This window comes from Bos indicus x Bos taurus, chromosome X (genome assembly GCF_003369695.1).
Source record: "Bos indicus x Bos taurus breed Angus x Brahman F1 hybrid chromosome X, Bos_hybrid_MaternalHap_v2.0, whole genome shotgun sequence".
Taxonomy (NCBI): domain Eukaryota; kingdom Metazoa; phylum Chordata; class Mammalia; order Artiodactyla; family Bovidae; genus Bos; species Bos indicus x Bos taurus.
This window is the reverse complement of record NC_040105.1, coordinates 136,022,058-136,094,146: the sequence shown is the minus strand read 5'-3', so window position 1 is coordinate 136,094,146 and position 72,089 is coordinate 136,022,058.

The following is a 72,089-nucleotide window of genomic DNA, read 5'->3' as shown; positions in this document are numbered from 1 at the left end:
GAGGAATTAAAGAGCCTCTTGATGAAGATGAAAGAAGAGGGTAAAAAAAAATACTGGCTTAAAACTCAACATTCAAGAAACTAAGATCATGGCATCATGTCCATTCAGTTAAATTCAGTTCAGTAGCTCAGTCATGTCTGACTCTATTCTGTATAGTCATTTGTCCCATCATTTCATGGCAGATAGATGGGGAAACAATGGAAACGGTGATGTACTTTATCTTCTTGAGCTCTAAAATCACTATGGGTGGTGACTGTAGCCATGAAATTTAAAGATATTTTCTCTTAGAAGTAAAGCTATGACAAACCTAGACAGCATATTAAAAAGCAGAGATATCACTTTCCTACAAAGATGTATATAGTCAAAGCAATGGTTTTTCCAGTACTCCTGAATGGATCTGAGAATTGGACAATGAAAAAGGCTGAGTACCGAAGAACTGTTGCCTTTGAAATGCGGTGCTGTAGAAGACTCTTGAGAGTCTCTTGAACATCAAGGAAATCAAACCAGTCAATGCTAAATGAAATCAACTCTGAATTTTCATTGGAAGGACTGATGCTGAAGCTCCAATACTTTGGCCACATGAGGCAAAGAGCAGACTCATTGGAAAATACCCTGATGCTGAGAAAGATGGAAGGCTTGAGGAGAAGAGGACAACAGAGGATGAGATGGTTGGACGGCATCACCAACTCAAAGGACATCAGTTTGAGCACACTCCAGAAGATGGTGAAGGACAGGGAAGCCTGGTGTGCTACAGTCCATGGGGTCACAAACATTCGGACATGACTGAGTGACTGAAGAGCAACACAAATCTAGTAAAAAGCAGTTTAAATGAAAACAACATGTGAAGTTTGGTTATAATGTAATGAGAATTCAAAACTGTGATAAACACCTTGAATTTACATCACATTTTTCTATAAAAGAGCCCTCCCACACGTCTTCCCCTACTTACCTATATCTGATAAGAAAGCCCAGGTATTCTCTTCTGTGGGCCAAAAGGAAGTTCAGACCATCCATGCCCTGACCTATGTGGAACTCTCCAGCTTTATCCCCTTTTACCACCATAAAAGTAAAGCCAGTCTCTCTCTGCTCTCTTAAGCCATTCTTGAACCTGCTTGAGAGCTTGCTTTGCTCTCCCCAGAAGAATTCATGTGAGTGATGAATTTTTTCATGCTCTCTTGGGGTATGTGTCATTAGTCTCGACATCCAAACCAAATTTTGGTTGAAGAATCCATCCTGTCTCTGTGGAGTGATGACAGCAATTGGCCTCAAGATTAGAATACTGAAATGCAGTCCCTTACCACCAGGTGTCTTTTCTCTCTTCTTTGGCTTTCAAACTGGCTCTGCTGTATGCTGGTGAACATGCACTGTGAGCGACTGCCCTCTGGCTAGCTTGTGCTTTGACCTTGCTTCTTTGTGCTGTATATTGGTGAGTGCTGAAGCTTTGACTAACATAAATCAGTTTAGCCAGTTGTCATAAGTGAAAGGATTATTGGATTGGGACCCTCCTTAAAGCTATTCAGAATTATGTATCTCAACCTGCACTTAATTGTGAGTCGCAGGTTGAATCATATCTATCAATTCCAACTAACTCGTGACTAACTTCAAAGAAATGATGCTTACCTTGTAAAGACTGGTTCTGTCTCAACCATATGTTGGTCCCCTTTCTATAGAACTCAGGTGAAAAACTAATAGTCTGTTCAATAGACAGGATGGTCATATGGAAGAAGAGCAATTACTGTGTGGAATACTGAAGTCATACTTCCAAAAGTAATGACTCAGTGCGTGTGTGTGTGTGTGTGTGTGTGTGTGTGTATGAGATCAGTGATGTGTGACTCTTTGTGATCCCATGAACTGTAGCCAGCCAGGCTCCTCTGTCCATAGAATTTGCCAGGCAAGAATACTGGAGTGGGTTGCCATTTCCTCCTCCAGGGGATCCAACCCATGTCTCTGGCATCTCCTGCACTGGCAGATGTGTTCACTAGTACCTTACAAAATGCTCCTGCTGCTGCCATGTATGCCTTATAAATACAAATGATCTTGATTCTCTGGGCTCCAGAGAGGAACATGTGTGTCACCTCTATGACAAAGCCAAGAGGCTAATTCAACTATTGCCATGGGAAAGTCCACAACACTGATAGTACTAACTTGATCTGAGGTTCCTTGGAAGAAGAATGTTATAAAAACTTTTCAGGACAATACCAATAACAACTCAGGATCCAATGTAAGAGCCAACATGCAAAACTCCCAATTGTCAAGGTCCTCAGAAACAAGAAATCTAAAAAATTGTCACAGTAAAGAGGAGCCTAAGAAGGCATAACATGGGATGACTAAATTTAGTGTACTACCCTGGATGGGATACCAGGACAGCAAAAGGACATTAGGTAAAAACCAAGGAAATCTGATAAAGTCCAGACTTTAGTTAATAATACTGTTTCAGTATTGGTTCAAGAATTTGAACAAATGTTCCATACTAATGTACAATGTTAATATGGGGAATTGGTTGTGGAGTATACGAATATACACTTCACAATTATTCTGTAAATCTAAAACTTCTAAAATAAAAAAGTTAAAAAAAAAACACAAAATACTAAGAAATGAGATCTGGAAGACAAAAGAATTAAACACTGAATGGGAGTGGCCATGAGGAATGGTTTGGAGGGAACACTCACTCCCTAACATGTACACCACAAGAACTGAACCAGACAAGATGAAGAAGCATGGAAAGTGTACTTGTGAAGGCTCTTTAATGGGGGTTGATGAAGCACTCCCCTTATCAAAGCAGAGGACTTAGATGCCTCTGTACCCTTCCCCTTCCCCATGGACTTTCAAGAGTGGTGCTATGTGATGTCAAGCCATGCCAGGGCTACCATTGGCTGGAGGGATTTATTGCTGACCAATCAAAGCTAATGGTTGTGGCTCTTCATTGTCCTAGGAAGGTATATATTGAGAGTCCAGGAGTCTTGGTGTAGGCTACTGTTGCTACAACATTGCAGTCCTAATTGAGGAAGTGAAGGAAGACGAGTCAGAGATTCAGATAGCGTAAGTTTGGAGCAACAAGTGTCAATCGCTAAACAAAGGAAGAGAAAGAGATGTCTGATCAGTCCAAGGGCTTGGACAGTGAGAAGGTCAGATTACCCTACTCATGCTCCTCCTCTTCATCCCCCACCCTGCCCTTGTCTGGCACAAAACCCCTCCGCAATGCACACCGGTTCTCTCAAAGTCCTCCCTCCCATCTTCCCTCAATAATGTCTTTCTGGATGACTTTGTTTTCTTACCAGATACAAAAGCTCATGAGGAAAGTAAAATCAACCCTTCAGCAGAATGAGGGGAGGGATAAGAAAGGGAAGAAATCAACGATACTACTTTTCTACCACCATCCTCAGAATGAAAAGAAGAATGAAAATCAGCCGATGGCGGATGAAGAAACCCCAGAGGGCTTTTCCAACAGTTCTCCTGACGATTCTCCAAGTACCCTCCTGTGCCCACCTGGAGCCCGAGACCTTGAGCAATCTGCTGTCACTCCAGGAAAGCCCTGACGGAATAGTCATTTACACAGGGATCAAACATACAGTGATAGTCCCCTCTGTAGAGACTAAAGTACTCAAATGTTGATGATTAAAATATCAACAAGTTGTTAAAAGATGAGTGTGTATCTTTTTTTTTGTTTTGTTTTGATGATGGGGAGGGACAAAAGAGAAGGGTGAAGTGTGTGAGAAGGGAGGGAGGTGGAATCCTTTCATAACTAAATTTTTAGGTAATCCTCTAAAATGTGATATTTTACTTAATAATTTTTAAAATAAATATTTATTTGGATAGGTTTGAAGTGTATAACATGAGGGGGCTTCCCTGGTGGCCCAGTGGTAAAGAATCCATCTGCCAAGCAGGAAACATGGGCTAGATCCCTGGGTGGGGAAGTTTCCCAGGAAGAGGAAATGGCAACCCCCTCCAGTATTCTTGCCTGGAATATCCATGGACACTGGTACCTAGTGAGCTACAGTTCATGGGGTCACAAAAGCATGGAACTCTACTTAGTGACTAAACTACAACAACGACAATATAACCTGAAGTGTGGTAATGGTTAAGTACAGATTCATAATCTTTAGGCGTCAATGGGGCATAGCAATGTCTTCTTATCAGGTCACGAAGCCTAGTGAGAGTTCATGTTTGGAAAAAAGACCCTTTCATCTTTGTAGAGGTGGGTTGAGAGTTACAGTGCTTATATGTTCTGTTTTGGTTTGTGCTTTGCTACACAGATAAATACCCAACGTCCCAATATTTGGTGCCACCTGCATTGTCATGTGGAAGAAGAAAAGCCGAGTATATCATCCATTTACATCTTAAGCAACGTAACTCTCCAGTTAGCCTTCTAGTATAAGTTGTTTGCAAAATATACAGCAATGGATCAAAATAAGTTACATGATGAGATAGTTTTATTAGTTATAAGTCAGTGAAATGTTAGGGGATATTAACTAAAAATTATAACTAATTTTGTTATACAGCAGACAACAGTGGATGTTGTCTAATTAAGCTCATATTTCATAGGTTTCCAGTCTTCTCAGCTTACCTGTTTTCCTGTATGGGCATTGGCTCTCTATTAATATTTTATTTTTTTATTCAATTTTTTGTCCTTAAATTGTACCATCCTCTTAAATGCAGCTTCGGTTCAAGCCACATCTATGTTTTTGTAGTCTTCAGAGGAATGCTGAATGCTATTATCAAAAAAGATACAACCGTGCAAGCTGTTGTCAATTTTAGAATATGGTCTTGGGAAGGAGTGGGATCAGGATGGGGTACTGAGCATTGTGGTGGTCTGTTTCTTGATCTGTAAACATCAATGTTTTTAATTTTAACATTTTCTTCATACATTTATGTTTAATTCGCTTTTCTGTATTGGTAATGTGTTTCTCAGTGCTCTCCTGAGAAACAGAACCAAGTGTATGTGTAAATATACAGAAAAAACTTTATTTTAAGGAAGTGGATCATGCAATTGGGGAGACTTAGTGAGTCCAAAATTTGATGAGAGAGGCTGACAGGCTGGAGACTCAGGGACAAGTTGCAGTTTAAGTTCAAAGGCAGTGAGGCCAAAGACTCAAGGAAGAATTGATGTTGCAGATGAAGTCTGAAGAGAAATCCCTCTTGCTCAGAGGAAAGTCAGCCTTTTGTTCTATTTAGGCTTTCAATTGATTGGAAGAGACCCATTCATATTATTGAGGACAATCTGCTTTCCTTAAAGTCCACTGACTTAAATATAAATCTTATTGAAAAACTTTCTCCCAGAAATATCCAGAATGATGTTAGACCAAATATCTGGGCACAGTGTCCCAGCCAAGTTGACACATAAAATTAACCACCATAGATGATGTATATTTCACAAACAAATATTTGCTTGAATTAATCCTACTACAGTGGGATCTTTAATGCTGCCTGACAATATTACTACATTTCCCCATTCAGCTCTCTTTTGTTTTCTGCAAGAAAAGGTTCAAAACTTTTTTGTTCTCTTTAAACTTCTAACCTTCCACAGTTAGTTACCTCTTGCCTATTTCACAGAGGAAGTGGACACCATTAAATTACCTTCTCCCTTTGTCTCACTGCTACCAAAGCAAAAATTATATCTTCATCTATACCTATATTTTCCTTTTTCACTTCAAGGCTCATGATCTCATCTGTGAGCTGAGTCCCATCCTTTATTTTGTTGTAGAAATCTTGCACTGTGGATTATTCCTTCTCTGTTGTATCACCAACACCTTTGCTTTTGTTGATTCATTCTAAGCGTCTACCCTCACTAATACACCTCATGAACAAATTAAACTTCTCCCATAAAGAGTTATTATCCTTGAAGGTTTCTTTTGTTGTGGCTGTTTTTGTTGCAGTAATGTTTACTTGAAGTGAAAGCCATTCAGTTGTGTCCGACTCTTTGCCACCCCATGGACTATACAGTCCATGGAATTCTCCAGGCCACAATACTGGAGTGGGTAGCCTTTCCCTTCTCCAGGGGATATTCCCAACCCACAGATTGAATTCCGGTCTCCCAGGTGGATTCTTCACCAGCTAAGCCACAAGGGAAGCCTTAGAGCCCGAGCAATTTTCTGTCCTTTTATTTGTTGCTTTATTTGCATGTTACTTAATTTTCATGTTGCTTTACTAAACAGTCAAGGGTGTTAACGTTAAATCTTTTTCATTTTGTAACCCTACAGACCTTGACAAATTACGTATTAGGAATAAGTTCCACCTTTTTGACACAGTGGTGGTGGTGGTTTAGTCGCTAAGTCATGTCTGACTCTTGTGACCCCATGGACTGTAGCCTGCCAGGCTCCTTTGTACATGGGATTCTCCAGGCAAGAATATTGGGGTGGGTTTCAATCTCTTCTCCAGGGGATCTTCCCAACCCAGGAATAGAACCCAGATCTCCTGCATTGCAGGCAGATTCTTTACCAACTGAGCTACAAGGGAAGACCTTTGACACAGTAAAAATGTCCAAAACTAAACTACTTAGAGTCAGAATATTGGTCTATTTTCTTGCTTAATTCTTTATTATCAAGATGTTGAAAATAGTGCTTACCAGGAATGGATAAACATGCTTCTGAAAGATAAAACAAGAGAAAAGAGAGAGAATTTAAATGATGACAATTTAGTTGGGAGAAGGGGTCATGTGTATATGAGAAATAACTTGAAGCAAATACAATGTTGACTGATACCTTGAGTCATGACTATAAATTAAGTACAAACTCAGAAAAGATACATAATGGATTAAACACTTGGAAGGGTGCTAGAAAAACTGTTCTAGTACTGTTCTACCATAAAACTGCTCTGTGACTTTGTGAAAAGTACTTCTCTGGGCCTTAGTTATTTTTTTTTTAATTTTATTGAAATATATTTATTTAAAACATTGTGTTAATTTCTGCCATACAGCAAAGTGACTCAGCAAGGAATATATATATATTTTTTCCATTCTGGTTTGTCATAGGATATTGAATATAGTTCCCTGTGGTATACATTAGGACTTTGCTATTTATCCATCCTATATTTAATAATTTCTATTTGCTAATTCCAAACTCCCAATACTTCCTTCCCTCACCCCTCTTGGCCACCACAAGTCTGTTCTCTGTGTCTCGTAGATATGGTCATTTGTGTCATATTTTAGATTCCAGTGATATCATATGATATTTGTGACATTTTCATCATTTTAATAATTTTATCATATTTTTGATACCATATGATATATGATATCATATGATATTTGTTTTTCTCTTTCTGAATTACTTCACTTAGTATGATAATCTCTAGGTCCATCCATATTGCTGCAAATTGCATTATTTCTTTCCTTTAAATGGCTGAGTAGTATTCCATTGTATATATTTGCCACATCTTATTTATCCATTTATCTGTTGATGGACATTTAGGTTGTTTCTGTGCCTTGGCTGTTGAAAATAGTGCAGCTATGAATTTAGGGGAGCATGTATCTTTTAGAATTATTAATATGTTTTATCTCATTATCTGCCCAGAAGTGGGATTTCTGAGTCATATGGCAACTCTGCTTTTAGTTTTTTAAGGGACCTTCATGATGTTTTTCATAGTGGTTGTATCAGTTTACACTCCTACCAACAGTGTTAAGAGGGTTCCCTTTTCTTCATACGCTTTCCAGCATTTAGTATTTGTAGACTTTTTAATTATGGCTATTCTGAACAGTGTGAAGTGGTACCTCACTGTTGATTTCTAATAACTAGTTCTGATGAGCATAGTTTCATGTGCTTTTTGGCTATGTGTATATCTTCTTTGGAGAAATGTCTATTTAGATCTTCTCTCCATTTTTCTTTATTTCTTTTTTTTTGGTTATTGAGTTGTATGAACTGTTTGTATATTTTGGAAATTCAGCCCTTATCATTTGTATCATTTGCAAATATTTTCTCCCAGAGAATAGGTTATCTTTACATTTTGTTTATGATTTCCTTTGATATGCAAAAGCTTATAACTTGATTAGTCTCCATTTGTTTATTTTAACTTTTATTTTTATTGCCTTGGGAGACTGTTGATCCTTCTATTTTTATTTGTGAAAATTTGGGCAATTTACTCCCCTGTTAAGCCTCTAGTTTTTTCATCTGAAAATGAGGACACTAAATGTGCTTTCCTTATAGGGTTGCTGTAAGAGCTAAATGAGAAAAAAGAAAAAGATACATATAGTATCTAACACAGTAAGCAATGAATATATGCTAACTATTATTTTCTAATATGGACTCTTTCTGACTGCATGAACTGTGGCCCACCAGACTTCTCTGTCCATGGAATTCTCCACGCAAGAATATTGGAGTAGGTTGCCATTTCCTTCTCCAGGGAATCTTCCAAACCCAGAGATCGAACCTGTGTCTCCTTCATTACCTGGCATGTTCTTTACCCCTGAGCCACCTTGAAAGCCTTCCAATATGGTTAAAGCCAGTCTAAAATGAACACCAGTCTTTTACTAAGTGGGCAAAAAGTCACCATTGGATAATATTTTTTCTTACTTTAGAGAATTAGTGTGGAGGATGTTGGGCTCTAAGTCTAATAAATAAGTGGTCTGCAGCATTTAAGTGATATTTTCTTTATTCCATAGTAAAAATTGTTACTGTTGTGCCACTGATTTCCTTTGTGACTTTACTTGAATTTTATCAGTCTTGACCTCATTTTCTTCATTTTCAAAATGATCGAGGTTGACTAGATGCTTTCTGTGCTTCATTCTAAAGCCAATATGTTGTTGCTGTAATTCTTTTAAAAAACATATTTCAGTGATAAGTAATTTTAGCATTTTATTAAATTTTTCTTTTTTTTTTCATTTTTCTTACTAGTTTTTTCTCTATTGGCAATTCATCATTTTTTGACCCTTCCTACATACTATTTTATCATGTTATATCTTTTACTCCTACAGTGAAATTTTTTCTCTTCCTTTGGTGTAATCATTCTTTTCAGTCTATCATTTCAATTAATGTTCTCAACTGTAACATCTAGACTTATACCTTCCCAGCTTTTACAGTTTGCCGTTGTAACATGCACCTTAACCTCCCTCTCAAACTGTAGGAGTTCAACCATTATTTGTCTATGTTTTCTTGAATTTTGGATGATAATTGAGAAGAATACCACACTCACTTGTAGGTGTCACAGAAAATAAACTTCAAGCTAAATGATATACAGTCCTAGCCTAATAGAATCCCTGTCTTTCTGTATACCCTTGTTATATTCTATTCATTTGTAAAGTGTAATAGTTGACTTTTGCTAGAATTATTATTAAAATAAGCTGGTAGATGTGTGTGTACTGTTTATCTTATGATGAACACTTATACAGTTGTCGACTCAGTATTCTTTTGTTTGCTTTAAATAAAAATAACCTGAAAATAACAACTGCAAGAAATACATTATTTTTAGAATAGTATTTTATATTAATATTTATCAAAAATGAACAAACTTCAAATTCTACAGTCGATATTCTAAAAGTATATTATTACTAGACAGGGTTGTTTTCTTTTCTACAATCACTGAATATGCCTGTGTATATTTTATTATGATCAGGATCACTTTCTATCAGAGACACCCATCTCTCAATTACTTCATATTTTATTTTCTTAGTTCTTTGAATTCATCATTTCAATTATCATTTGGTTATGTTGTATCTTTCACATATTAATAAATCTATTAAGCCAGAAATGCAATCAATATGGTAATTAACTAGTGTTGCTTTGGAATCACTGCTTTTATGTAAGACATTGTATTTCTAAAAGGCTCATATTAAAATGCAGATGTAGTATCTTGGAGAAATACTTTGTCAATGACTAGTATGGATTGGTTATTTTGATTACCTGTCCGTGGTCAAATGGAACATTTGCTGAGAGAAGCAGGGCCATATAGATTCTGGCTATGGAATTTTACTCTAGAAAGGGAGGGAAGAATGGAAACATTGTGGTAAAGGATGCTGGGAATTGAGGAGCATTATGGATGCACCAAGATTCCAGAGACAGATAGGATTTACTATATGAACTATACTCAAATGTTTTACTAAAATCTGTTTTCCATTCTGAATTTACCTGTCTAGTACAAAAGCTCAGGACATTGTTTAATACTTTTTGCTAAAGGGCATTTGAAAACCATATCTCAAATGCTCAGATGACCGAATAGGAAATAAAATCCTGAAATTTTTAAGCCATTCCTGAGATTGTTGTGTTTCTTTTAGAACACAAATCAAAGAGCCTATAAAACCTTAGCCAAAGACACTGAGAACTGAGACCATCATATTTGAGATATTTTCATTCATAAACCAGGTACTTTTCACTGACAAAAGTGAGAGGTAAATGTTTTCCTTATAAAGGGAATTTCATTATACCAAGATTCAAACTATTTCTACTCATAATGATTCTCACTATATATTAAAAAAGAAAACTTTGATGAGAGAAATGAGGAAATAAACTAAGGTCTTATATTAGTATCCTGCCCTCTCTAAGAGGCAAAAGCACTAGAGCAAACAGTGTCATTTAAAATAAAAATCATCAATGCTAATTATATACCTTATGGTCATTATGGATAGTTCTATTTTTTTTACCTTTCAAGATAAGACATTTTAAAATAGCGGTCATTAACTCTTTCCTGATTTCATTGTTCCCCTTTTTTGAAAATTTTAAAGCACCATGGAAAATCAAGTAGTCTTATCTCATATCCTAACAAATGATAATATTGTTTACATTCACCACTAACAGCATTTTGATGCATAAGGGTCAAGTGTCATTACATTAAAGTAGGGAGATAGACTTAGATCACATAATTTTTAGAGCAATTTGTGCATTCAAATATTGATTGCTTTAGTGCAAAGTTAGTAACCTAATACTGTGGGGAGATGATGAAAATTGAACAAGAATACCATGAATTTGTCTTACCAGAACTTAGTTTAGGGTTTCTCAATCTCAGCACTACTGATATTTTTTTGCCATCTTCTTTCTTGTGGGGGACTATCTTGTGCATTGTAGGATGCTTAGCATTATTCATGATGTTTGCCCAGTAAATTCTAGTAGCATACCCCCAATTGTGACAATCAAAATTGTTCACAGATATTATTGAATGTCTCCTGGGGGCAATATCTCCCCCAGTTGAGAAGCACTAACTTAACTGATCCATTCTGAACCACCATCCTAATCCTTCCTTCACTATGTCCTCTGCATATTATTTCTTCTGAGTATTTAAATTTATATGTTTTTATCACAGTGTTTTTAAGTGGTCTTAGACTAAGTCACACATGACTGTTTTCTCTTTCTATGTGAATAATATGGGTTTTAGATACTTGTTCAGGCGCTAAGTCATGTCCGACTCTTTGCAACCCCCTCAAAAAAAAAAATTGCCTTCTGCTCTTCCCCAGTAGCATATTGGACATCTCCCAACCTGGGACTCATCTTTTGGTGTCAAATCTTTGTGTCTTTTCATACTGTTCATGGGGTTCTCCTGACAAGAATACTGGAGTGGTTTGCCATTCCCTCCTCCAGTGGACAACGTTTCATCAGAACTCTCCTCTATGATCCGTCCTCTTGAGTGGCCCTGCACAGCATGGCTCGTAGCTTCATTGAGTTACACAAGCCCCTTTGCCACAACAAGGCTGTAATCCATGAAGGGGTACTTATAAGACTTATTTTCTAACTCCTTCATGAAACATAATGCAATGCTTTGTGTAAAATGGGATCATCAAAAATGTTGATTGACATTGCTAACAGCTAGTCTTGGAAAATGTAGTTTATTTCTCTCTACTTAGTTCAGCATATTTTACTATTCTGTTTGTTTAATAAAAAAAAAAAAAATACTTCCTAAAGATGTGACTCCAGAGAAGGCAATGGCACCCCACTCCAGTACTCTTGCCTGGAAAATCCCATGGACAGAGGAGCCTGGTGGGCTGCAGTCCATGGGGTCGCTAAGAGTCAGACACGACTGAGCGACTTCACTTTGACTTTTCACTTTCAAGCATTGGAGAAGGAAATGGCAACCCACTCCAGTGTTCTTGCCTGGAGAATCCCAGGGACAGGGGAGCCTGGTGGGCTGCCGTCTATGGGGTTGCACAGAGTTGGACACGACTGAAGCGACTTAGCAGCAGCAAAGATGTGACTCGGGCTGTAGTTCCATATAGAAGTTTTAGTTTATGGGGTCTTAAAATATAAATATACCCTAAATTGATTTCAAAGTCTTTACTGAGAAAACCCTGTGTCCAACTTGCATTTTAAAAAAAATGAATAAGTGAAGTGTCATGAGATAGCCACTAATCAATTTTTGTCATTTTCATCTTATAAAATAAAATAAAATAAAAAATCTTGCTCTGCTTTCTCTATTGATGTAGTCTGACCTTATCGTGGATCCTTTAGCCATTTTAAAAGCTTTCAGTGCAAAGGGCTTGACTCACTGTCTGGAGAGGAGAAAGCTGACAAGTTAATCAAGCAGAGTAATGATGTGGTGGCTACAATAAAAAAGGTCAAAATCATGTATTATTTCTTGAGACGTATCTACTGATTTGATGATAATGTCAAGTTCAAATCTTAAAAGGCCATTTAATAAAGTACAAAAAGAATTTTTCTAGGGGCAAAGAAATTTTGACCTCATAAAGTGAAGTCTCTGATCTATTGTAGCTGTTGATCAAAAGTCATTCTATTCATTTGTTAATTCATTCCCTCTTTCATCCATCCATCTATCCATCCTTTGTCCTATCATTCATTCAACATTTTCAACATGTATTAGACACTTAGCACTGAAATACATAGTGGTGAAATTGAATAGAAAAATAAATCATGGTCACTATCCTTGAGCAGCATACTGTCTAGATCCATATTTCCCAACACATATTTAGAAGAACAGTGCTTCTATAAAATACTAATTATTTACCCAATGTTATTATTTTTGTTCCTGTTCTGAGTTTTCTGTAATATTAAAAAAAAATCTCCATTTTCCAATATGCAAACTAGTTTTTTCACATGAAGAGATCTTAAAGGAAAGCATTTTCAAATTGACCTTGGAAACTGGAAAGGTCAAAAATATCTGGTATACAACTATAAACTATACAACTATACAACTATAACCTATACAACTACAATTCAAATCTGGTGAGACTTTACTAATTTTGTTGGATGTTGTCTCCCTCGTATAGGGTACAAAATTCACTTAGTATAAATTAGTAAGGAAACAGGACCTTACTGAGACAATCTGGGAAATTAATTTCTCAGAACTGACACATGTGTGGGTGAATATAGGAAAATGGACTTTAAAATAAATCTACTTTCTTTCTGCAAAGACGGGAAAAGTTTTTCATTTATAATTTAAAGTCCGATTTCAAAGATTACTACACTTCTGAAAGTGGGAAAATGGATCAAATTTTAATCAGTGATAGTTATGATAAACATACTACTAAACATACTACTTTACAAAAAATAGTAGAGTGAGGTAAATATTAGAAAATATATAGTTCTTTGTGTGAAGAATATTATTCAGTAAGTCTTATCAACTAGCATAGAGCTTGAGGTGAAGTCATAATTTTGTCTTTGCATTAGGTCAGTAGTCCACTTCCATTTGTGTATGTTTGTTGAGGTACAAAAAAGAGGTTAGCAGATTATCTCAGTGTTATTTTAAGGATAAATTCATGCTTCACACAGGCACACACACAAAATATTAAATTGGTAGTATCGTGAATGGCTAAACTTCAAAAGTTCAGAAATTCCTTTCTGATTAGCAATTAGATGAGCCTGATACTGATTAGGAGTTTATCTAAATGGCTTCGTATCTAGAAATGTTGTAAACTTAGAATTTTATTTATATAAAGTGAATGAAAATAGAAAGTTTCCAATTTTATAGCATTCTATTGGTGTTGGGGGAAAAGCTAATGTTTGCTTTTTGTCAATATTCATTGGCAATATTACATGTTTCTGTCACATTAGGCACTTCAAAAATAATACTAAATAAATAATTTCTATTATGCTAGTGCTTATTGTGATTAAAATAAATTTAAAATAAATTTGTCTATTTTCAGTGATACCATAAAGTATACCTGGTTGATAAGTGCATCATGGTTTAATTGTGTTCCTGCTTTCTAATTTGTAAGACCATTCCAACTTAAGAGTTCATGGCTTTAAACACTGAACAGTTAATTGCCATATATCTATAAGACTTCAGGATAATATAATAAATGACATGAAATTATGAATAATCTTCATATTGGAATATTTAAGTTTTTACCTCTGATTGACAAATGGCCTTATTAAATAGAATGGAATTAAAGCAGATGTTATTATATTCCTATGATTATTCCCAAAATATTAGTTTAGTGTTTTAATATTCATATGTGATCATCTTTAGGTACAATCTGTTTTTCTTTAAGATTTCAAATTTATCATATTGTGAATTATACTTATAGTGATGTTTTTGCACCAAAGTCAATACATATAGGGGAAGAGAAATAAGACAATGCTGGAATTGTCCTCGAAAAATCTAGGACCTGTGTATTTCAGTTCAGTTCAGTTCAGTCGCTCAGTCGTGTCTAACTCTTTGCTACCCCATGAATTGCAGCACCCCAGGCCTCCCTGTCCATTATCAACTCCCAGAGTTCACCCAAACCCATGTCCATTGTGTCGGTGATGCCATCGAAACATCTAATCCTCTGTCGTCCCCTTCTCCTCCTGCCCCCAGTCCCTCCCAGCATCAGAGTCTTTTCCAATGAGTCAACTCTTTGCATGAGGTGGCCAAAGTACTGGAGTTTCAGCTTTAGCATCAGTCTTTCCAAAGAACACCCAGGACTGATCTCCTTTAGAATGGACCAGTTGGATCTGCTTGCAGTCCAAGAGACTCTCAAGAGTCTTCTCCAACACCACAGTTCAAAAGCATCAATTCTTCGACGTTCAGCTTTCTTCACAGTCCAACTCTCACATCCATACATGACCACTGGAAAAACCATAGCCTTGACTAGAAGGACCTTTGTTGGCAAAGTAATGTCTCTACTTTTGAATATGCTATCTAGGTTGGTCATAAGCTGCAATCACCATCTGCAGTGATTTGGAGCCTCCCCAAATAAAGTCTGACACTGTTTCCACTCTTTCACCATCTATTTCCCAATGAAGTGATGGGACCAGATGCCATGATCTCAGTTTTCTGAATGTTGAGCTTTAAGCCAACTTTTTCACTCTCCTCTTTCACTTTCATCAAGAGGCTTTTTAGTTCCTCTTCACTTTCTGCCATAAGCGTGGTGTCATCTGCATATCTGTGGTTATTAATATTTCTCCTGGCAATCTTGATTCCAGCTTGTGCTTCTTTCAGCCCAGCATTTCTCATGATGTCCTCTACATATAAGTTAAATAAGCAGGGTGACAATATACAGCCTTGATGTACTCTTTTTCCCATTTGGAACCAGTCTGTTGTTCCATGTCCGGTTCTAACTGTTGCTTCCTGACCTGCATATATCTTTCTCAAGAGGCAGGTCAGGTGGTCTGGTATTCCCATCTCTTGAAGAATTTACCACAGTTTATTGTGAGCCACACAGTCAAAGGCTTTGGCATAGTCAATAAATCAGAAATAGATGTTTTTCTGGAACTCTCTTGCTTTTTCGATGATCCAGCACATGTTGGCAATTTTGTCTCTGGTTCTTCTGCCTTTTTTAAAACCAGCTTGAACATCTGGAAGTTCATGGTTCATGTACTGCTAAAACCTGGCTTGGAGAATTTTGAGCATTACTTTACTAGCGTGTGAGATGAGTGCAATTGTGCGGTACTTTGAGCATTCTTTGGCATTGCCTTTCTTTGGGATTGGAATGAAAACTGACCTTTTCCAGTCCTGTGGCCACTGCTGAGTTTTCCAGATTTGCTGGCATATTGAGTGCAGCACTTTCACAGCATCATCTTCAAGGATTTGAAGTAGTTCAACTGGAATTCCATCACCTCCACTAGCTGTGTTCATAGTGATGCTTTCTAAGGCCTGTTTATTTATAATATATATATTATCATTATAGTGGGCTACAATATAATGAAAGTTGTATACATTGATTGAGGGTTTACCCTATGTCAAACACTGTGCTTTTATGCATTATCTTTCTCAATGCTCAGAAGAAATCTATAAGGTTGATACCATTTTTATTTCCTTTTCACTTGGAAATGTAAAACACCTAGCCCCAAGTCTCAAAGATAATAAGTAGTAAATATGGTTTTGAATTGTTGTTCTGACTTCAAACCTTAAGGTCTTCACTACTAGGTAACAGGGCGTCTTTGAGAATCTTTTACCTAATGTGAATTGAAAAAGTGTACTGGAGTCTTAAAATTGTTTAGACTCTAAATCCAGAAGGATACTTCATTAGCTGGTTGGTCATTACTAACACTACTCATGAACATTCTAAATTGAGGAAGTATGATCTTGTGGAAGGGAACAAAACAAGTATTTTGTAGCAGACATACAAATGTTCACCAAAGTCTCTGATTTTCTTATCCTTTTGGGCACATGCCTCCTTTAAGTTGGACACAGTCATATAACTTGCTTTATCCAATGGGATGAGAGAAGTGCCATTTCTGGTCAGAAGTATCTAAGGACTGGTGTGATTTTCTCCATGTTCTCTTTCTTTGCCATAGCAATTCTGGAAGCATGTACTTATTGTATTGAAGGTGAGGAAGATAAACCAAAGCAGCCTGAAATATTAAATGACCAAATAGATGAATCTCTGGGAGATTCTCCCAGACTCAGAGTGGATTTTTGTGTGTGTGAGAAATAAACTTTTGATGTGTTAAGCTACTGAGATGTTGGTTCACAGCCTAAACTCGTCTAATCAGATGGAAAGATATACATACCATATGATGCTAATTTTCAAGAGCAGTAAGGGCAAGCCATTGACTTCTATGTGTCTTAAGTTTTTCCATTTTAAAATTATGATTTCTAGTCTATGCCTTCCTCCTGAGATTTTGGGGGCAAATCATATGATCACATGAGAAAACATATATGAAAGCCCTCTATAAACTACAAGGTGATATTATTATTAAAGTAGGAATCATAGTTTCTCTTCAACTTCATTATTTAGTGAGCAATGTTCAGTGATGTTGCTGATTTTTCAAAAAAAAAAAGGGTTAGAAGACAAAAGGTAATTTTTGTATTGGAATCAAATTGTTATTCCAGTGTACACATTGATGCATTTTGGGAGAAAGAATTAGTTGCTTAATACAACATAGAGAATAATAGGATATGCTCAACTGTGATGGTTATTGTTTAGTTGCCAAGTTGTGTCCAACTGTTTTGTGACCACCATGGATTGTGGCCCTCTAGGCACCTTCTGTCCATGGGATTTCCCAGGCAAGAATACTGGAGTGGGTTGCTGCTTCCTTCTCCAGGGTATCTTCCTGACCAAAGGATCAAACCCATGTTTCCTGCATTGGCAAGCAGGTTCTTCACCACTGAGCCACCAGGGAAGCTCCTCAACTGTGATAAGAATTGGAAAAGGAGTTAAAAGTGGAACCTATAAAAAACAAAACCCAAGGATGACCACAATGAGAAATATTTGTTTCAAAAACAGTGTCATATTTTTTAAGTAGCTAGAACTAAATAAACGCATGAGATTTTTAGTAACTTTCACAATGTGTTCAGCATTTATGAGATTTCATATTGCCCATTGTCAAGGATGTCAGATCCACATTTTAAGTTACTGTTGATAGCAAAAGGACCAATACTGGCAGAAACTGAAATGAAGAAACAGGAGTTAAATTTCAGTCTATGTTTCTCTGAGCTATCTTCCACCAGTATGAGGGACATAAAAACATCTCCTAATGAAGACAGAAATGCTTTTTAATGATTTATTACCCATAAACCTCAGAAGTGTCACTATGAACATGATATGATGTATAATCAAGATGAATCACAAGCTCTATACTTTGAATTTCTATAGGTGAACATCATATATTTAGTTTCTTGATGCAATCTTTTCTATTGAGGAATAAACTATCTTAATATGTAATTCTCAAAGTTCCAAATAATATATATAGATACTTCTACCTCCCAGAAGTAGCGATTACTCCCTTCACCCCTCCTCATATGAACTGGGAATAGTCATTTGTTTCACAGGAATAGAATACAGAAAGTAAGAAATGTGGACATTATAGTAGAACAACCTGGCAAATATTCCCTGAAAAATGATTTGTGTTACTATCACAAGTGATATCATTTAGATATCATGCACCACCTGTTATGATGTCATGAGAAGAGCACTTTACTTCTGTGGTATTCTCCTAAATTCATAATCCTAGTCTAATCTTGAAAAAAGAAAACATTTGAAATAACCAAATAGGGATTCATGCTACAAAATATATCACTAGTTCTCCTCAAAACTGTCAGAGTCATGAACAAGGAAAGAATCTGAGAAACTCTCCAACTATTTAAAATAGTTGGAGAGGATAGGTGTTAATTCTTATCTAAAGGTTTGATAGAAATTGCCTATGAAGCCATCTTGTCCTGGACTTTTTTTAGCTGGAAGTTGTTAAATCACAGTTTCAATTTCAGTACTTGTGATTTGTCTGTTCATATTTTCTTTTTCTTCCTGGTTCAGTCTTGGAAGGTTGTACCATTGTAAGAATTTGTCTCTCCTAGGTTATCCATTTTATTGGTGTATAACTGCTTGTAGTAGTCTCTTATGATCTGTATTTCAGTTGCACCTTCTACTTTTTCATTTCTAATTTTATTGATTTGTTCTTTTATCCTTTTTGTTTTCTTCATAAGTCTGGTTAAAGCTTTATTAATTTTGCTTATCTTTTCAAAGAACCAGATTTCAGATCTGCTCATTTTTGCAATTGTTTACTTTGTCTCTATTTCATTTATTTCTGCTCTGATTTTTATGATTTCTTTCATTCTATTAACATTGGATTTTGTTTGTTCCTTTTCTAATTGCTTTTGGTATAAGGTTAGGTTGTTTATTTGAGATTTTTCTTGTTTCTTGAGACATGATTGTATAGTTATAAACTTCCCTCTCAGAACTGCTTTTGCTGAGTCCCAAAGGTTTTGGATCATCATCCTATTGTTTTCATTTGTCTCTAAGTGTTCTTTGATTTCTTATGTAATTCATTTGTTGTTTAGTAACATTGTTTTAGCTCCCCTGCCACATGTTGGTATTTCTTCAGTTTTTTTTTTTTTTGTATTTGATTTTAAATCTCATAGCATTATGGTTGGAAAATATGCTTGATAAGATTTCAATTTTCTTAAATTTACTAAGGTTTGCTTTGTGGCCCAACATGTGATCTATCCTAGAGAATGTTCCATGTGCACTTAGAGAAATATGTACTCTTCTGCTTTCATATGGAATGTTATATAGGTATCAATTAAGCCCATCTGTTCTAATGTGTCATTTAAGATCTGTGTTTCCTTATTAATTTTCTGTCTGAGGTGTTAGTCTTTCACTATTATTTGTTGCTGCTGATTTCTCCTTTTAAGGCTATCCAGTTCAGTTCAGTTCAGTCGCTCAGTCGTGTCCCACTCTTTGTGACCCCATGAATCGCAGCACGCCAGGCCTACCTGTCCATCACCAACTCCCGGAGTTCACTCAGACTCACGTCCATTGAGTCAGTGATGCCATCCAGCCATCTCATCCTCCATCGTCCCCTCCTCCTGCCCCCAATCCCTCCCAGCATCAGAGTCTTTTCCAATGAGTCAACTCTTCACATGAGGTGGCCAAAGTACTGGAGTTTCAGCTTCACCATCATTCCTTCCAAAGAAATCCCAGGGCTGATCTCCTTCAGAATAGAATGGTTGGATCTCCTTGCAGTCCAAGGGACTCTCAAGAGTCTTGTCCAACACCACAGTTCAAAAGCATCAATTCTTTGGTGCTCAACTTTCTTCACAGTCCAACTCTCACATCCATACATGACCACAGGAAAAACCATAGCCTTGACTAGACAGACCTTTGTTGACAAAGTAATGTTTCTGCTTTTGAATATGTTATCTAGGTTGGTCATAACTTTCCTTCCAAGGAATTTTCCTTATGTATTGAGGTGCTCCTGTGTTGAGTGCATATATAACATTTTACAATATATTGTCTTGGATTGATCCCTTGATCATTATATAGTGTCCTTCTTTGTCTCCTATAATATTCTTTATTTTAAAGTACATTTTGTCTGATATGAGTATTTCTACTCCAGATTTCTTTTAATTTCCATTTGCATGGAATATCTTTTTTCCCTTCACTCATTTTCAATCTGTGTGAATCCCTAGATTTGAAATGGGTCTCTTGTAGATAACATATACATGGGTCTTGTGTTTGTAGTCGTTCAGCCAGTCTGTTTATTTTGGGTTGACCATGTAATCCATTTGCATTTAAGCTGATTATCTATATGAATTTTCTTATTGTCATTTTATTAACTGTTTAGGATTTGATTTTGTAGGTCCTTTTTCTTCTCTTCCTTTTTTGTTCTCATCTCTTGTGATTTGATGACTGTCTTTAGTGTTGAATTTGGATTCATTTTTCCTTTTTGTATATACATCCATTGTAGATTTTTGGTTTGATGTTACCATGAGTTTTTCATATAACAGTCTATGCATACACACACACACACACACCAGATTCTTTTAAGTTGCTGGTCTCTTAATTTCAAATGCATTTCTAACATCCTGGATTTGTACTCTCCTTATGATTGCTGGTTTTGATATCATATTTATGTGTAGATGATGTCCTACCTTTACTATATGTTTGCCTTTACTAGTGAGCTTTCCCATTTGTTATTTCCTTGTTACTAGTTGTGCCCTTTTCTTTTCCACCTGAGAAGTTTCTTTAGAATTTGTTGTAAAGCTGGTTTGGTGGTACTGAATTCTGTTAATCTTGCTTGCCTTTAAAGCTTTTTATTTCTCCATTGAATATCAATGAGAGCCTTGCTGGGTAGAGTATTCTTGGTTGTTGGTTTTTCCGTTTCATCACTTTAAATATATCCCTTCTGGCCTGCAGAATTTCTGCTGAAAATTCAGCTGGTAACTGTATGAGAATTCCCTTGTATGTTCTTTGCTGTTTTTCCCTCATTGTTTTTAATATTTTAACTTTGTCTTTAATTTTTGTCAATTTGATTAATAAGGGTCTTGGAGTGTTCCTCCTTGGATTTATCCTATATGGGACTCATTAAGATTCATGGACTTGAGTCAGCATTGCCTTTCCCATGTTAGAGAAGTTTTTGGCTATTATCTCTTCAGATATTTTATCAGTCCCTTTCTCTCTCTTATCTCCATTTCACTTCATTGTTCTTGTGGGGTTTTATATTGTTCTCTCAGCTGGAACATATTTCTCTGCCATCTTATTTTGTCTAGCTTTCTGTGTTTGTGTTCTTCATTTCTCAGGCTGTAGGGTCATAATTCCTCTTGCTTCTAGTGTCTGCAGTCTGGTAGGTGTGGTTGGTCTAGGGGATTGTTCAGTGGGAAGAACTTGTGCCTGTTCACTGGAGGGTGGAGCTGTGTCTTGTTTCTCTGGTGAGCAGAGCCATGTCAAGGGATGTGTTTAGAGGCAGCTATGTGCTCAGAAGAACTTTAGGCAGCCTGTCTCCTAATGGGTGAGTCTGTGTTCTCACGCTGTTGGTTGTTTGACCTGAGGCATCTCAGCACTAGAATCTGCAGACTGTAGGGTGTGGCCAGATCTAGTTGCCAAAACTGGGGTCCCTGGGAGAGCTCACACCAATGAGTATTCTCTAGTGACTCTGCCACCAGTGTTATTACCCTACAATGAGCCACAGCCGACCCCCATCTCCCCAGGAAACCCCTTAAAACCTGAAATTAGGTCTGGCCTAGACTTCTATGGAGTCACCACTTTTCCCTCAGTCCCAGTGCACATGAACACTTGTGTGAACTCTCCAAATATGGAGTAGATTTTTCCCCAGTCCTATGCAGCTCCTGCATTCAAGCCCCACTGGCCTTCAATGCCAAATGCTGTGAGGGCTCCTCCATTTTGTTCCATTCAGGACTTAAAATGATTAGATGGGACCTACCCACATAAGGGCAATATGGGAGGGCAATATGTTTTATTCAGTATACCAGTTCAGATGTTAATCTCATCCAGCAACACCCTCACAGACACACCATAAATTATGTTTGACTAAATGTCTGGACACCATTACCTAGTCAAGATGGCTCATAAAATATCTTCATATCTCCACACTAACTTTTCAAGTTTCCTATACATCTAAAATTATGGCTAAATAAAAATGCATCTAAAAATATCTATCTAGAATGTTTGATATGTGGTTATTCAGGAACCAAACTGAACAACAGCTATAAATGCCTTTTTGGTGGGACTTTGATACTAATTAGTGATAACTGCACACAAATCACTGTAAGTTCCTTCAGGTGAGTACTCAATGGTCTCCTTCTCTGTATCTCTAATACCTACCACAGTCATTGGCAAGTATTTTTTGAATGAATAAACATTGTCATGTCATGATAAAATGTTTCAAACTATATTTTTATGGAAATGGGCCAGCAAACCTCTCCCAATTTTCTCACAGATTAAAAAAAAGTTTCTCAGGTGAGGCTCTTAGAAGGGCTAAAAAACATACCCTCTGTATATCAAGTGCAGCAATGGAGAAGCTGCTGCTGCTGCTGCTAAGTCGGCTCAGTCGTGTCCGACTCTGTGTGACCCCATAGACGGCAGCCCACCAGGCTCCCCCATCCCTGGGATTCTCCAGGCAAGAATACTGGAGTGGGTTGCCATTTCCTTCTCCAATGCATGAAAGTGAAAAGTGAAAGTGAAGTCACTCAGTCCTGTCCGACCCTCAGCGACCCCATGGACTGCAGCCTTCCATGCTTCTCTGTCCATGGGATTTTCCAGGCAAGAGTACTGGAATGGGGTGCCATTGGCTTCTCCACAATGGAGAAGCAAGTAGCTACAAATCACTCATGGGGGTCTCCCAACATACAAAACCTATTCAAGCTCCATTCCCATGTCTTATTATGTAAGCAAGGGCCTTCTCAGTGAATGATTACAACCTTGTATTTATTCACTCTCCACCTTTTATCTTCTAATGCAATTGCTGTTCCAAGTTGTAACTTTTAATGTTCTTATTTGGATCTTTCAAAGCATACAACCTAGAATCCTGTGGATATATGATTATCTATGTTACTGCAGGATCTTATCAAAAATACATTCTTTAACATTCTCACATTTGAGTTCATAGGTGTATATGCATGAAGTATGTACATTGAGATCAAAATATGCAAGAATATTCAGCTTCTCTCTTGTTTTATTCTGAAACCAAAAATAAATATTAAATGAACACCTATAAGAAATACAGAATGTGTACTCTTAAACCCAGAGTTTAAGGAATATATAGCATGAATTGTTGTAATGTTTTCTTATGATTTTATCTTAATTTGAAATAGTTTTAAATGTGCAAAATCAACACCTTTAATACAAAGTAATTTTGGGGACCAGCTGGTGATGTCCATGTGTAGAGTGATCTCTTGTGTTGTTGGAAGAGGGTGTTTGCTACGACCAGTGTGTTCTCTTGGAAAAATTCTGTTAGCCTTTGCCCTGCTTCATTTTGTACTCCAAGACCAAACTTGCCTGTTACTCCAGGTATCTCTTGACTTCCTACTTTGACATTCCAGTCCCCTATGATGAAAAGGACATGCCTTTGTGGTGTTAGCTTTAGAAGTTCTTGTAGGCCTTCATAGAACCATTCAACTTCAGCTTCTTCAGCATTAGTGACTGGGGCATAGACTTGGATTACTGTGATATTGAATGGTTTGCCTTGAAAATGAACAGAAATCATTCTGGTTTTTTTTGAGATTGGACCCAAGTACTGCATTTCAGACTCTTTTGTTGACTATGAGAGAAATTCCATTTCTTCTAAGGGATTCTTGTTCACAGTAGTAGATATAATGGTCATCTGAATTAAATTCACCCATTCTAGTCCATTTTAGTTCACTGATTCCTAAAATGTCAATGTTCACTCTTGCCATCTCCTGTTTGACCACTTCCAATTTACCTTGATTTGTGGACCTAACATTCTAGGTTCATATGCAATATTGTTCTTTACAGCATCAGACTTAACTTTCACCACTAGACACACCCACAACTGGATGTTGTTTCCAGTTTTGCTCTGCCTTCTCATTCCTTCTGGAGCTATTTTTTCATTCTTCTCCAGTAGCATATTGGGAACCTACTGAACTGTGGAGAACGGCAGATTTTTTTTTCTTTTTATCGTTTTAAAAAATATTTTTGCCTTTTCATACTGTTCAAGAGGAGTGAAAAAGCTGGCTTAAAGCTCAACATTCAAAACACAAAGATCATGGCATCTGGTCCCATCACTTCATGGCAAATAGATGGGGAAACAATGGAAATAGTGACAAACTTTATTTTCTTGGGCTCCAAAATCACTGCAGATGGTGACTGCAGCCATTAAATTAAAAGACACTTGATCCTTGGAAAAAAGCTATGACAAACCTAGACCTCATATTAAAAAGCAGAGACATTACTTTGCAAACAAAGTCCATATAGTCAAAGCTATGGTTTTTCCAGTAGCCATGTATGGATGTGGAAGTTGGACCATAAAGAAGGCTAAACACTGAAGAATTGATGCTATTGAAATGTGGTGTTGGAGAAGACTCTTGAGAGTCCCTTGGACTGCAAGGAGATCCAACCAGTCCATTCTAAAGGAGATCAGTCCTGAATATTCATTGGAAGGACTGATGCTGAAGCTGAAGCTCCAATACATTGGCCACCTGATGAGAAGAGCCGACTCATTGGAAAAGACCCTGATGCTGGGAAAGATTGAAGGCAGGAGGAGAAGGGGACAACAGAGGATGAGATGATTGGATGGCATCACTGACTCCATGGACATGAGTTTGAAGACGCTTCAGGAGATGGTGAAGGTGAGGGAAGCCTGGTGTTCTGCAGTCCATGGGATGGCAAAGAGTCAGACATGACTGAGCAACTGAACAACAACAACTTTTTCAGAATGCATTGTTTAAAATTTTTATTTAGGAAGTTGATCTATGTTTAAGTTTTTGAAATAAATTGAGAGGTTGGAGCAATGGAGGAAAAGGAAGGAGGCTGAGAAGAAGCTCAGTAGTTGCAGGAATAAAGTATCAAGTTGAGAGGAAAGAGGGCAGGACACAGGTGAGTAGTGTGATATTCACTGAGTTTTAACATAGAAAATAAATAAAAACTCACCCCACCACTCTTTTGGAAATAGTTTTCAAGATAAGGGCAGAAAACTGCAGACAATTCACCGAAGTTGAAAAGAATGGATATCCTTGCAATTTACCCATTTAATTACACTAATGAAGAATCTCTTATGGTCATTATCATAACAAGGGTTGCTTAGTCTTTCACCCATGTGTGAAGTGGTAGAAATTCTTACAGGGACCAAGGCCCAATTTGGCTATGGAAAAAGACCTCCCTCCTACTCCAGTCCCATTTTAGAGAATTCAGATGACCTCAACACCAAATGTGATGGTTAATTTTGTGTCAAACTTGACTCAGTTCAGTTCAGTCACTCAGTCATATCTGACTCTTTGCCACCCCATGGACTGCAGCACGCCAGGCTTCCCTGTCCATCACCAGCTCCTGGAGCTTGCCTAAACTTATATCCATTGAGTCAGTGATGCCATCCAACCATCTTGTCCTCTGTCATCCCCTTCTCCTCCTGCCTTCAATCTTTCCTAGCATCAGGGTCTTTTCTAATAAGTTGACTCTTCAAATTGTGGCCAAAGTATTGGAGTTTCAGCTTCAGCATCAGTCCTTGCAATGAATATTCAGGACTGATTTCCTTCAGGATTGACTGGTTTGATCTCCTTGCAGTCCAAGGGACTTCCCCAACACCATAGTTCAAAAGTATCGATTCTTCAGTGCTCAGCTTTCTTTATAGTCCAAATCTCATATCCATATATGACTACTGGAAAAACCATAGATTTGACTAGATGGACCTTTTTCATCAAAGGAACATCACTGCTTCTTGTCAGCTAGACTAGGGCCAGTTATTTAACCAAGCACTAATCTAGGTGTTGCTGTGAAGGTCATTTTTCCATGGGTTAACATCTATAATCCTTGATTCTATTACCTTTAACAGTATGAATAGGGCTTGTCCATTCAGTTTAAGGCTTTAAGAGCAAAAATTGAGGTTTCCAAAAGAGAAAGAAATTTTGTCTCAAGATTGCAAAATTAATGCCTGCCTGAGTTTTCAATCTATTAGACTGCCTAACAGCTTTCATACTTACCTTCTCCCACAGTTATGTGAGCCACCTCCTTAGACATAAATCATAAATATGCATGTATATGTGTATGTGTGTGCATGCGCGCAAATTTGCTTTCATTGTGTTTGAGTCTTTGCAACACTATGGACTGTATCCCACCAGGTTCCTCTGTCCATGGAATTCTCCAGGCAAAAATACTGGAGTGGATTGCCATTTCCTTCTCCAGGCAATCTTTCTGATCCAGGGATCGAACCCTGGTCTCTTATGTCTCTTGCATTGGCAGATGAATTCTTTACCACTAGAGCCACCTGGGAAGCCCATTCATATTCCTGTTAGTTTAGTTTCTTTGGAGAATCCTTACTGATATGCCATTCTTATCCCAAGGTTTTTAAATGAAATTAAAACTAAGTAGAAAATAATGATAATAATGGGGACAAGCAGTCAAATTACATTTAATACTTTTTTCTTTATACTCTTCACCCTTGTCATCAATGTGGTGGGTAGCTGGTCAGTGAAATTAGGAAAGTTATTTTCAAAAGAGCATGAAGTAGAAAAATCTTAATTTAATATTAAGGTTTTAGCTAGAATGATTGATCGAAGTGTTTCACAATCAGTTAGAATTGGTTAATGTTTTGAAGTGCTTTACTTCTGAAAGTTGAGGCTTTACAAAGGGAAAAATATAAATTCTCTAGAAATTCTTAAATAGTTTCAAGATACATATATTTTTAATGTAATTATCTATACAGTGTATAGCCAAATTGACAATAACCGTCTCTGTAATGATGAGTATGTGGCTATTCAGCACTTGGGATGTGAGTAGTATGATGGAGAAACTAAATTTTATGCATTTTTGATTAGTTAAAATCTTAACATAAAAGACACATGTGACTAATGGCTACCACACTGAATCGTGTAGACTTTATTATGTATATTTCAAATTGATACTTCACTTTAAGTAAAAAATAACTATTTGTATGGTAACAGTAAGCTGAATAATATAATTATGCAATTTAATCTATTTCTTGGGGCTTCCCTAGTAGCTCAGCTGGTAAAGAATCTGCCTGCAATGCTGGAGACCCCGGTTCGATTCTGGGTTGGGAAGATCCCCTGGAGGAAGGCATTGCCCCCAACTCCAGTATTTTTGCCTGGAGAATCCCCATGGATAGAGGTGCCTGGTGGGCTACAGTCCATAAGGGTCATGAAGAGTTGGACATGACTAAGTGACTAAGCACAGCACAACAATTTATTAGGTCTTCTATGGTGGCTCAGTGGTAAAGAATCTGCCTGCCAATGCAGGAAACCCAGGTTTCATCCCTGGGTCAGGAAGATCCTCTGGAGAAAGAAATGGCAACCTACTCCAGTATTCTTGCCTGGGAAATCCCATGGACAGAGGAGCCTGGTGGGCTACAGTCTATGGGGTCACAAAAGAGTCGGACACAACTTAGCAACTAAACAGCAGTCTCTTTCTTGTGTTTCTTTAAATGTAAATTTCCATGATTATGTCTCTGAATATAGTATGAGTTATGGGTATCATTTTAAATAAGACTTCATTCAAATGTGAATATTTTAAATGTACTTTTAGTAGTAAGAAGTAGATTTTATCATTTAATAATTTAACATTGCTAGTGTCCCTTGTCATCCATTTATGGTATGGTCTCCCTATAGAGCATCTCTTTGAGAGAGATATATATATATATATATATATATATATATATATATATATGGTTAGTTTTTTTGTTTGAGTTGAGTAGAACTTTTAGTTTGAGTAAAATTTTATGTCTGATATAAAATCCATCTAAAATTAAAGAGTGTATCTTGTCAGAATATCTAGTGTTTACAAAGAATTCACACAGAGCTGGACACGGCTGAAGTGACTTAGCAGCAGCAGCATGATATGTATAACAGTTTCAAGGCTAAGTATCATTTTCATAGATTTTTTTGGAACTATTTAGTACAAAATAATGAACCTTTATTTATGCTAGATAACCACTTCATGGCAAATAGATGGGGAAAAAGTGGAAACAGTGACAGGTTTTATTTTCTTGGCTCCAAAATCACTGTACATGGTGACTGCAGCCACAAAATTAAAAGATGCTAAATGAGGCTTGTTCCTTGGAAGGAAAAGCCATGACAACATAGACAGTGTATTAAAAAGCAGAGACATTACTTTGCAAACAAAGGTCCATATAGTCAAGGCTGTGGTTTTTTCCAGTAGTCATGTATGGATGTGAGAGTTGGACCATAACAAAGGCTGAGCGCCAAAGAATTGACGCTTCTGAACTTTGGTGTTGAAGAAAACTCCTGAGAGTCCTTCATACAGCAAGGAGATCAAACCAGTCAATCCTAAACTAAATCAACCCTGAATATTCATTGGAAGGACCTATGCTGAAGCTGAAGCTCCAATACATTGGCCACCTGATGAGAAGAGCCAACTCATTGGAAAAGACCCTGATGCTGGAAAGAAAGAGGAGAAGGGGGCAACAGAGGGTGAAATAGTTGGATGGCATCACTGACTTGATGGACATGAATTTGAGGAAGCTCTGGGGGATGGAAAAGGACAGAGAAGCCTGGCTTGCTGCAGTCCATGGGGTCACAAAGAGTCAGACACAATTTAGCAACTGAACAACAAAACAAGGTGACTTAAGCATGTTGAGTCACCCAAACTCTGAGTGGTATTACTCTTTTGCTAAGGAGAAAAAGCCACAGTCTTGAGAGCAACTTCTTACAAGATATGCTTTGTGCCTTAAGGTCATTCATAAACTCTCTCCTTTCATATATTCTCATTTGGAAGTGCGTCTCCTAGATTAACCATATTGCCACAGTGGGGATGTTGAACATTTATAAAGAAATAGCTCCCCACCACCCCAGAAAACTTGTTTGTATAAGTCCAACTGGAAATTAACTATAGAGGAACATATACACAAAATCTTTTGAACTAACACCAAAGCCACAACTGTGCGTATGCCTTGGGATTTGCATTTAAGAATAAGGTACCTATTTTGAGCAAACTTTTGGTATGAAGGATTTGGACAAATATGCGTGAAATTATTGATTTAATGGACTCTTGGAGAATGTCTGAGATGTTTGGTGGCTGCAAATATCATGCTTTCTCAACTTGTTTGTTAGCCCAAGCTACACATTTTGAGTAATCAAACAAGAGTTTCTTGAGATTTCCTGAAACATTCCTGAAGAGGATTTTAAGAACTTAAAGTCATTTATAAGTCTCCCTAGAACAATTCAGTCTGCTTTCTAACTCTTGTAACTTCTTTCAGTTTAGTTTCATTCAACATTGATTGAATATATTTTGTATGTTCGGGGGAAAAGATAAAACATAATTATGTACTCCTAGCAGTTGCCTGCATCTCTGACCTAACTACCTTCAGTAGACTAACACGAGCTCTTTGAAGGCAATGACTGGATCCATTATTTAATGGATAACCTGACTCATCCATAAACTGCAATGCTTTTTTGACAAAGGAAGGCTGCAAGTAAATGCATCATTTGATGATAATCATAAGATTTTCTTGGCTAAATTTCATTGGTAGAAGATTTCATTGGTATCCGTTCACCATATGGAATGGGAATTAACCTTGTCCTTTTTTAGATTTAACTCCTGTGGCTTCATATACAGTTATCATTGAATAAAAAAATCAGAATTATACTTTTGTTATTAATTTTTATTTGGGAAAATCACATCATAAAGCCTACCTTCCTATGTACCATTTCTTCTTTCCATTTTGTGGGACAAGAAGGGTTGAGTTAATGATACTGTTGTGACTAAATAAACTGGATAATTAATGCTTTTCACTTTATTTCAAATAACCCTTCAAATGTCTGCTTTGGGAATGAAACTCATCATTCTGTAAGAGTAATACCAGAAACATTCTTTAAAGTTGCAAACAAAGTTCCCCTGGTATGAGATTTTTTAAATCTTTGGCATTAAACCTTCTAAAACCCATCTGTGTTGAAAATTAATTTTTTGCTTTGGGGCATATTATATTTACATATTTCCTTTTAATTTTACAATATTTAACCTAGTGAGAAAATAACTTCATAGGCAAAGCACAGAATCCAACTCACATTAGCACAAGGTAGGGTAACCTCTGCAAGGTATAACCACAACTGAGAATATTATTTGTGATAGTAATAATTTAAAAAACACAGAATACATGGTGATTTCTTCATAGTTTTCAGGGTTTTATCATCTATAGGGAATTTATTTAGTAAAATACTTTGAAATTTAATGAAAAAATTAATGAAAATAAACTATGCTTATTTAGTAAAATACTTTTAAATTTAATGAAAAAATTAATGAAAATAAACTATGACTATAATGAAAATAAAACTAATAATAAATAAAATTGTGTATTCAAAACTTTTTCAGTAGTCAGATCTATAACTCTCAAGTTGGTCAGAAAAGCAGTATCTATGATTGTGCTTTTTATCTGAGTTGAATAAAGCTACAATGAATAATGCTTATCTGTTCTCTATTTCTTTCATGGTGTTGTCACAAACCTGTGGTTTTCAGCAGAAAGTGCCCTTGTCCCTGAAGGGATTTTTTTTTTTTGACATTTTCTGAAGTAATTTTTAGTTGTCATTTTTGAAGAGGGAGGTGCTACTGGCATCTAGGCAGAAATCAAGGATGCTGATAAACATCTTAAAATGTACAGGACATCCCCACAGAACAGAGAATTGTCTAGTGCAAAATGTCAATAGTGCCAAGGGTGAGAAAAGAAAGAGAAAGAGAGAAAGAAAGGTTCAAGGCAGAAAATCTCATCCAAAAGGAAATTGAAAGTGAAAGTGTTAATCGATTAATCATGTCCAACTCCTTGCGACCCCATAGACTATAGACTGCCAGGCTCCTCTGTCCATAGAATTCTCCAAGCAAGAATACTTGTGTGGGTTGCCATTTCCTTCTCCAGGGGATCTTCCCAACCCAAGTATTGAACCTGGGTTTCCAGCACTGCAGGCAGATTATTTACCATCTGAGCCACCAAGGAAGCTTGGAAATAGAGCTTATGTCAAATAATTATACCACATATATCTGTATTCAAATGTTAGGTCTTCTCATAACTGACCCATAGGCTTGTTTATCCAAAATGATAAAAGCGCTAATTATTTCTGCAACGTCAGTCATTTTGTGATGTACATACATATGAAGTCAACACATTGCACATCTTAAATTTATACAATATTTATGTCAGACATTTTTCAAATACGGTCAAAATAACTATTAACTAAAAAGCATAAAGAAAAATTAGAGAAAATAAATTTATTTTTAAGAAATTAAAAGGAAACTCAAATCTGTCATCCAGTTGAAACACATGGAACATGAGCCCAGAAGAATATAGAGCTGTTTAAAACTCTGATATGTGACATTTATACATCTATTGGCTAAGGATAATTTGTATCATGATGATTATGAAGGAAAGGTTAAAATAGACGATTTGTATTTAGCTTTTTACTTCAAAGGCCACAGAAACAGCATAGGCTAGATTAATATCTTGCAAATTCTAGCCAAGTAATTAATTAGTTATGTGATTATAGGGAACTTACTTACCTGGCTAAACCTCAAATTCCTCATCTGTAAAATGGGATACTGACAATTACTGAATAGAGTCATTGTAGGGCTTCCCTCCCTGGTAGCTCAGCTGGTAAAGAATCCAACTGCAATGCAGGAGACCCCAGCTCAGTTCCTGGGTTCGGAAGATCCCCTTCAGAAAGGACAGGCTACCCCCTCCAGTATTCTTGGGCTTCCTTGGTGGCTCAGATGGTAAATAATCCACTTGTAATGTAGGAGACCTGAGTCTGATCCCTGGGTTGGGAAGATTCTTCTGGAGGAGGGCATGGCAACCCAATCCAGTATTCTTGCTTGGAGAATCTACATGGACAGAGGAGCCTGGCAGGCTATAGTTCATGGGACTGCAAAGAGTCAAACATGACTGAGCAACTAAACACAGCATAGCACAGAGTCTTCGTAAAGATTAAATGAAATGATAAGTGTAGAAGCAGCAAAAGAATATTTGCACATATTATAATATTTTTAATTTAATTATATGTTTTACTGACTGGAAATTCATATATATAGAATATAGTAAATTAATTAGTATAATATAATAATATATTAACTGGAATATATGACTAATGACTACCCACTACCCCAATTGGTTATAAATAAATAATAATGGAAAAGACTAGAGATCTCTTTAAGAAAATTAGAGATACCAAGGGAACATTTCATGCAAAGATGGGCTCGATAAAGGACAGAAATGGTATGGAACTAACAGAAGCAGAAGATATTAAGAAGAGGTGGCAAGAATACACAGAAGAACTGTACAAAAAAGATCTTCACGACCCAGATAATCACGATGGTGTGATCACTCACCTAGAGCCAGACATCCTGGAATGTAAAGTCAAGTGGGCCTTAGAAAGCATCACTACGAACAAAGCTAGTGGAGGTGATGGAATTCCAGTTGAGCTCTTTCAAATCCTAAAAGATGATGCTGTGAAAGTGCTGCACTCAATATGCCAGCAAATTTGGAAAACTCAGCAGTGGCCATAGGACTGGAAAAGGTCAGTTTTCATTCCAATCCCAAAGAAAGGCAATGCCAAAGAATGCTCAAACTACCGCACAATTGCACTCATCTCACATGCTAGTAAAGTAATGCTCAAAATTCTGCAAGCCAGGCTTCAGCAGTATGTGAAGCGTGAAATTCCAGATGTTCAAGCTGGTTTTAGAAAAGGCAGAGGAGCCAGAGACCAAGTTGCCAACATCCGCTGGATCACCGAAAAAGCAAGAGAGTTCCAGAAAAACATCTATTTTTGCTTTATTGACTATGCCAAAGCCTTTGACTGTGTGGATCACAATAAACTGTGGAAAAGTCTGAAAGAGATGGGAATACCAGACCACCTGACCTGCCTCTTGAGAAACCTATATGCAGGTCAGGAAGCAACAGTTAGAACTGAACATGGAACAACAGACTGGTTCCAAATAGGAAAAGGATTATGTCAAGGCTGTATATTGTCACCCTGCTTATTTAACTTCTATGCAGAGTACATCATGAGAAACGCTAGGCTAGAAGAAGCACAAGCTGGAATCAAGATTTCTGGGAGAAATATCAATAACCTCAGATATGCAGATGATACCACCCTTATGGCAGAAAGTGAAGAGGAACTAAAACGCCTCTTGATGAAGGTGAAAGAGGAGAGTGAAAAAGTTGGCTTAAAACTGAACATTCAGAAAACGAAGATCACGGCATCTGGTCCCATCACTTCATGGGAAATAGATGGGTAAACAGTGGAAACAGTGTCAGACTTTATATTTTTGGGCTCCAAAATCACTGCAGATGGTGACTGCAGCCATGAAATTAAAAGACGCCTACTCCTTGGAAGGAAAGTTATGACCAACCTAGATAGCATATTCAAAAGCAGAGACATTACTTTGCTAACAAAGGTCCGTTTAGTCAAGGCTATGGTTTTTCCTGTGGTCATGTATGGATGTGAGGGTTGGACTGTGAAGAAAGCTGAGTGCCAAAGAATCGATGCTTTTGAACTGTGGTGTTAGAGAAGACTCTTGAGAGTCCCTTGGACTGCAAGGAGATCCAGCCAGTCCATTCTGAAGGAGATCAGCCCTGGGATTTCTTTGGAAGGAATGATGCTAAAGCTGAAACTCCAGTACTTTGGCCACCTCATGCGAAGAGTTGACTCATTGGAAAAGACTCTGATGCTGGGAGGGATTGGGGGCAGGAGGAGAAGGGGACGACAGAGGATGAGATGGCTGGATGACATCACTGACTCAATGGACGTGAGTCTGTGTGATCTCCAGGAGTTGGTGATGGACAGGGAGGCTTGGCGTGCTGTGATTCATGGGGTCTCAAAGAGTCGAACACGACTGAGCAACTGAACTGAACTGAAGTGAACCTCGCATTGTGCCAGAAACAGTTATTTCTCTCAATGGAGAGACTGAGGTATTTGTGGATCTACTATAGGCAGCATTTTAGGCTGGATAGAAGAGTTCCATGTGAACATTTTAATGATATAATTTTCCTATATATGAAATAAACTCAAAATGGATGATGATTTTAAAAGTGAAGACATCAATACTGTCTTCTTTCTCAGTATCTCATTGTCTTCTTTTGAACCTAGGATGAAACCCTTGTGATTTCTGAAAGCATGAAATCTAGATTTAGTCCGTGCATAGAAAGTAGACAAAACATTAATTGACTACTTTTTACTGTAATGTATTGTTAAGGATTTTCATCACCTAATGTAGAAATTACATAATGACATAAATAGCTTTGTGAAGAGTTAGAAAAATTAATAGATTAGATATCTCTTACAGAATGATTGAAGGAAGTAGGAGTCTATAAAACATAATCCAACTTTTTCAAATCAATGTAATAGAGGCAACTATCAGTCTCTCTTTCCTAGTATGACCATCCCTACAAATGTTTTAGCCACAGAAAAGCTATTAATGAGCTTTGTTATAGTAGTCCAAATGAACTAAGAAATATTTTCAAATTACAGTGACATTAATGAACTAATATTTTAGAAATCACAGTATGTGAAAAGTTACTTATAACAAAATTCAAAATGTCTATGTAATAGTAATAATAATAATAACAATAATAAATATTAAATAAGTAGCATAGCTCATATTCACACAGCCACCATTTTAGTTATGGGCAGGAAGCAATTGCCCTGCATTTGACCATCACACTGAAAAAAATTAAGTGTTGCAGCTACAGTTAGCTAAGCTATTTCATTAGATTAGCTTTCAAGTGCTGATTACTGTAAAATGCTTTCAAGAACATCGAATGGGGATGTAGTTGTTAAATTAAAAATGAAAAATTGACAAAATTAAAGCTTTTGATCTTTGAAGATTCTAAAATCTCTCAAGATTCTTATACACGTGAAAGAAAAATGAAAAACCTGAGCAACAAAATAACCTTTATGCAAGAATTCTTTAAAAAATATCATGTTGATATACACACTACTATATATAAAGTAGATAACCAACAAAGACCTAACTGTATGGCACAGGGAACTATACTCAATATTTTGTAATAACCTATTATGGAAAAGAATCTGAAAGACAATATAACTGAATCACTGTGCTGTACACTTGAAACTAACATGACAATGTAAGTCAAATATATTTCAATAAATAAACAGAAATTCAGTTCAGTTCAGTTCAGTTGCTCAGTCACGTCAGACTCTTTGCTACCCCATGGACTGCAGCATGCCAGGCTTCCCTGTCCATCACCAACTCCCAGAGCTTGCTCAAACTCATGTCCACTGAGTCAGTGATGCCATCCAACTATCTTATGCACTGTCGTCCCCTTCTCCTCCTGCCTTCAATCTTTCCCAGCATCAGGGTCTTTTCCAATGAATCAGTGTTTTTTGCATCAGATGGCCAAAATATTGGAGTTTCAGCTTCAACATCAGTCCTTCCAATGAATACTCAGGACTGATTTCCTTTAGGATGGACTGGTTGGATCTCCTTGCAGTCCAAGGGACTCTCAAGAGTCTTCTCCAATACCACAGTTCAAAAGCATCAATTCTTCAGTGCTCAGCTTTCTTTATAGTCCAACTTTCACATCCATACATGACTACAGGAAAAACCACAGCTTTGATTGGATGGACCTTTGTCAGCAAAGTAATGTCTCTGCTTTTTAACATGCTGTCTAGTTTGGTCATAGCTTTTCTCCCAAGGAGCAAGCATCTTTTAATTTCATGGCTGCATTCACCATCTGCAGCGATTTGGAGCCCAAGAAAATAAAGTCTGTCACTCTTTCCATTGTTTTCCCATCTATTTGCCATGAAGTGATGGGACTGTACGCCAAGATCTTAATTTTTTGAATGTTGAATTTTAAGCTAGCTTTTTTACTCTCCTCTTTTACTTTCAAATTACCTAGCCTATATATATATATATATATATATATATATATGTTGAAATATTTCTTGTGTTAGTAAAGTTTGATTTTTTAAAAAATGTGCTTTAATATTTTATGCAATTTGAAAGTAGATACTGTTGGTCCTAGATCAAGCATATACTTAATAAAGGAATTGTACTGTTTAAATCAGAAGAGGTTTTTGTGCTTACTCTTGCTCTCTTGTTCTCTATTTAGCGTATGAACCAGGAAGCACAATTTTCTCTCTAGAGGCTATAATTTTTTGTAGAGATATTTCACCTACATAGTTCCTTTATGTTAACAGGATCCATGCATTGTTGAAGTTATAGATGTGCATAATGAGAAAGCATGACCTATGCAGTCTATTTCTTCTGCTAAATGCCTATGATATTGTATCTGCCATGAATATAATAGAAAAAATACACAATTCTGTGTGGGCTGAAGCAGATCTGTAAGTATGTACCATGGATTTAATTTACCTTCAGTTTCCAATTTGCAAAGATATAAAAGCAGCTCTTAGTGACAGAGTATTTTTTAAAAAACACATATTTGTTGCACTATCCAGATTGTTAAAATTGCACTTGGTCAAACCTTAAATACAGTACAAAATTTTAACTCCAAATGGAAAAGAATAGCAAACTTGTGTATCTTAGGAAATAATTTGCCTCTCTTTTGTTTCTTTAAAAGTCAGACAAGTTTGAGGATTAGAGAATATTTAACTTAACTGTGGTTTTTAGCACATTTTCTTCAGACCTTTTCTCAGAAAAACAAATGATTTCAATATGTTAAAATTACAGAATTCCAGAATGATTTTCATATTTAATTCCCAATTTAAGTTTATCTCATGATCTCTAAATCTTTACAAATGCACACCTTTCTCTTTCAGTATACTGTTTAGGAAAGAATATGAAAGACGAAGTGCAAAATTTTCTCATCTGTTGTATATTTTTGTCAAACAGTAATTTACAAGAATAGCGAAACTAACTATAATGTATAGGAATAATAAACATAATTCACATATAAATAAACAAGATTTTAACATCAGGCCTATTCATAGAATAGACTTTTTTTAAAAATTTATTTTTAATTGAAGGATAATTGCTTTACAATAGTGCATTGATTTCTGCCATACATCAACATGAATAGAATTTTTAAGGAAGCTCTCTTCCATCATGAAAATGCTATTCTAATTTGGAAACTTGAAACTCCACATGTCTTTGCATCATAGGTCTGTCTTCATCTACCTCTCTAGATTCATTATGTACATGTTTTTTATGCTTTTGTCACACTGGTCTTTTTTCAGACTCTTTATTGCTTGCTCTTGCCAGAGGGCATAGGGCATTATTCTGTCCCTTTTTTACTTGGTTAACTCCTATTCACTCTTCAGATCATAACTCAATTACCCTTCTATCAATGAAGCTTTTCCTGAGCTTCCTGTCCAGGTAAAATTCTCTTGTTAACTGATTTCCATGGCACTTGTTCACAGTTGAAATTTTTATATTTTTAAAATACTTTTCTTTGTGTCTATATCTTCCCTACTATTTTCATATATATCATCACACTGGAATTGCAAGGGGTTATATGAGTCATTTAATCCCCAGTTCCCAGCATAGAGCTTCACACATAGCAGGTGCTTAGTATGTATTGTTGAATGAGTGGATTGAACTTGAAGCTGGATGTGTCAATATTAAGCTCACTTCCCTGCCAATTCTCATGGACATTTTTCTATTATTCAGCAGATGCCAGAAATCTCTAAGAGCTAGAATTGTGTAGTATTTAGTTTTCTAAACTCTCACAGTGCAGAACACAGTACATTTAACATAGATGCTATCTGGTAAATGTTTATTACCTGTCTAGATGGTGTAAATAAGTAAAAACTGTGTGGCTTAATGTTTATTTAACTCACCTCATGCCACTTAAAGGTGAAGATCAAGAAAAATAATCTTTATACAAATTCTTACCCCTTATTTTGATTTCAAGTGTCCTCTTGTTTATAAATAAATGATAACTATCATTGGAGTGCCTAGTAAGGGTAAGTGAAAAGAAATTCTCATCGTTTCATACTCACTGGAGTGAGTAGTGTATCAACATGTCTGTGTATGTGTACCCATAGCTTACTCTTGAAGAAGGCTATCTAGGGACATATGTGCAAAGGGCCTCCAAAAATGCCTAAATACATTATGCTCCCTCTCTAGTATGGGCCCAGTATCAAAGATTGTCAAAGTGATTTCTCATTTTATTAGGTAGCCAAAGACTCCTGTTGACAGGATGTCAATTTTGTTATGTAAAGTCACCACACTAAGCTGTAGTAGTCATTTACCCTTGATTTGGGTTAGTGGAACAATAAGCCAATAATGGGGTAAGTTTTGATGAAGGTGAAGAGGCTGGCTATAGTGTGACTAATAACTCACTTCTCAGGATGTGACATGGTTTAGAGAATGAAAGATGGAGTAGACAGAGGCAATAACTAGGAAACATGTGGCTGGAGAAGAAACAATGAAAGGGGGAAGTACAGCACAGAATTTGGAACCATAAGTGAAAGAATTAGAATTCTAGTTCTGTAATATCCTAGATCTATAACTTTAGGAGAGTTACTTAAATCTGAAAATCAATTTATCTAATATTAAATGTTATACAAAAACACTTAAAAATTCTTTGTGTTATGTAGCAAGCACAGTAAGTATTAGCTGAATGTGAAAAATAATAAACAAGTTTATCTATTTTACATTTTATCAAATGCGTTAGTTATTCCTGTAACATCAATTCAAGATAATGTTAGACATAAGCATTTCCTAGCTAATTTTAATCCTAACTAGGCTTGTTGGATAGTATTTCAAGTATGCAAAAACCTATCAAGAATCTTTGAATGTTTAATATTTACCTCATATAAGGTACTATGGAAAGAATGAGGTAAGATTCCTCCCTATGGAGAACTTAAAATGTGACCCAGGAGGTGGACTTGGTTGGCATGGAAGGATAATTCACATTTATTCATTCAACAAGGGTTTATATAGTTCTCATTATACCAAGCATAATTTGAGCTGTAGGAATATCAGTAGGAGAAAATCAGATACTATTGAAGAGTGAATGTTATGGAGAAGGCAGGCAATGAATTAAAAAATAAATATTTAACAGCCAAGTGGAGGTATGTAGTATGAATAAAAATAAGATAGGGAAAGGAGAATAGAGAGTGATGGGAGTGAGTTTATATAAGATGGTCAAAGACCGTGCATGTGTGCTCAGTCATGCTCGATTCTTTGCAACCCCATGGACTATAGCTCACCAGGCTCCTCTCTCCATTGGATTTCCCAGGCAAGAATACTGGAGTGGGTTGCCATTTCCTACTCCAGGGGATCTTCCTGACCCAGGGATCAAACTCACATCTCCTGCATCTCCTGCATTGGCAGGCGGGTTCTTTACTACTGAGCCACCTGGGAAGCCATGTAGCCAAAGACTACTTCAATGTTAAGAAAGCATTTGAGCTGACATCTTAAGAAGTGAGCAAGAAAGCCCCATGGATATCTATGGTGAAAAAAAGAAATCAGGCAGATGAAATAACAGTACAAATGTCCTAAAGGCAGGTGCATACTTGGCATGTTCAGGGAACAACAAAGATGTTTCTGTGGGTGAAAAGAAGTAAAACAAGGATGAGTGGTAGGAAATAAGGTCAGAATGATAGCAAAGGGGCAAGATCATATAGTGTCTTATGCCAGTTATTTTATAGGCCTGGAGCCATCAGGGTTCATTAGGTACTGAATACATGATATAACATATATTTTACAAGCATCAGTTTGGGTGTTGTGTGGAGAATAAAGCTGATGGTTGAGCAAGAGTGGAAGCAGAGAAACCAGTTGATAAGCTATTGACTAGTCCAGGCAAGAGAATGATGGTGGCTTAGATTGGGATACTTATGAAAGTAGTGAGCAGAGTAAGTTTATAAGTATATTAAAATATAGGGCAAATTTAATTTGTTACTGGACTTCCTGAGGGATGTGACAGAGCCAAAGATGATTTCAAGGTTCATGGGGATCAGAGACAGCATCACATATTTGGATTTACATATGCTGATTTTGATGCTTATCAAGCACCCAAAAGACATGTGGATGGCAAGTAAGCACTTGAAAAATTCTCAGCATTATTATCAAGGAAAATGTAGACAAAAACCACAAGCTTTTTACTACATAACCACTAGAATAGCTAAAATTAAAAATACTGATAAAAAATTTATAGCAAATATGTGCAACAACTAGGACACATATATTGTTTGTATGAATGTAAAATAGTACTACTTTGGAAAGTAGTTTTCCAGTTTTCTATAAACTTAAACTTATATTTATCTTATGACCTATGGAATTACTGCTATTTACCAAAAAGAAATTGAAACATATGTTCACAAAAATATCTGTATATCAATTTGCATAACAGTATTTTTCACAATTAAAAATGAAATCCACCCAAACTTCTGTCAATAGGTAAATGAATGAACAAATTGTGGTATACCCACAGAATATAATACTATTCAGTATTTTTTTAATGAATTGCTATTGCATGCAACCACAAAGATGAACCTTAAAATTATTATGCTGAGATGTGAAAGCATACATATTGCATGATTCCATTTGTATGAAACTCTAAAAAAGGCACTACTAATCTATAATGTCAGAAAGCAGATGAGTGGTCCACCATCTTGCTTTATTTGCTACTGAGAAGTTTTCCCAGGATACAGGAGTTTTAGTGCAAATTCCAGGACAGTCCCTGGCCAACCAGAAGAGGTAGTCAATGTTTAGGGGTGATTTGACTAAAATAATTGTCTGAGAAGGAGCACAAAGGAAACTTTTGGGGATGAAAAAATATTTTATATGTTTATTGTGGTGGTGGTAACAGGAGTGGATAGGTGACTGCAGCCATGAAATTAAAAGACATTTGCTCCTTGGAAGAAAAGCCATGACAAATCTAGAAAGCATATTAAAAAAAAGATGCATCACTTTACCAACCAAGGTCCATACAGTCAAAGCTATGGTTTTTCCAGTAGTCATGTACATATGTGAGAGTTGGACCATAAAGAAGGCTGAATGCCTAAGAGTTGATGCTTTTGTACTGTGGTGCTGGAGAAGACTCTGGAGAGTCACGTGGACAGCAAGGATATCAAACCAGTCAATCCAAAAGGAAATCAACTCTGAATATTTCATTGGAAGAACTGATGCTGAAGCTGAAGCTCCAGTACTTTGGCCACCTGATAAGAGGAGCTAAATCATTGGGAAAAAACCCTGATGCTGGTAAAGATTGAGGGCAGGAGGAGGAGGGGATGACAGAGGATGCAGTGGTTGGATGGCATCACTGAGTTTAAACAAACTCCGGGAGATACTGAAGGACAGGGAAGCCTGGTGTGCTGCAGTCCATGGAGTTGCAAGAGTTGGACAAAACTTAGCAACTTAACAACAGCAACATGGGTGTATTCATTTCTCAAAGTTCAACAAAATATATACTTAACTGTGAGCAATTTTATTAGACATAAGGCATATATCAATGAAGCTTATTAGAAATAAAAACATTTAGTCAAAGTTATATAAAGGGTAACTTTTAAAACACATGCACTGGTATTTTCATTGTTTTTTGTCTCAAAAGAAGTGGTCAAATAGATAGTGTTGTAACAGAATGTTACTGAAGTGACGCTGATGCTTGGTACTTATAAAATCACAAGATATATGTTAATTTAAACACCTGAATGATTGTTGGAAGTCCCATAGAGACTTAGACTGACTGAAGACCATTAATTTATTTTATCATGTTGATGATAAAATCATATCCAATCCATATTTTCTAATTTGGATAAATTAAAATTGCCTATGGAGTATAGAAAAGACTAGTCTAGTGTGCATGTGCTTAGTTATGTTTGAGTCTTTGTGACCCCATGGACTCAAAGCCCGCCAGGCTCTTCCATCCATGGGATTTTCCAGGAAAGAATACTGAAGTGGGTTGCCATTTCCTTCTTCAAGGGATCTTCCTGACTCAGGAATCGAACCCTGACCTCTTGCATTGCAGGCAGACTTTTTACCGTCTGAGGCATCAGGGAAAATCTTATATTAACTCATGTATTTTTCATTTTGTTTCACACAAAACATGTCAATGCTAGTGTTCTGAGAATAGAAATATTGGGATCTAAGTGTGAACAAAATATCTCCCTAGTAACCCCTTATTTCTTCATGAAAAGAAGTGCAGTTTTGACTTAAGTTAAACTTAACGTTATGCCCTTTCGGTCACATCATTTTGAAGCATACGTACTTACTCTGCATAAACTGTCATCGTTTACTTTAGATTTAGGGCTATAACCCTAAGATGTAAGGGTTTCTCTTCATGCCCTGCAAACAAATCTCTGCCCAAACCCTTTACCTGTTTGTCTTCTGTGTGGAAATGAGAATAGTATAATCTAACATTTAGTGTTGTCATGGGGACCAAACAAATATGCTAATTTGAAAGCACCTGCTGCATAATTTCCTGTGAGTTTCTTTATCATTCCTGCCTTTCTAGACATATGATATATCCCTCTGTCACAAAAAACTATATCTCAAAATCTATATGCCTTCACTTTTATCTATATATGAATTATTTCTCTTTTTTAATTTAATTTTAAAATATATTTTTAATTTTTTAATATAAATTTATTTATTTTAATTGGAGGGTGATAACTTGATAATATTGTAGTGGTTTTGCCATACATTGACATGGATCTGCCACAGGTGTACATGTGTTCCCCATTGTGAACCCCCCTCCCAACTCCCTCCCCATCCCATTCCTCTGGGGCATCCCAATGCACCAGCCCTGAGCACCCTGTCTCATGCATCAAACCTGGACTGGTGATCCGTTTCACATATGATAATATACGTGTTTCAATGCTATTCTCCCCAATCATCTCACCCTTGCCCTCTTCCAAAGAGTCCAAAAGAGTGTTCTATACATCTATGCCTCTTTTGCTGTCTTGCATATAGGGTTATCATTACCATTTTTTAGATTCCATATATACGAGTTAGTATACTGTATTGGTGTTTTCCTTTCTGACTTACTTCACTCTGTATAATAGACTCCAGTTTCATCCACCTCATTAGAACTGATTCATATATTTTTTTTAAATTGCTGAGTAATACTCCATTGTGTATATGTACCAGTTTTCTCATCCATTCGTCTGCTGATGGACATCTAGATTACTTCCATGTCCTGGCTATTATAAACAATGCTGTGATGAACATTGGGGTACACGTGTCTTTTTCAATTCTGGTTTCCTCAGTGTGTATGCCCAGCAGTGGGATTGCGGGGTCATATGGCAGTTCTATTTCCAGTTTTTTAAGGAATCTCCACACTGTTCTCCATAGTGGCTGTACTAGTTTGCATTCCCACCAACAGTGTCAAAGGGTTCCCTTTTCTCCATACCCTCTCCAGCATTTATTGCTTGTAGACAGTTGGATAGTAGCCATTCTGACTGGCGTGAAATGGTACCTCATTGTGGTTTTGATTTGCATTTCTCTGCTAAGGAGTGATGTTGAGCATCTTTTCATGTGTTTGCTAGTCATCTGTATGTCTTTTTTGGAGAGATGTCTGTTTAGTTCTTTGGCCCATTTTTTGATTGGGTCGTTTATTTTTCTGGAATTGAGCTGCAGGAGCTGCTTGTATATTTTTGAGATTAATTCTTTGTCAGTTGCCTCGTTTGCTATTATTTTTTCCCATTCTGAAGCCTGTCTTTTCACCTTGCTCTTAGTTTCCTTTGTTGTGCAAAAGCTTTAAATTTTAATTAGGTCCCATTTGTTTATTTTTTCTTTTATTTCCAATACTCTGGGAGGTGGGTCATAGAGGATCCTGCTGTGATTTATGTCAGAGAGTATGTTGCCTATGTTTTCCTCTAAGAGTTTTATAGTTTCTGGTCTTACATTTAGATCTTTCATCCATTTTTTTTATTTTTGTGTATGGTGTTAGAAAGTGTTCTAGGTTCATTCTTATACAAGTGGTTGACCAGTTTTCTCAGCACCACTTGTTAAAAGATTGTCTGTTCTCCATTGTATATTCTTGCCTCCTTTGTCAAAGATAAGGTGTGTGGATTTATCTCTGGGCTTTCTATTTTGTTCCATTGATCTATATGTCTGTCTTTGTGCCAGTAGCATACTGTCTTGATGACTGTAGCTTTGTAGTAGAGCCTGAAGTCAGGCAGGTTGATTCCTCCAGTTACATTCTACTTTCTCAGGATTGCTTTGGCTATTCAAGGTTTTTTGTATTTCCATACAAATTGTGAAATTATTTCTTCTAGTTCTCTGAAAAATACCATTGGTAGCTTGATAGGGATTTCGTTGAATCTATAGATTGCTTTGGGTAGTATACTCATTTTCACTATATTGATTCTTCTGATCCATGAACATGGTATATTTCTTCATCTATTTGTGTCATCTTTGATTTCTTTCAATGCTGTTTTATAGTTTTCTATATATAGGTCTTTTGTTTCTTTAGGTAGATTTATTCCTAAGTATTTTATTTTCATTGCAGTGGAGAATGGGCTTGTTTCCTTAATTTCTCTTTCTGTTTTCTCATTGTTAGTGTATAGGAATGCAATGGATTTCTGTGTGTTAATTTTATATTCTTCAACTTTATTATATTCATTGATTAGCTCTAGTAATTTTCTGGTGGAGGCTTTAGGGTTTTCTATGTAGAGGATCATGTCATCTGCAAACAGTCAGAGTTTTACTTCTTCTTTTCCAGTCTGGATTCCTTTTATTTCTTTTTCTCCTCTGTTTGCTTTTGTCATATATAGTTTTTATTTTGTTTTATTTATGTTTTGTTTATTTATGTTGAGGTATGTTCCTTCTATTCCTCCTTTCTGGAGGGTTTTTATCATAAAAGGATGTTGAAGTTTGTCAAAGGCTTTCTCTGCATCTATTGAGATAATCATATGGTTTTCATCTTTCAATTTGTTAATGTGGTGTATTATGTTGATTGATTTGCACATATTGAAGAATACTTGCATCCCTGGGATAAAGCCCACTTGGTCATGATGTATGATCTTTTTAATATGTTGTTGCATTCTGTTTGCTAGAATTTTGTTAAGGATTTTTGCATCTATGTTCATCAGTGATGTAGACCTGTAGTTTTCTTTTTTGGTGGCATCTTTTTCTTGTTTTGGTATTAGTGTGATGGTGGCCTCATAGAATGAGTTTTGAAGTTCACCTTCCTCTGCAACTTCCTGGAAGAATTTGAGTAGGATAGGTGTTAGCTCTTCTCTAAATTTTTGGTAGAATTCAGCTGTGAAGCCATCTGGACATGGACTTTTGTTTGCTGGAAGGTTTCTGATTACAGTTTCAATTTCTGTGGTTGTGATGGGTCTGTTAAGATTTTCTATTTCTTCCTGGTTCAGTTTTGGAAAGTTATACTTTTCTAGGAATTTGTCCATTTCTTCCAAGTTGCCCATTTTATTGGCATATAGTTGCTGATAGTAGTCTCTTATGAGCCTTTGTATTTCTGTGTTCTGTTGTGATTTCTCCATTTTCATTTCTAATTTTGTTGATTTGATTCTTCTCCCTTTTTTTCTTGATGAGTCTGGCTAATGGCTTGTCAATTTTATTTATCTTCTCAAAGAACCAGCTTTTTGCTTTGTTGAGTTTTGCTATGGTCTCTCTCTCTCTCTTTTTTTCATTTATTTCTGCCCTAATTTTTAAGATTTCTTTCCTATTACTAATGCTGGGGTTCTTCATTTCTTCCTTTTCTAGTTGCTTTAGGTGCAGAGTTAGGTTATTTAGTTGAATTTTTTCTTATTTCTTGAGGTGAGCCTGTATTGCTGTCAACCTTCCCCTTAGCACCTCTTTAACAGTGTCCCATAGGTTTTGGGTTGTTCTGATTTCATTTTCATTCATTTCTATGCATATTTTGATTTCTTTTTTGATTTCTTCTGTGATTTGTTGGTTATTCAGAAGCATGTTGTTTAGCCTCCATATGTTGGAATTTTTAATAGTTTATCTCCTGTAATTGACATGTAATTTACTGCATTGTAGTCAGAAAAGATGCTTGTAATGATTTCAATTTTTTGAATTTACCAAGGCTAGATTTATGGCCCAGGATGTGATCTATCCTGGAGAAGGTTCAATGTGCACATGAGAAAAAGGTGAAATTCATTGTTTTGGGGTGAAATTTCCTATAGATATCAATTGGGTCCAACTGGTCCATAGTATCACTTAAAGTTTGTGTTTCCTTGTTAGTTTTCTGTTTAGTTCATCTATCCATCAGTGTTAGTGGGATATTAAAGTCTCCCACTATTATTGTGTTACTGTTAATTTCCCCTTTCATACTTGTTAGCATTTGCCTTACATATTGTGCTCTTATGTTGGGTGCATATATATATTTATAATTATTATATTTTCTTATTGGATTGATCCTTTGATCATTATGTAGTGTCCTTCTTTGTCTATTTCCACTGCCTTTATTTTAAAGTCTATTTTATCTGATATGAGTATTGCTCCTCCTGCTTTCGTTTGGTCTCTATTTGTGTGGAATATGTTTTTCCAGCCCTTAACTTTCAGTCTGTATGTGTCCCTTGTTTTGAGGTGGGTCTCTTGTAGACAACATATATAGGGGTTGTGTTTTTATATCCATTCAGCCAGTCCTTGTCTTTTGGTTGGAGCATTCAACCCATTTACATTTAAGTTAATTATTGATAAGTATGATCCCGTTGCCATTTACTTTGTTGTTTTGGGTTTGAGTTTATACACCCTCTCTGTGTTTCCTGTCTAGAGAAGATCCTTTAGAATTTGCTGGAGAGCTGGTTTAGTGGTGCTAAATTCTCTGAGCTTTTGCTTGTCTGTAAAGCTTTTGATTTCTTCTTCATATTTGAATGATATCCTTGCTGGGTACAGTAATCTGGGCTGTAGGTTTTTCTCTTTCATGACATTAAGTATGTCCCGCCTTTCCCTTCTGGCCTGAAGAGTTTCTATTGAAAGATCAGCTGTTATCCTTATGGGAATCCCCTTGAGTGTAATTTGTTGTTTTTCCCTTTCTGATTTTAATATTTGTTCTTTGCTTTTGATCTTTGTTAATTTGATTAATATGTGTCTTGGGGTGTTTCACCTTGGGTTTGTCTTGTTTGGGCCTCTCTGAGTTTCTGGGACTTGCATGACTATTTCCTTACCCATTTTAGGGAAGTTTTCAACTATTATGTCCTCAAGTATTTTCTCATGGTCTTTCTTTTTGTCTTCTTCTTCTGGGACTCCTATGATTCGAATTTTGGGGCGTTGCACACTGTCCCACAGGTCTCTGAGGTTGTCCTCATTTCTTTTCATTACCTGCTGAGTATTTCTCTGCCTTTTCATCTTGTTTATATTGCTGTATTTGGGATGGCCTTTCCGTATTCTGGCAGTTTGTGCTTCCTCTTTATTGTGGATGTTCCTCTCTGTGGGTGGGATTGGATGAGTGGCTTTTCAAGGTGCTATGTTGCTGTGTTGCTGGAGAATTTGTGTGGTATGGAGAATTTGCATGGCTCTTAGGTGGTGCTTGGTTTCAGTGTAGGTATTGAGGTTTTAGATGAGCTCTCATCGATTAATGTTCCCTGGGTCAAGAGTCTTTGGTGTTCTCAGGTTTTGGACTTAAACTTCCTGCCTCTGGTTTTCAGTCTTATTTTTACAGTAGCCTTAAGACTTCACCATCTATACAGCACCAATGATAAAACATCTAGGTTAATGATGAAAAGTTTCTCCACAGTGAGGGACACCTGGAGAGGTTCACAGAGTTACATGGAGAAGAGAAGAGGGAGGAGGGAGATAGAGGTGACCAGGAGGAGAAAAGGGGGAGTCAAAGGGGAGAGAGCAAGCTAGGCAGTAATCAATTCCCTATGTGCTCTCCACAGTATGGACCCCTCAGAGATGTTCATGGAATTACACAGAGAAGAGAAGAAGGAGGAAGGAGACAGGTGGCCAGGAGGAGAAAAGGGGGAATCAGAAGGAGAGAGACAGATCCAGTCAGTAATTAGTTCCCTAAGTGTTCTCCACAGCCTGGAACACACAAAGAGATTCTCAGAGTTGGGTAGAGAAGAGAAGAGGGAGGGAGGAGATAGAGGCGACCTGGTGGAGAAAAAGGAGAGTCAAAAGGGGGAGAGAGCAATCAAGCCAGTAATCTCACTCCCAAATAAAAATTGGTACTGAAGATTGGGTTCTTAAAGCTACAAAGTTGATAATAAATTCCCAAAAGCAAAGTTTAAAAATCTAGAGTAGAGGTTCAGTTCAGTTAAGTTCAGTCACTCAGTCGTGTCTGACTCTTTGTGACCCCATGAGTCACAGCACGCCAGGCCTCCCTGTCCATCACCAACTCCCGGAGTTCACTCAAACTCACGTCCATCGAGTCAGTGATGCCATACAGCCATCTCATCCTCTGTCGTCCCCTTCTCCTCTTGCCCCCAATCCCTCCCAGCCTCAGAGTCTTTTCAAATGAGTCAACTTTTCCAATGAAGTGGCCAAAGTACTGGAGTTTCAGCTTTAGCATCATTCCTTCCAAAGAACACCCAGGGCTGATCTCCTTCAGAATGGACTGGTTGGATCTCCTTGCAGTCCAAGGGACTCTCAAGAGTCTTCTCCAACACCACAATTCAAAAGCATCAATTCTTTGGCGCTCAGCTTTCTTCACAGTCCAACTCTCACATTCATACATGACCACAGGAAAAACCATAGCCTTGACTAGATGGACCTTTGTTGGCAAAGTAATGTTTCTGCTTTTCAATATGCTATCTAGGTTGGTTATAACTTTCCTTCCAAGGAGTAATTCTCAAAAATACAATAATAAAAGAACAAAACAAAGTCACAAAAATTATAAAATATTTATATGAAGTATGCTTTAAAAATAGGGTCTTTTTTGGCAAGGTAATAGTATGTTATAAAAATGAAAATTAGAGGAGTAATAGAGGACTTAAAAATAAAAAAAATTAAAAATTAAGAAAAAATGTTAATAGTAAAAATATATCTAGGAATTTCTCTGGAACTGTTGTGGACACTGTGGGGTCAGTTCTTTATCAGATTGTTCCTTGATCCAGCTTATACTTCTCAGGATCTATAGGCCCCTTCCTATGTAATTGGTGCTAACTACAGGGTTTTAAACTATTGCACCTGTCACTTCCAAAGCGGTTCCCTCTGTTTATTTTAGCTTCTTCTGTTTGCTGGTCTCTTCATTGTCTAATTTCCACCCCGACATGAGGGGGCGATGGTGGTCACTTTTTTATGCTCACTTGTTCAGTCATGCTGTGGGGAGGGAGAAACACTGCCAACAAATATCTCTGGCATATGTGGGGAGTGCTCACAGTGTTTCAGCCACACTGGGTTTGCCCCTGCTCACGGTGTTTGTGCTTTCATGGTCTACACTGTTCAGGCTCTAGATTGCTCTGCTGGGAACTGTTTGAGGCATGCCCTGGGTTGTATGCACTTCCCAGGTCTAAGCCGCTCAGGTTCAGGTTCTTGGGTACTCCACAAGGCGCAGATTCGGTTGGGCCTGCGTTTTGTGCCTTCACAGGTCTGAGCAGCTCAGGTGATCAGGTGCTTGGTGAGCACAGTCACCCCTATGTGGGGGTTGTGTCTTATCGCCTCCCCCGACCCAGTAGCTCGCTTTTTTGGGTGTACAATGGGTGTGCTTTCTCACGTGTGTCCTGTGTCTCTTCTGTGGAGCTGATCTCTGGATGAGACGCTCCCAGTGGATGTCAACTGTCCAGAATCTCAAGAAGTCTTGGTTAGCAATGAAGTCTACTTGCAGTTTGGTAGAGGATGCCTCTTTGGGGCCGCAATTACCCACTTCCAGCTCTGGCTGCCCCCACCTGCCTGTCTCCAACAGGGGATGGGCTGGTCAGCAGCCGGCTTGCTCTGCTCAGTCCTTTGTTCTGTGAGCAGGCTTGGCAGTGTCTTAGGTTAGGGCTTTTCTTGGGATAGTTCTCTCTCTCTCTCTTTCTTTTTTTTTTTTTTTTTCTCTCTCTCTCTCTGGCTATCCCACAGTCTGGGTTGCTATCTCAAGTTAGTTCCCTCAGATAGCCCTTGGGGCATTCAGGCCTGGTCCTTACCCTAAGCAAAGCCGCCTACACCTCTCTGTCCAGGCCCCGCTTGCTAGTGGCAGATGTGAGCGTTTGGGCTGCTTCTCCACTGGGAGTTGCCATTAGGCACATAATCTGTGGGTTTTAATTATGTATTTATTTATTTTTCCTCCTGGTTATGTTGCCCTCTGAAATTCCAAGACTTGCCACAGACCCATTGGTGAGAATGTTTCCTGGTATTTAGAATCTTCTGTCTTTTTAAAGACTCCCCTCCCGGGAGGGATCTCCGTCCCTACCTCTTTTGCCTCTCTTTTTATCTTTTATACTTTGTCCTACCTCCTTTTGAAGACAATGGGCTGCCTTTCTGGGTGCCTGATTTCCTCTGCCAGTATTCAGAAGTTGTTTTGTGGAATTTGCTCAGTGTTCAAATGTTCTTTTGATGACTTTGTGGGGGGAAAAGTGGTCTCCCCATCCTATTCCTCCACCATCTTAGGACCGCCCCCGAATTATTTCTCTTTTGCATGAGACGTAATGTGATAGTTAAGAACACAGACTCCAGGACCGGACTCAGTTCAAATTTCACTATAATCTATTAGCAATATGGCCTTTGGTAAGTCTCTCACCTTTACTTTTTCTTAATTTCCTCATTTCAAAAATGAATATAGTAGTACCACCTATCACATAGGGTTTTGTGAATATTATATGTTATTTTAAGTGAAGTACTTAGAATAATATGTAGCACATGCATGTGTGCTAAGTTGCTTCAGTTGTGTTCAGCTCTTGCAACACTATGGATCATAGCCTACCAGGCTCCTCTGTCCATGGGATTCTCCAGGCAAGAATACTGGACTGGGTTGCCATGTCCTCCTCCAGGGGATCTTCCCAACCCAGGGACTGAACCTGGATCTTTTATATCTCTTGCATTGGCAGGCAGGTTCTTTACCACAAGCACCACCTCAGAAGCCCCAATATGTAGCACATAATAAGCTAAATTAAAGAAGCATTGGTTATTGTCACTAGAGTATAAGCTTTATGAGGGTCAGATTTTTGTCTCTTTTGTTCATTGCTATATCATTCTGTTCCTCTTCTATGGATGTACTATATTTTTTTTCCTGATTTCTGCCATGAAATTCTCTTTCAAAATTATCCCAAGTGCCTACTCAATATCTCTCATTCCATATCTGATAGGCATTTCATACTTATCATGGCCAAAACATCACTCTTGATTGTCCCCAAACTTATTCCTGCTTTGATGTTTCATGTTTTAGGAAATAGCACCACAGTTCACTTAGTTGCCAAAACTAGTGGTTATCTTTGATTTCTTTCTTTCTTTTATACATCATATTTATCAAGAAGTCATGTCAGCTGTAACTTTAAAATGTATCCCAAATCCAATTAATTATAAATCCAATTAATTGTCTTATCCTTGTCTAAGCCACCATAATCTCTCTTCCTTGGGCTGTATGAATGATTCTTCATCCTTTCTTGTTCCCTAACAATCAGAGTAATCTTTTCTTTAGAGTAAAATCAGACCACATCACACATTTGCTCAATTTTCCCAATGATTTCTAACCACATTTGTAATAAAATCTACTCTCTCCTTTTTTATTTTTTTGGCCATGAAGCATGTGGGATCTTAGTTACTTGACTAGGGACCAAATCTTAGCCTCCTGCATTGGAAGAATGGAGTCTTAACCACTGGACTACCAGAGAAATCCGAAAATCTACTCTTGTTTTCACAGCCTTTAAAGGCTTAACCAGATCTCATTGGCCACAGTGCTCTTCTTGCCTTTCCTCAAACAACAGAGTTCATTTATATCTAATGACTTGCATTTGCTATTTCATATGCCTGGAATACTGTTCCCCAAGATCATCATATAGCTCAGTTCATTCCTTCATTTAGGTCTCTACTTAAAATGTAGAGAGGCCTCATAGAGACTTTCTTTTCATTCCTATGTACAGTAACCCCCTCTAAACAGATATGGCATGTGTAGAAGTGAAAACATGGGTTTCAAATGTATTGGTAATTTTCTATTATTCAAACTTAGTGGTAGATATGCAAATATAAATTTTTATATATACAAGCATGCTTGTATATATTTATAAATATTTATTTATAACTTTGTATGCAAGAAATATTTCATAATAAAAGTTAAAATAGCCCTATAACTATTTCCACTTGTCATGTTTCATTTTTATTAAAAAACATGATTGCTGCTAAAAATGATAAATTTGTGTACTTTATCATGATCTGTCTCTCACATCAGAATGTGATCTTCATGAAGGCAGGGATATTTTTTTGCTATTATGCTATATCTTAAAGTCTATCACATTGCTTGACAAATGAGCAGGAGATCCAAAAATATTTATTGACCTGACCAAATATATAGCTTTTGAGAGGAATTTGATGAGAAATTCTGAGATTTAAAATATCCTCAATCATTTAAAATCTGTAAGTTACATTTTTGTGGTCTCCCTAGGATTTATTACTCTCTTCTCCAATCTTAACAGCCCAGCATTTTCCAACCATATGGTTTAGAACTTCATTTCATGCTCTGGGGTTAGGTTTTAACTGTTATAAGCCATATATACTATTCACAAACTAGTGTGATTTGTTCAAGAATAGTACTCTTGCCTGGAAAATCCCATGGACAGAGGAGCCTGGTGGGCTGCAGTCCATGGGGTCGCCAAGAGTCGGACACGACTGAGCGACTTCACTGTCACTTTTCACTTTTCACTTTCATGCAGTGGAGAAGGAAATAGCAACCCACTCCAGTGTTCTTGCCTGGAGAATACCAGGGATGGGGGAGCCTGGTGGGCTGCCATCTATGGGGTCACAGAGTTGGACACAACTGAAGTGACTTAGCAGTAGCAGCAGCAGCAGGAGCAAGATATTAGCCATGCCCATCAGGGTAGTAAGTCTAAATTCTGAGATGTATGTTCAAGCTATATGAGAAGCAGACTCTCTTTCCTACTAATTAAGAAAGAGGCAACATGTGCCTGAACCTTCTGGCATGAAAGGAAATGCACATATTTAAAGCATACAATTAAAGAAGTTTTGACATATGTATATACTTATGAAATCATCACAACAATAAAGAGATCTACATCCATATAAACTATTCATCACCGACCAAAGTTCTCTCATGCATGTTGGTAATTCCATCCTCATGTCCTCAATCATCCTCTGATTTACTTTCTGTCACTGTAGAGTACTTTGCATTTCTAGAATTTTATATAAATGAACTCATATGGTATGTTCCCTTTTTATCTGGCTTTTTCCACTCAACGTAATTATTTTGAGACTAATGTAGCTGTGTGCATCAATAGCTCATCCCTTTTATTTCTGAGTAGCATTTCTTTGTACAAATATATGACAAGTTATTTATCTTTTTTCCTGTTAATTAATAATTTGGTTTGTTTCCAGGTTTGAAGCTACTACAAATAAATCAGCTAGTAACATTGATGTACAAGTCTTTGTATGAATGTATGTTGTAATTTCTCTTGAGTAAATACCTAGGAGTGGAATGGATGGATCATATGGTAGACATATGTTTAACTTTTTTAAAAAACTGCCAAACTGTTTTCCAAAGTTTCCATGATATTTTAAATTCCTGCCAGCAGTGTATGAGAATTCCAGTGCTCTCCTTCTAATGATGTTTAGCAAATATTCATGTCCTTATGTACTATACAGATATCTTCTTTATTGAAGTATCTGTTCAAATATTTTTGCCCATTTTTTAAAATTAGGTTGTTTTCTTAGTATTGAGCTCTGAGGGCTATTTATATATTCTGGACATAAGTCTTTTATCAGATATGTGCTTTGCAAATATTTTTTTCCAGTCTATGATTGTCATTACATTCTCTTAACATAATATCTAAAAACACATTAAAGTTTTAAATTTTCATGAAGTCCACAATTTATAACTTTTTCTTTTGTGAATGGTTTTAGGATTCATATCAGAAAACATTTCATAATCTGAGAATACAAAGATTTTGTTTGTTTTATTCTAGAAATTTGGTCTATGATACATTTTCAAGTAATTATTATATATGATATAATGCATGAATCAAAATTTAGTTTTGTCATGGTGGGTGTCCAGTTGTTGAAAGGACTATCCTTTCTCCATGAATTGATTTTGTACTGTTGTCAAAAATCATTAGTCCATGTATATGTGGATACGTTGCTGGATTATATTCTGTCACACTTATCTATTATGAAACCAACACTGCTGCTGCTGCTGCTGCTAAGTCACTTCAGTCTTGTCCGACTTTGTGCGACCCCATAGACGGCAGCCCAGCAGGCTCCCCCGTCCCTGGGATTCTCCAGGCAAGAACACTGGAGTGGGTTGCCATTTCCTTCTCCAATGCATGAAAGTGAAAAGTGAAAGTGAAGTCTCAGTCGTGTCTGACTCTTAGTGACCCCATGAACTACAGCCTACCAGGCTCCTCTGTCCATGGGATTTTTCCAGGCAAGAGTACTGGAGTGGGGTGCCATTGCCTTCTCCAGAAGCCAACACTACAACATTTTAATTGCAATAGACTTTATAAGTTTTAAATTTAAAAAGTGTGAGCCCTCCAGCTTTGTTCTTTTTCAAAGTTGTTTTGATTGTTTTAAATTATTTGCATTTCCATATAAATGTTTAGAATCAGTTTGTCAGTTCCTACAAATAATTCCTACTGGTATTTTGATAGATACTTGAACTTAAGGATTAATTTGGTGAAATTTGCATTATAATATTGAACCTTCTGTCCCGTGAGCAATGTGTATATCTCCATTTATTTAGATCTTTTAAAATTCCTTTCAGCAATATTTTGTGGTTTTTCACTTGAGGTATCCTGCATACCCTCTCCCGCCCCAGAGATATCACTAAGTATTTGTTATTTTTTGACACTCTTGTAAGTAGTACTTTAAAAGTATTTGAATTTTATAATGTTTGTTGCTAGTATATATAAATGCAATTGCTTTCTTCTTATTGGTAGTATAATCTGCTACATTGGTAAACTCATATATTAGTTCTAGTAGCTTTTTGTAGAGTTCATAAAAATTTCTACATACATAGTCATGTTGATGGCAAATAAAAACAGGTTTCTTTCTTTCCAAACTGATGCCTTCAATTTTTTTTCTCAACTGCACTAACTAAAACCTCTAGTATAATTTTGAGAAGTACTGTGAGTAGACATGTGTGTCTTGATCCTGATATTAGAGTGAAAATATTCCATCATTTCCAATTAAGGATAATATTAACTCAAAAGTGTTCATAGGTGTTCTTTATCAACCTGAAGAAATTCCCTTTTATTGCTAATTTTCTGAGAATTTATAACAGAAATGGGTAGTGAATTTTACCAAATCTTTTTACTGCACCTATTGTAATGATCATATGGCTTTTCTTGTATAATTTTATAACATGATATATTATGTTAATTGATTTTTGAATGTTAAATTAGCCTAAGATAAGCCCCATTTTGTTATAAAGTATCATCATTTTTTAAATATTGTTGATTTGATTTGCTAAAATTTGTTTAAAATTTTTGCAATTATGTTCCTGAAGGATATTGGTTGGTAGTTTTCTTATACTTTGGTAGTTGGTAGTTTCTTATAGTTTGAATAGCAAGGTAATGTTGGCTACATGGAATTATTGGGCAAGTATTTCCTACTTTTCAAATTTCTGGGAGAATTTTTATAAAGTCAATTTTATTTCTTCCTTAAGTTTTTAGTAGAATGCGTCAGTGAAATGATCTAATCCTAGTGTTTTCTTCTCAGTAAGGTTTTTAGTTATAAATTCAATTTTAAAAATTTATTAGACTATTTAGATTATCTATTCTTGAGTGGGTTTTGGTGGTTTCCATTTTTCAATGAATTTGCCGATCTAACTTAAATTTTCAAATTTACTGGCATATTTTCCCCTACCATTCTTTTGTGCTGTGCTCAGTCACTCAGTCATGTCTGACTTTTTGCAACCCCTTTGACTTTAGCCTGCCAGGCTCCTCTGTCCACGGAATTTTCCAGGCAAGAACTCTGGAGTGGGTTACCATTTCCTATTCCAACTACCCTTTTAACACCTCTAGAATTTGTATTGATGCTCCTTTTCTTATTTCTGATCGTAAAAGTTGCTGTCTTCTTCTTCTTTTTTCTTCTTGTAAATCTGGCTATAAGTTTGTGTGTCAATTTTGTTTCTTTAAAAAACAAAACTTTTACTTCGCTTTTTATGTCTTTCATTATTTTTTGCTCTGTTCTTTATTTCCTTTCTTCTGTTTACTCTAAGTTGCTCCTACTTTTCTTGTTTATTTTAGTGGAAGCTAAAATTAATTATTTTGAGACTTCCTTTCTAATATAGGCACTTAGTCCTACAGATGTTTGCCTAAGTACTGCTTTAATACCATTCCAAAGTTTTTGATGTGTTTTCGTGTTCATTTGTTCATTTTATTCATGAATTATTTTAACTTATCACTTTTAAGAACTGTATTTCCTTAACCGGGAAAGTTGTTCTTTTTGAGGAATATTATCTCCTATAAAATTAATAACACTGGTTATTTGCCTCTAAACTTTTATTCTATTTTCCCAATTAATTTTATTGCCTGAGGAGTACCTTTTAAAATTTGGTGATTTCTTCATACATAGAATTGAGACTCTAGATAGAAATTTCAACTTAACCTAAATGTGAACCCTGGATCAACTGTTGAAGAATATAGGATTTGATTAAGATGTCTGTCTCAGGTGATTGAGAGAGATGACTTGAACATTTGGTTGCATGCAGTGTATCCATAGATTGTCTGAGTATAGATATTTCCTTTTCCTTCCTAGAGAAATTCCTTGCTACACCGGGCCCATCATCCATCCTGGCAATCGCTTGAGTCAGAACTGTAATTTCACACTTTCTTAAACTGGGCTTTATCCTGAGGGAAAATCCTAGAATCAGGTTTTCCATTTACTTTTTTTTTCAAATTATGTCAGGCTATATTCTGCTTCTCCATTAGATTAATTACTCACTTCAGAAGCTCTTTGTTTAAAATGTAGTTCTGAGATTTCTTTGTAAATATAGCTATGAATATGTCTTTATCTTTTCTCCCCTTCTGAGGTCTAACTCAATAATAGTGAAGAAATTTTTTTAAAAGTTAAAGTCATGGGGAGAAAAGGGGAGATGATGAAAGCAGACAAAATTGCTGAAATAGTTTTAGAAGGTGGAAAGTGGATTGAGAAGTGGTAATTAACTTATGTTCCTATTTTCTCTACTCTGAGTGCCTGCAAAATTTGAAGTGTTGGGGGTACACAACATGAAAGAACCAATTTATACTCTGTAACCTCAGGAAATCCAAGAATTGGAGACATCAGGTAACTTTGAAGGCAGGAGGAAAATGGGGCTAAAAACAGAAGTAGTTAAAATCTACAAAAGGAATGCTTAAACTCAAGATTACCCTACAATACTAGCACTTAAGGGTGAATATCACACCATTACTTCTTGTAGAAAATGAGAATTTTAGTGTTAGGTAAAATTGAACAATTGAGGCTTTGTCCTCGAAAACACCAGGCACAGCAGAGGACAGGAATGGCACCTTAGTCAAGAGAGACCATGTGACTAGACTCTACATAATTAATTCTAACACCCCCTCCCACTTATTCCCTAAATATTGGAAGTCCAATGAATATAATTCACCCCTATCAGAGTAGCTTTCCCTTGGAAAGCAAGGAGATCAAACCAGCCAGTCTTAAAGAAAATCAACTGAATATTCATTGGAAGGACTGATGTTGAAGCTGATTTGGCCACCTGATGCGAAGAACTGACTCATTAGAAAAGACCCTGCTGCTGAAAAAGCTTGAAGGCAGGAGGAGAAGGGGATGACAGAGGACAAGATCATTGGATAGCATCACCGACTCGATGGACATGAGTTTGAGCAAGCTCTGGAGTTGGTGACTGACAGGGAAGCCTGGTGTGCTGCAGTCCATGGGGTCACAAAGAGTCAGACATGACTGAGCGACTGAACAACAACAATCATAGTAGCTGGTTAGACTATTCCTCTGAGAAATCTGACTAGCCTTCAAGAAATTTTCAAATACTGAAACTTTAGAGTAATCATAAGTCCCCAGTCAATCACTAATTGGAAGATCCACCAGTCACAAAGCCCACCCTCATATACTGAGTTTCCAATCAGATTTTTCATGCCTATTTTGTTCTTAAATATGACTGAAAACACATTAAATTTTGGAAGAATGTTTTCATCTGTTAAAAAAAAAAAAACAAATTTAAACTGAGTAAACTTGAAAATCTAATTTACTTTATTCACCAATTCTTGAGTTGGGCAGCATCCCATCTAGTAAGTAGAAAGCAGCTCTAAGGAGCTATACAAAATGGAAGGTCTGTTTGGGTAGAGGGGATGGAAAAAGGAGGTTTCCACAAAGAATGGATTATTTCATGCAAGGTCACATTTCTTTGGGGGAAAGGGAGGGCGTAGGGTGAGGGTTGGGTATATCTTGCAGATTACCTCATTAGTGCTGATCAGACAATACCACATTGATTAAAGATCACATTCCTGGGAGAGGCTGCAACTGCAGTTATGTGAGATATAAAGTCTTAATTTGCTGTCAATAGGGCAAGTGATTCCATTTTGGGCCTATTGGTCCTTTTAAAAACGTGTCTTAAAAACGCAGAGTGCAAAATAAATTATAATAGAGAAATTTCTACTTTGCTCATTGTATGTATGTTCTCTTTCTTCCTAAGGTGCTATAGATAATTCTCTTTAAGTACTTTTCAGTAACTTTAATTGAATTTTTAAGGAGAATCAGGATTAGACATATGCTCATGGTTGTGAAGAGGAACTAAAAAGCCTCTTGATGAAAGTGAAAGTGGAGAGTGAAAAAGTTGGCTTAAAGCTCAACATTCAGAAAACGAAGATCACGGCAACCCGTTCCATCAGTTCATGGCAAATAGATGGGGAAACAGTGGAAACAGTGGCAGACTTTATTTTTTGGGGCTCCAAAATCACTACAGATGGTGACTGCAGCCATGAAATTAAAAGATGCTTACTCCTTGGAAGGAAAGTTATGACCAACTTAGATAGCATATTCAAAAGCAGAGACATTACTTTGCCAACAAAGTTTCGTCTAGTCAAGGCTATGGTTTTTCCTGTGGTCATGTATGGATGTGAGAGTTGGACTGTGAAGAAGGCTGAGTGCCAAAGAATTGATGCTTTTGAACTGTGGTGTTGGAGAAGACTCTTGAGAGTCCCTTGGACTGCAAGGAGATCCAACCAGTCCATTCTGAAGGAGATCAGCCTTGGGATTTCTCTGGATGGAATGATGCTAAAGCTGAAACTCCAGTACTTTGGCCACCTCATGTGAAGAGTTGACTCATTGGAAAAGACTCTGATGCTGGGAGGGATTGGGGGCAAGAGGAGAAGGGGACGACAGAGGATGAGATGGCTGGATGGCATCACTGACTTGAAGGACGTGAGTCTGAGTGAACTCCGGGAGTTGGTGATGGACAGGGAGGCCTGGCGTGCTGCGATTCATGGGGTCGCAAAGAGTCGGACACGCCTGAGCAACTGATCTGATCTGATCTGATCCATATATTAATCTTTAAAAATCTCTTTTTTTAATTTAAATTTATTTATTTTAATTAGAGGCTAATTACTTTACAATATTGTATTGGTTTTGCCATACATCAACATGAATCCACCACGTGTGTACACGTGTTCTGAATCTTGAACCCCCCTCCCTCCTCCCTCCCCATACCATCCCTCTGGGTCATCCCATTGCACCAGCCCCAAGCTTGCTTCCTGTATCCTGCATCGAACCTGGACTGGGGATTCGTTTCTTATATGATATTATACATGTTTCAATGCTATTCTCCCAAATCATCCTCCCCCCCTCCCTCTCCCACAGAGTCCAAAAGACTGTTCTATACATCTGTGTCTCTTTTGCTGTCTCACATACAGGGTTATCGTTACCATCTTTCTAAATTCCATATGCGTTAGTGTACTGTATTGGTGTTTTTCTTTCTGGCTTACTTCACTCTGTATAATCGGCTCCAGTTTCATCCACCTCATTAGAACTGATTCAAATGTATTCTTTTTAATGGCTGAGTAATACTCCATATGTATATGTACCACAGCTTTCTTATTAAACACTCTACCACTAACTGCTTTTTGAACATGATTACATTTGGAGAATTCATTTTGCAGTCTTACTAAATTATACTGACCCACTTTCACTATTCATATTTGAATTTCACAGCAGGCTTTTTATTTTTTCAAATTTCTTGTTCAGTTTTTCTTCTGTTTTCAAAACAGAATTTTATGGTCTGAGGTAAGAAAATCTAAACAGTGTGTTTTCTTAAAATGTGAGTTCCGAGGAGACTTCTTGTGGTATAACTCTTAAGAGTTTTTAATAATGGAAAGTGGGAGAAAGGGGGAAGAGGATAAATAACAAACAGGAAATTTAAACAATCAGAGATAAAATGGTTATTCATCATGCATATAAAAGAGAATGAGAATGGAAAGATTAGGTATATTTCCTGCCTTCATTTTGAAGGGAGGACATATTTTTATATATGTGGAAGTACTTTGGAAATGTATAAAAATAAGTATGGTGAGTATGGCAGCATTTTACCTATGCCCTCAAAAAATTGAGTGGACTATGTTAAAGTCAAAGGCAGAAGAAACGTAGAAGTAACTAGTCGATTGATTTCTAGGACAAAAAATTACTCAGATGACACAGATTGCTTAAGTAAATAAAATTGAAATACCATCTTGGATTTTTTACTACATGATTTTATGTTGGCTTCCTCTAAATAGTGGTAGCATATGTGATCCCAAAGCAAAATCTGTAATTACGAAGTTCAGTAACAGTTTGGGTGCCCCATTATGGTTTTAGCTCTAGAGACCAGGGTTAATGCCTATGGATAGATCAACTAAACAGAAAATTAGCAAGGAAACACAAACTTTAAATGATACAATGGACCAGTTAGACCCAATTGGTATCTATAGGACATTTTACCCCAAAACAGTGAATTTCACCCTTTTTTAAATTGCACACAGAACCTTCTCCAGGATAGATCACATCCTGGGCCATAAATCTAGCCTTAGTAAATTCAAAAAAATTGAAATCATTCCAAGCATCTTTTCTGATCACAATGCGGTAAGATTAGATGTCAACTACAGAAGAAAAAAAAACTATTACAAATACAAATATATGGAGGATAAATGACATGTTTCTGAATAACCAACAAATCACAGAAGAAATAAAAAAAGAAATTAAAATATGCGTAAAAACAAATGAAAATGAAAACATGACAACCCGAAACATATGGGATTCAGTAAAAGCAGTGCTAAGGGGAAGATTCATAGCAATACAAGCTTACCTCAAGAAACAAGAGAAAAATCAAATTAAAAATCTAACTCTATACCTAAAGCAACTAGAAAAAGAAATGAAGAACCCCAGGGTTAGTAGAAGGAAAGAAATTACAAAAATTAGGGCAAAAATTAATGAAAAAGAAACAAAGGAGACCATAGCTGAAACCAAAAAAGCTAAAAGCTGGTTCTTTAAGAAGATAAATAAAATTGACAAACCATTAGCCAGACTCATCAAGAAGAAAAAGGGGAAAATCAAATCAACAAAATTAGAAATGAAAATGGAGAAATCACAACAGACAACACAGAAATACAAAGGATCATAAGAGACTACTATCAGCAAATATATGCCAATAAAATGGATGACTTGGAAGAAATGGACAAATTCCTAGAAAAGTATAACTTTCCAAACTGAACCAGGAAGAAATAGAAAATCTTAACAGACCCATCACAAGCACGAAATTGAAACTGTAATCAGAAATCTTCCAACAAACAAAAGCCCAGGACCAGATGGCTTCACAGCTGAATTCTACCAAAAATTTAGAGAAGAGCTAACACCTATCCTACTCAAATTCTTCCAGGAAGTTGCAGAGGAAGGTAAACTTCAAAACTCATTCTATGAGGCCACCATCACACTAATACCAAAACAAGAAAAAGATGCCACCAAAAAAGAAAACTACAGGTCAACATCACTGATGAACATAGATGCAAAAATCCTTAACAAAATTCTAGCAAACAGAATCCAACAACATATTAAAAAGATCATATATCATGACCAAGTGGGCTTTATTCCAGGGATGCAAGGATTCTCTAATCACAAATCAAACAATGTGATACATCACATTAACAAATTGAAAGATAGAAACCTAATGATTATCTCAGTAGATGCAGAGAAAGCCTTTGACAAAATTCAACATACATTTATGATTAAAACGCTCCAGAAAGCAGGGATAGAAGGAACATACCTCAACATAATAAAAGCCATATGTGATAAACACACAGCAAACATTATCCTCAGTGGTGAAAAATTGAAAGAATTTCCCCTAAAGTCAGGAACAAGACAAGGGTGCCCAATCTCACCACTACTATTCAACATAGTTTTGGAAGTTTTAGCCACAGCAGTCAGAAAAGAAAAAGAAATTAAAGGAATCCAGATTGGAAAAGAAGGAGCCAAACTCTTGCTGTTTGCAGATGGCATGATCCTCTACATAGAAAACCCTAAAGACTCCACCAGAAAATCACTAGAGCTAATCAATGAATATAATAAAGTTGCAGGAAATAAAATTAACACACAGAAATCCATTGCATTCCTATACACTAACAATGAGAAAACAGAAAATGAAGGAAACAATTCCATTCGCCATTGCAATGAAAAGAATAAAATACTTAGGAATAAATCTACCTAAAGAAACAAAAGCCCTGTATATAGAAAACTATAAGACAGTGATGAAAAAAATCAAAGAGGACACAAATAGATGAAAAATATATCATGTTCATGGATTGAATGAATCAATATAGTGAAAAAGAATATACTACTGAAAGCAATCTATAGATTCAATGAAATCCCTATCAAGCTACCAATGGTATTTTTCAGAGAACTAGAAGAAATAATTTCACAATTTGTATGGAAATACAAAAAACCTCGAATAGCCAAAGCAATCTTGAGAAAGTAGAATGTAACTGGAAGAATCAACTTGCCTGACTTCAGGCTCTACTACAAAGCTACAGTCATTAAGACAGTATGGTACTGGCACAAAGACAGAAATATAGATCAATGAAACAAAATAGAAAGCCCAGAGATAAATCCATGCACCTATGGACCCCTTATTTTTGACAAAGGAGGCCAGAATATACAATGGAGAAAAGACCATCTCTTTAACAAGTGGTTCTGGGAAACTGGTCAACCACTTGAAAAGACTGAAATTAGAACACTTTCTAACACCATATACAAAAATAAACTCAAAATGGATGAAAGATCTAAATGTAAGACCAGAAACTATAAAACTCTTAGAGGAAAACATAGGCAAAACTCTCTTTGACATAAATCACAGCAGGATCCTCTATGACCCACTTCCCAGAGTAATGGAAATAAAAGCAAAAATAGACAAATGAGGCCTAATTAAACTTACAAGCTTTTGTACAACAAAGGAAACTATGAGCAAGGTGAAAAGACAGCCTTCAGAATGGGAAAAAATAATAGCAAATGAGGCAACTGACAAAGAATTAATCTCAAAAATATACAAGCAGCTCCTGCAGCTCAATTCCAGAAAAATAAATGACCCAATAAAAAAATGGGCCAAATAACTAAACAGACATTTCTCCAAAGGAGACATACAGATGGCTAACAAACACATGAAAAGATGCTCAACATCACTCCTTAGCAGAGAAATGCAAATCTAAACCACAATGACATACCATCCTACGCCAGTCAGAATGGTTGCTATCCAAAAGTCTACAAGCAATAAATGCTGGAGAGGGAGCAAAGAAAAGGGAACCCTCTGACTCTGTTGGTGGGAATGCAAACTAGTACAGCCACTATGGAGAACAGTATGGAGATCCTTAAAAAACTGGAAATAGAACTGCCATATGACCCCGCAATCCCACTGCTGGGCATACACACTGAGGAAGCCAGAATTGAAAGAGACTCACGTACCCCAATAATCATCACAGTACTGTTTACAATTGCCAGGACATGGAAGCAGATGAATGGATAAGAAAGTTATGGTACACATACACAATGGAATATTACTCAGCTATTAAAAATAATGCATTTTTATCAGTTCTAATGAGGTGGATGAAACTGGAGCCTATTATCCAGAATGAAGTAAGTCAGAAAGAAATACACCAATACAGTATATTAACGCATATATATGAAGTTTAGAAAGATGGTAATGATGACCCTATATGCGAGACAGCAAAAGAGACACAGATATAAAGAACAGACTTTTGGACTCTGTGGGAGAAGGTGAGGGTGGGATTATTTGGGAGAATAGCATTGAAATATGTATATTATCGTATGTGAAACAGATCACCAGTCCAGGTTCAATGCATGAGACAGGGTGTTGAGGGCTGGTGCACTGGGATGACCCTGAGGGATGGGATGGGGAGGGAAGTGGGAGCGGGGTTCAGGATGGGGGACACATGTACACCCATGGCTGATTCATGTCAATGTATGGCAAAATCCACTACAATAGTGTAAAGTAATTAGCCTCCAATTAAAATAAATAAATTATAAAAAGAAAGTGGTGATAATAGATGATATGGTATTGTAAAGTCTTCATTATATTAAAAAAAAAACATTACCAAGTTATTTAAATAGCTAATCACATATTTTACTCTTGGATATGGATACATTAACTAAAATTTACCCTTTTAAATTCATTAGAACCCTTCTATTGTAATTTTGCTCTTGTTTTCAAAAATGGGTCAAAAAATTGTCTAAACTATAAATCCCAGATGACATGCTGTGTAAAGTTGTTATATTTTTAAAGCTTTAACCATAGGTTATAGCCAAGGAATTTTTTTTTTTATCTCCCTCCAGTACATCTACCTATTCCATTTAGAATGGAAAAGATTTGAAGCAAAATCTTAATACAGATTAAGTTTGCTCTTCTCATCTTTGGTTTTCCAGCCTCTTCCCATTCCACTCCATTAATATACCATCTCATCTGTTCTACCAGAGAGGTACCTACATTTCATCTATATCTGACCAAAAAAGAAACTTAGCTTCTAGCTAAAAGTTTATATTATCATTCTCTTCATATATTAACAACAGATTTCAAAGCAGGATATAAGTTGAATTCAACAGTGGAAGTCAATATTTCATACCATCTCTTAAGCATTTATGTCATAGAATAAAAGTAACTAAGTGTTGCTGTGTAATTTGGGGAGTATGAACACAGAGAATAGCTTTTAGACAATATGTCAGCAAATAAAACAAAAACTAATTTTAATGGGTTCATATTTTTCACTGTTACTGATAACATATGTAAAATATGTAAAAGGTAATTTTTCAAATAAATCCACACCATGAATTCTCTGTCATCAAAAGATATATCTTTAGTAATGTGCTTGGAATTTGGAATTTAAGATGTTATCTTTATGCTCCTAATGAGTAGCATGGTAAACTTTCCTATTTTTTAATGAGCCTAATAAAATATAATGTTCTGTAGCAGACTGAGAGCTCAACAATCTGCCTATATTGCAAACATCAATTTCAGGATGATGATAATAATAATGAACTGACACTATTTTGAAAATAGAGGGACATTTAGTTAAGGCCATTTGCTATTTCAATGACCGCAATGGTTTCCCTTACACTGGATGACCAGTTTGTGATCTGGTACTGCATTGCTTTCTGTGGTCAATTTAAAATAAATGGCTATTTAAACTTAAGAAAAATCCAGGAGACATTGACACCAAGGTGTCAACTGAGTGTATCTTTACTTTTATTTTCATCTAATCAAAAAGTATTGGAGAGTAACTCAGTTTTAGCCCCTCTCAGCTACAGTCTCAGACCAACCAGTGGACCCACCCAGTGACCTGTCAAGAGGACTCTCAGGAATCCAGGGGAAGCCGTACCCATCCATGTACCTGATAAAAAAGGCCCACCATCTGTGGACCCTGAAGCAGACACCTGTTCCAGTGGCAGGCCTGTAGATTCTGAAGGGAGTCTCATCTGTCCAGGAACCAAACAGAATCTACAAGTGATTGAGCCCCTAGTAACAGGCCTGCCACAGACCTACTCGAGACCCAGCAGTAGCCATTAGACCCAGCTCCAAAGCTACTAGACTGTATTTCCAGATACAAGGCTATTAGCCTGGGGACCTGACAGAATAAGGTCTTTACTTGCCTAAAATAGTCTATGAAACCCAAAAGAGAAATTTGCTTCTTAAAATGCATCGACATCAACAGAAGGCTACACAGGAACAGATAAATGTGACACTGCCAGAGAAAACTAATGCAACTCTAGTAACTGATCCCAAAGGAAAGGAGATTCAAGAACCTGGCAAAGAATTCAAAACAATCTTCTTAAAGAGGCTCACTGAGATGTGAGAGAACACAGATACACAATCAAGCAATCAAAAAAATCAGTCAAGCAGTGCATGAACAAAATGAGAAATGTAATTAAGAAGTAGAAACTGTAAAAACCCAAACAAAAATCCTAGAGCTGAAGAATACAATGATAAAATTGAAAAATTCAATGGAAAACTTCAAAAGAAGACTCAACCATAAAGAAAACTCAAAACCTTTCACATTAGCCAGTTAGAGGAACAAAAAGCTAACAGAATAAAAAAAAAAAGAGTGAAGAAACCTGGGACTTGTGGTACACCATCAAGAAAATGAATATATGCATTATGAAATCCCTGAAGGAGAAGAGAGAGAGAAAGGGGCAGAAAACCTGTTAAAGAAATAATTGCTGAAAACTTCCTAAGTCTTAGGAGGGATATGGAACTCCAGATATATGAAGCAAAAGTACCCCCAAGCAAGATCAACACAAAAAAAGTTACCCTGAGGCACATTTAAAACAAATTATCAAAAGTCAAAGCCTGAATTTTGAAAGCAGCAAGAGAAAGGAAACTCATTACATACAAATAACCCTTCCTCCTTGCTCCATAATGCTATTGGCAGATTTCTTGGCCAGGATCTTGAAGGCCAGAAGACAGTGGGATGGTATATTAAAAGTACTCAAAGGAAACAAACAAACAAACAAACTTCCATCTAACAGTTTTGTACTGTTTGGTAAGGCTGACTTTCAGAAATGGAGAGATAAAGACATTCTCAAAGAAAAGCTGGAGTTCTTTTGACTGGACCTGTTTTATAAGAAGTGCACAGATGACACCACCTTTATGGCAGAAAGTGAAGAGGAACTAAAAAGCCTCTTGATGAAAGTGAAAGAGGAAAGTGAAAAAGTTGGCTTAAAGCTCAACATTCAGAAAACAAAGATCATGGCATCTGGTCCTATCACTTCATGGGAAATAGATGGGGAAACAGTGGAAACAGTGGCAGACTTTATTTTTCTGGGCTCCAAAATCACTGCAGATGGTGACTGCAGCCATGAAATTAAAAGACGCTTACTCCTTGGAAGGAAAGTTATGACCAACCTAGATAGCATATTCAAAAGCAGAGACATTACTTTGCCAACAAAGGTCCGTCTAGTCAAGGCTATGGTTTTTTCCAGTGGTCATGTATGGATGTGAGAGTTGGACTGTGAATAAGGCTGAACACTGAAGAATTGATGCTTTTGAACTGTGGTGTTGGAGAAGACTCTTGAGAGTCCCTTGGCCTGCAAGGAGATCCAACCAATCCATTCTGAAGGAGATCAGCCCGGGATTTCTTTGGAAGGAATGATGCTAAAGCTGAAACTCCAGTACTTTGGCCACCTTATGCGAAGAGTTGACTCATTGGAAAAGACTCTGATGTTGGGAGGGATTGGGGCCAGGAGGAGAAGGGGACGACAGAGGATGAGATGGCTGGATGGCATCACTGACTCGATGGATATGAGTCTGAGTGAACTCCGGGAGTTGATGATGGACAGATAGGCCTGGCGTGCTGTGATTCATGGGTCACAAAGAGTCGGACAGGACTGAGCGACTGAACTGAACTGAACTGAAAGGGAGTCCTTCAGATTGAATTAAAAGGATACAAAGTAACAGCATAAAAATATATGGAAGTATAAAACTCATTGGAGAAGGCAATGGCACCCCACTCCAGTACTTTTGCTTAGAAAATCTCATGGACAGAGGAGCCTGGTAGGCTGCAGTCCATGGGGTCGCTAGAGTCGGACATGACTGAGCGACTTCACTTTGACTTTTCACTTTCATGCATTGGAGAAGGAAATGGCAACCCACTCCAGTGTTCCTGCCTGGAGAATCCCAGGGACGGGAAGCCTGGTGGGCTGCCGTCTATGGGGTCGCACAGAGTCGGACACGACTGAAGCGACTTAGCAGCAGCAGCAGCATAAAACTCATTGGAAAAGCTAAATATATTGTCAAATTCAGAATACTGTAATACTGTAATGGCAATGTATAAATCACTTTTATCTGTATTAAATCATCACCTTGTATACCTAGAAACAATCACAGTGTATACCTAAATATATATAATTTTTATTTGTCAATAATTCCTCAAAGCTAAAAAAAGACTACTAGATAAAACTAGTCTTATTTCATGAGGAAAAAAAAAGGCATTGGAGGTATTAAGTGTGCTTTTTACATGCACCCTATATCTTTAATGAATAGCATAATATTCATAGTTATATATAACTATTAAAAATAGCTACTCCAGATTTTATTTTTCTCATATGCCTTATGGTAGCAGAATTATGTTATTTTGTAGAATGTAGGGTTTTGGAATGAAAAAAGTTCGAGACAGACAACACTGGGTGATTATGTGAAGTTTTTTTTTTTTTTTTTTGGAGAGGGTCATAGATTTGTGTGTGTGGTGTGTGAATGATGGGTTGTATTTTAGTTTTTACCTAATAACTTATGGTAATGATAGTAAAATATTAAATGCTTTTACAATTGCTATCTGATATTTTTATTCTAACCTCACATGATGCTTTTTTTGGCCAAGTATTGGTTAATGTCAACGTAAATACTTCAAGGGAAAATCTTATTTTTTCAATGTAAAGACAAAGCATGGAACAGAAACATCTGCTTTAGACATTTTATATTTATATAAATGGGGGAGACGGAGATTACATGTACACATGAACACATTCACAGGTTACCATATGAACTTTTTGTCCTCCCAAAGTGATGAGTTGGGAGGAAAGTGTTTATTTATTTGAGTAGGCATGTTACATCGAAAAAATAAGATTTTCCCTTAAAGTATTTGGCAATGATGGGCTTCCCTGGTGGCTCAGAGGTTAAAGCATCTGCCTGCAATGTGGGAGACCCGGATTTCATCCCTCAGTTGGGAAGATCCCCTGGGGAAGGAAATAGCTACCCACTCCAGTATTCTTGCCTGGGAAATCCCATGGAGGGAGGAGCCTGGTGGCCTACAGCCCACGTGGTCGCAAAGAGTCGGACACGACTGAGTGATTTCACTTCACTTGGCAATGTTACTCTAGAAAAAACTGCTTATCTATTTTACTGACACATACCAACCCACAAAAAGCACTGAAAGGGGGAAGAAAGCCAAGGGAAGGGAGGTCTGGATATTCAGTTATTCTTGAATTTAAAAATAAGATTTCTACAGGCCAGATGTGAAGACAGAGACTCTAAGGCAGAAAATAACTCAAGAAGGATAAGACATAAATATATATATAGAATAGCAGAGGCATCTAAAGAAAACTATGTGACTGCACTGGGAAACCTCTCATGGGTTCATATTTTTTTTCAGATACATGTACAAATTTAGAAGAAAATGCATACAATCAAGGAAAAATACAACATATTCTATAAGAATATGCTTAGAGAGATTAAGCATAAAATATGCTGAGGCCTATAAAATTGTTGAGGACAGACATTAAAGGGCTTTGATTACTATGTTAGATGTAAGGATAAAAACCAGGACAAGAGAGGGCCATTGCTAGAGACATGCTATTAACTGATGACAGAAATATAATGATTGGATGCTATTTTGTGCCCAAGCTTTACCCAAGCAATACCTTCCTGTTGGAACCCATTGAATAAATGTGGATAGGAGTAAGATGAGAGCCAGTAAATGGCAAAGAATAGTAAGAATGCATTCATGTTCTTTCAATATTTTAAACTTCCAGGCCACGTGAATTTATTCAAGGGAAATGGAACAAATTTCAGATGTAGTCATGGAAACTATATCACTAATTTGTGAGAAATTGTAAGTATAAGAGAGTTATCCAAAAAACAAATATCCAACTATTTATCTCATTCAAAAATATTCTAATTAATTTCCCCCCAGAAATGTGAGAAATGTAAATCCAGTTATAGACTAAAGCATCTTGGCATTGATCACCTCCCAGTTTTATATTAATAAGCAGATAAGTTTATGAGCATTTATCAAATGTAAGTAAATACAAAGAGTACTCTTGGTTTAATAGAAATAAATTTTCTTAAGCTAATTCATTTATTTACCTTCGTTAAATATGAAGAACTTATTGGAAAAGACCCTGATGTGAAGAACTGACTTATTGGAAAAGACCTTGATGCTGGGCAAGATTGAAAGTAGGAGGAGAAGGGGACGACAGAGGATGAGATGGTTGGATGACATCACTGATTCGATGGACATGGGTTTGAGCAGGCTCTGGGAGTTGGTGATGTGCTGCAGTCCATGGGGTTGCAAAGAGCTGGACATGACTGAGTGACTGAATTGAACTGAACTGACCTTTGTTAAAAGTTTTACTAGGCTGGTAGACTGAGATAGTTAAGGGGAAACTAAAGGGATACCATATTTAGATTTCAGCTAGATGTTAACAGAATCTCCTATGTTATATATCAGGCAGGCTTCTCCTCTTTGCAAGGCCATTGCACATTTGAAAAAAATATTTTTATCAAATATCCTTTTGTCTCCCCTCACTAGATTCTAAACTCCTTGAGGATAAACATGGGGTCTTATTTACTAATTCTTAGGATAAAGAGATGTTCAAAAATCCTTTGTTAAGTGATAGTATGAACACACTAATGCATTAGAATGATTAAATATGGAATGGGTAACACTAATTCAAATGGGTGTGTAGCTGGTTGAACAACTGTATTTTTAGTTTTGATTAGCGATGTTCCACTTCTGGTAAGATGGAGTAGATCTAATTTTTCATATTTTTCCTGGTAAGTGCAGGTGAAACCTATGAACATATATAAAACAAACTTAAGAAGACTTTGAAAGTGGAGAGAAAAAGGAAGCCAGGCTGAGAACCTCAGGACTAAAGGAACAACATGATAACAAATGTCCTGGGTTTTCTTTTTGCTTCATATATGCCTAACTAAAACAGAAGATTGTAACCCCGAAACATGAATAAGAGCAAAAAAAAAAAAAAAAAGCACTAAACACCAAATTTGTTCTTTATATCTAAAGTATCATAAAAGGGGAATCAAGATAGAAAACTTTTAGACAGTAACTTTTCTATTCCAACCAAAATCAAAGAAAAAGTGTGACCCAATTCCTCCCCCAAACTGAAAATGTTTAGTGGAGAGCCTAGAATTCTGCCTTTGTTAGGCTCTAATATGTTCTCCCAAACTTTCCATTGGGAAAGTTGGAGTAGGGAGAACAATAAATTTAATGAAATAAATGCAAAATTTTTACTCTGAAAAGTAAAAATCACTGTTGAAAATTTACAAAAATAACTGACAAGATATCCTACATTCAATAATTGGAAAACAATATTATTAAGATGGCAGTACTCTTAAAATTGGTCCACTGATTTAACACAATTCCTGTCAGAATGCTACCTGGCTTTTGATGCTAAAATCCATATGGAAAACTCAGCAAGATCAAAAGAACAACAAAACCAAAAATCTTTAAAAAATAACAGTAGTCTTGAAGGAACCACACTTCCTGATTTTTAACATTATTACAAAACTACAATAATTAAGACTGTGTGGTACTAGCATAAGGATAGACACACACCAATGCAATAGGATTGAGAGTCCAGAAATAAACCTACTCTTTTACATTCAATCTTTATCTTTTTTTTGAATTCATAAATATAGTAAAATATAAAT